The 60,948-nt window shown below is 38.6% G+C and overlaps 1 protein-coding gene and 1 pseudogene across 1 annotated transcript; one reads left to right on the top strand and one right to left on the bottom strand.

The window, feature by feature from the left end:
- Positions 1–1,557: 1,557 nt before the first annotated feature.
- Positions 1,558–25,849, bottom strand: Pgk1 (phosphoglycerate kinase 1). Its single transcript, XM_046421511.2, has 11 exons — positions 25,685–25,849; positions 18,862–18,912; positions 13,003–13,158; positions 12,742–12,886; positions 9,723–9,826; positions 8,822–8,941; positions 4,761–4,875; positions 4,342–4,521; positions 2,761–2,938; positions 2,404–2,502; positions 1,558–2,038 (listed from the first exon to the last, which is right to left on the bottom strand). The coding sequence occupies exons 1-11, from the start codon at positions 25,747–25,749 to the stop codon at positions 1,998–2,000; spliced, it is 1,254 nt and encodes a 417-aa protein (XP_046277467.1). The 5' UTR covers positions 25,750–25,849; the 3' UTR covers positions 1,558–1,997.
- A 33,175-nt stretch (positions 25,850–59,024) lies between these two features.
- On the top strand, positions 59,025–60,085 carry LOC124077462 (lysophosphatidic acid receptor 1-like; annotated as a pseudogene).
- Positions 60,086–60,948: the final 863 nt, after the last annotated feature.

Raw genomic sequence — 60,948 nt, 5'->3', positions numbered from 1 at the left:
CTCAGCACCACTTAAAAATAAATAAGATATTGTGTTCAACTACAACTAAAATATAAATAAATTAATTAATGTATAAAAAATAATTTTTAAAAAAGTGAATTTAGCACTTAAAGCCTATATCTTTGCAGTTAATTTCATCAGTAGTGCATAATTTTATATTAAACCAGAAAGCATATCCTCATACCATTCTACTTCATTCGCTCATAAGTTGTACATATCCACTATCTTGACTAAGTTATGAATCCCTTCAGGACATAAATGCTAGCTCACATTTCCTTCTACCATAAGCTAAGCATGCAGCAGGTACACAGATATTTAAAACTGGAGTTTCCTCAGTCTGGATTAAAAATCTAATCAATGAGGGATGATCTGAAAGTAGATTCTAATAGGAAGTACTTAAGAGATTATCAGGGATTGGATAGATGGATGATGCTGGCAATCATAGTCTAGATCCTGGGCATATGAGTGTTTATTGTATATTTCATTCCATTTCTCTGTGTACTTGAAATAATAAAATATTGGAGAAAAGATAATCAATAGGAAATAACAGTGATCAGTTTGCTAAAGTTCTAGCCCAGCTGTAACATTAATTTGCTAGACCTGTAGCTGGTATCTTTGGGTCTCATCTACAAATACAGGACTAGAATTCCTGAGCTCAAACCAGAGGGCACCCAAGTACAACAACACAGCAACAGCTATGTAGCAAACCTAGAGGGTAGCCAGTACAAACTGGAGCAAAAACACCAAGAACTTCAGCAGGATGTCTCCAGTAAAAATTAAGATTATCTGTATGTTTGAAACATTAATACTTCCAGCAGATTTGGGAATGAATCAGTGATAGAGATACATAGGAAAAGAGAAAAAAATAAAAAATAAAGACATTAACTTCCAAGACAATAAAAATTACATAAGTATGGGGCTGGGGCTCTGTGCTGGAGCGCTCACCTTGCACATGTGAGGTGCTAGGTTCAATCCTCCACATAAAAATAAATAAAGATATTGTGTCCAACTACAACTAAAAAAATATTTTTAAAAATCACATAAGTAAATATAGCATACTACATAGTTAAGCAGAACAATATTTAAAATCATACTGTAAACTTTAATCTGTGATAAAACTATACTGTAAGAATGAAGTAGTAGAAGGATATGTGGAACAGAGGCCATATGTTAAATCTTCAATGGTATGAAATTAATAGGTACCTTTTTAAAAAAAAAATCCAAGAAGCTCACAGGATGTTACTTAGAAACATGGAGGCAAATAACTAGAAAAACAGTGGTCACCTCTGGCAAATGGGAATCACATATGGGAGGAATAAGCTGAGGCTCTATTTGCTGCGGTAAAACCTTGACTGTTTACATTATGACTGTGTCAAACTGATAAAAATTTAAAATAAAAACACTAACAGTGTAACTCTTCAATAAGGAGTAGGCATTCATCTAATCCTCCCACCTCCCCACTGCTGCCATCCCATTTCTTAAATTTAGAAATGCAGATATTTGGTCCCTTCAAGTTTCTATTCTTACCCTTCCTAACAAAGTATGACAGGAAAAAAATTCCAGTTTCAATGGACATGTTTATTGATCATTTAATAGTTCATCAATTGCTTCTCCCTAAAACTGGAATTTCATCTTGTTTCCATGCCGAGTAGTGAACAGTGACAAGCTAATCAAAATAAGCTACTTCAAAAAGAGAACTAAGCTAACACAGCTCACTTTGTTTTAACAGGCAAAATATAAATAGATGCACTCTAGAATGCATAATGGTTTAGTCACTAAGAAATTTAAATGAGACCTTGAAGAATATAGGCAAATCCAGGGTGCAGTAAAGATGAGCTGAGATGCTGTGCAACTGTTTAAGGGTTCCTGGTGCTACCTCTCTTGGCCACTAGCTGAATCTTGATGTGGGAGGAGGTTTTAGCTAATGCCAAGTGGAGATGTGAAAAATGCTAAGATGACTTAGGGGCCGTGCACAGGAACCAAAAGGCAGGAAAGTACTAAACATTGCTGAGAGCATCCACCCCAGGAAGGACTTTACCTGTTTTTGAGAGAGCACATACACATAGATAGCATTACTATAGGGCCAACTAAGCCAGATATGCCCCCTTCTCTCTTCCCAATAACACATCAGCTATTCTTTAAGATAATATAGCCAGGAGTTAGGCAACTTTTGCATTTTGTGTCCCAGGTCTACTAGAATGTGACATGTTTAAGAACAAGTTCCTATCTGCCCCTCCCCTCCTCAAAAGGATGCAAGAGCTTTATCTGAAGTTCTTCCATTTGTACTGCCCAGCTAATAATGACTGCTAATGACAGTACTAGCTGTTAAATTTCTTTATTCCGTTCTACCCACTTCTCCCCACCCTACCCCTAAATAAGCCAAAAAACAAGGAAGAACCTCACCTTCCAGGAGCTCCAAACTAGCACCACCACCAGTGCTCACATGGCTGACTTTATCCTCTGTGTTCCATTTGGCACAGCAAGTGGCAGTGTCTCCACCACCTGTTGAATGAAAGCCAGATGAAAAGGGAAAGTAGAAAGAAAAAAGTTTAATGGCACCAAAACCATAAGGCAACTCAAAAGTAGCTGATGACTCGGAACTCTTTCATTAAGATGCTCCTACATGAACTATGCACCCATTTGGCTCAAGATTCACCTAACACCATGAGGCCCAGGAATAGTCAATGATCCCCCTCTACCTTCCTCTGATTAGAATTCTGCCAGTTCACCTTAGTATTAGCTTTGTAAAGGACACCTTACCTATGATAGTGATGCAGCCCCTGGCAGTGGCTTTCACCACCTCGTCCATGAGTGCTTTGGTTCCCTGGGCAAAAGCTTCCCATTCAAAGACACCCACAGGTCCATTCCATACAATTTGCTTAGCCCGACCAACAGCCTCAGCATACTTCTTGCTGCTCTCAGGGCCACAGTCCAAGCCCTGAGGGATAGAGTTAAAAGAGAAGTTGAGCTGCCAAGGAAAGTTACTTGAAAGAACAAATACCACCTTCATCAAGACCAAACAACCCAGAGTTTCTTCTAGAACCAAAGGTACTCTTCAGTCTTTAAAATTATAAATGTATTTATGACCTTTGACTCAAAAGTTCTACTTTATAAAAGATCAAGTTCAAGGGAAAACTTCAAGTTATTTAATACAGGCATTTTTGACCATTCTATGTATGACAATCGAGAACAAGATGAGTGGGTCTCAACCTGGGTCAAACCTGCCTCTCCACAAGGAACATGCAGCAATGTCTGAAGACATTTCTAAAGATAAAATTTGGGAGGCACTTCTGGCACCTAGTGGCCAAGGATGCTTTAAATACCTCACAAGGCAACAACAGACCTCCACAACAAAAATGGAGATGTCAATAATGTTGAAATTGAGAAATACTGAACTAGATCAGTAGTTCTCAAACTCTGGCATGCATCAGAATCACTGGAGACTTTGTTCATACACAAACTGTTGGGCCCTACTCCCACACTTCCAGGGTTTTAGATTCAGTCGCTATGGAGTAAAGCTCAATAATTTACATTTTTCTTTTTTTTTAATTTTTAATTTGTTAATAAAGCTTTATTTTATTTGTTTATATGTGGTGCTGAGAATCGAACCCAGTGCCTCACACATGCCAGGCTGAGCCATAGCCCCAGCCCTCATTTTTCAACAAATTCCAAAAATGGTGCCTATACTGCTGATCTTGGGGCCACACTGAGAAATGATGAACCCAAAGGCCTCACACCGAGAAGTAACACCCAAAAGCCTAACAAAAGAAAAATGACTCAGCAAACGGGCATGTCAATGAGACAACGTTATTCAGCTGTCAAAATAATATGTGGAAAACACAATGATCAACTATTTAGTATTTTTTTCATATTAGTCTTTAATGCATATGTTTTTCTTGTGAATAGTATACTTCTATTGTCTTCATGATTTCATGTGAAGTTTTCTTATATAGGTTTCTAGGTAGCAACATACTCCAGAATAGCCCAAACTATGAAAGCATACAGCAGTGTCTCCAGCACATAGTAAGTCCTTAAACATTACTTAGATGAAAAAGAAACATTCGTGCTTCATCTCATTACTGATAAAGACAGCAGAAATCTGATACCACTGCTTTCACCCCATGAGTTCTCCCACAAAAAGTGCCTCACTGCAACACCTGGAACCCAACTCCTAGTGTTTTAAAATGTTTGTTAGAGAGCTGGGTTTGTAGCTCAGTGGTAGAGCACTTGCCTGGCAAGTACGAGTTCATGGGTTTAATCCCAGTACTACAAAAAAAAATGTTAGTTGGTTGGCTAGATGACACAAAAAAGTTTCGGTTCACTCATATTGAAGTGACTCACCATCCAGCCAGCAGGTATTCCAGAGGCCACAGTGGCCTGGCCAGTCTTGGCATTCTCATCAAACTTGTCAGCAGTGACAAAATCAACAGGCAAAGTAATCTTCACACCATTCTTCTCAGCTTTGGACATAAGGTCTTTGACAATCTTGGATCCCTCTTCATCAAACAGAGAAGTGCCAATCTATACAAGGGGGCAAAGATGATGAACATTAGCCTCTATACTAAGAACATGACTGCTTCACAAAAGTAGACAGCAACCAGAGATGATAAGAGATAAAGGAATAATTACAAAAAGAAAACAACTTGCTAAGATAAAAATAGGAGTTTTTAGGGAGAGTTCATATCAAGCTGTTTTTTTTTTTAATTTAGATAAGTGTGATTATAATGAACAGCTACTTCACATTGGCATTGGTTTCCTACCTCCATGTTGTTGAGCACCTTAAGGAAGGTAAAAGCCATTCCACCACCAATAATCATCTCATTCACTTTGTCCAGCATATTATTGATCAACTGGATCTTGTCTGCAACTTTAGCTCTAGAAGTGAAAGAAAAACCACCAAAAGAACAATCAACTAGAGAAGTAATAATATAACGGAGCCTGACATTTTATGCTAAGGCAGGAACAAAAAAAAAATGTCCCAAATTGACCAAGTACTGCATAACTTTGCCCTGTATTTCTCCAATCCAAAAGCCTAATCCATTTTGAAGAAATCTTTGAAGATATGACATCAAATCAAAAAAGGGCTTAGAAAACCTACTCCTTGGCTGAAGGTATAGCTCAGCAGTACAGTACTTGCCTAGCATTCACAAGGCCCTAGGTTAATCCTCAGCACCGCAAAAAGGAAAGAAAACCTATCCTTATCTAAAGAAAGCATAGATTCCACATATACCCCCTCAAAATTCACAGGATCCAGACTGCCAACTGTACCTGCTAATCATGAGATCCCTGCATCTACTCAGAACTGTCTTAATCCTAGAGCAGGGGATAAGACTGTACAAACATACACTGAACAAAAATAGATATTTCTAGTCTCAATTCACATCCCATGCTCAATTGCTGGGGACAATTGCTTTACAGCATTTTTCTGCTGAACTGCTTAATTCAACACCTTCACTGAGCACCTAATCTGTGCCAAGCAGTATCCTAGGTGTTTAAGAAACATTAGTGGGCAAAACAAAGATTCCTGCCCTTTTGAAGCTTATTTTGCAATGGAGGAAAATAAAACATATGTACCTCTTGCCTCCCTGTGAGAGAAAAAAATATCTTAAGTAAGAGATACAAAGCAATAGCTAGCTAGCCTTCCATAAACATTTCAATACATTTAAATCCCACTTAAATGGCCAAATCACTTCAGGACTATTTCCTTCTTCATTCAATAAACAAGATGATGCCTACCCTAGGAGAGATCTTATGGTACAAAACAACACTGATATAGGGGAATGGATGCCAAGAGGCTGTTTACTTCACTTGTAATCCATTGAACAAATAATGGATTATTTGTTTAAAATGTGTATACACACATACTCCTGAACTTGCATCCAATAAAGGCACCGTAAGTTGAAAATATAGTATGCTGAAAATGCATTTAATGGATGGAACTAGAGAACGTCATGTTAAGTGAAATAAGCCAATCTCAACCAAAGGCCAAATGTTTTCTCTGATAAGTGGATGCTGATCCACAGTAGGGAGGGGATAGGAAAGAAGGAAGGAACTTTGTATTGGGCAGAGGGGAATAAGGGGAGTGGAGGAGGTGTGGGGATGGGAAGGACAGTAGAATGAGACAGACATCATTACCCTATACTCGTGTGATTACACTACTGGTGTGACTCTACACCATGTACAACCAGAGGAATGAGAAACTGTGCTCCATTTGTGTACAATGTGTCAAAATGCATTCTACTGTCATGTATAACTAATTAGAACATTAAAAAAAAAAAAAAGGGAGACCAGGAGAAGAGGGAAAGGGGAGGTACTGGGGAATTAAATTGATCAAATTATACTGTTTCATTGTGTGCATATATGAATAATATTATACCAAATCCCACTGTAAGAATAATGTACCAATGAAAAGGGGGGAAAACAGAAAAAATACATTTAATGCACTTAACCTGATGAACACACCACAGCTTAGCAGTACATTACACTATAGAGTTATACACTGTTTACCCTCATGACTGTATGACTGGCTGGGAGGTGCAGCTCACTGTCCCTTCTAGCTTCTCATTCTTCTCAAGAAAGTATTGTACTGCACATAACTAGCCCAAGAAAAGACCGAAATTCAAAGTACAGTTTCTACTGAACATGTATCATCTTCACACCATCTTGGCATCACTACTCACAGAAAATACATGCTCATCTCTAAGGGATAGTATACAGCTCAAATGTCCCTGTTTCTTCAACACATTGTTGGGATGAAAGTAAGAAGAGGACTATTATAGAATAAATGATCCTTAACAAAGTAATTTATGTATAATATATGGCAGTTATTTAAAAGAAAATTCCTAGTTGGGTGTAGTGGCACATGGCTATAATCCCAGCTATTATGGAGACTGAGGCAGAAGGATCTCAAGTTCAAAACCAGCCACAGCAACTTAGCAAGACCCTGTTAACAAAATAAAAAATAGCTGGAGAGCTGGGGATATAGCTCAGTTGGCAGAGTGCTTGCCTCACATGCACAAGGCCCTGGGTTCAATCCCCAGCACCACAAAAAAAAAAAAAGCTGGGAATGTAGCTCAATGGTAGAGTGTCCCTGGCTTCAACCCCAAGTACTGACGGGGGAAAAATAAAAACATCCTGACCGAAATGGGGTTCACAGATAAAACAAGATTGCCCAAAATGTCAATTTGTTAAAGCAGTGTAACAGATACCCAGGGGTTTATTATGCTATTCTTTTAACTTCTGTATGTTTGTTTCCACAATAAAGTATTTTTTATGTAAAAATTTTCCAGAAATTATTAATTGCCTAGGAAGACTACACTATTAAGAAATGTGGCAAAATTTTCCATATCAGCTTCACCAAAACAGCTACAGTAGCACTCCCTTATTCAGTTTCACTTCCCTGTGGTCAACCACAATCCAAAAGTATTAAATGGAAAATTCCAGAAATAAATAACTCATAAGTTTTAAATAACAATATGTATATTGCTATAATTCTTCTATTTCATTACTGTTATTAATCTCCCAATGTGCCCAATTTATAAATTAAACTTTATCATAGGCATATAGCAAAAATATCTATCTATCTATCTATCTGGTTTCAAGCATCCATTGGGAACATAAACCTAACCATAACCACTAGGTGGCACTCTTCTTATTACAAGTCTACAGAAAGTCTACAAAGCCAGACAGCTCAAATCCTCATTTCCAGGAAAATCAAAAAACTGAGTCTGATCTTCATAATCCAGTGAAGAAGAGGGGCAATGATTCCAGTAATTTACCTTTTTACAGGAACAAAACACTACAACCTGAATCCCCCTGGATGATTTTTAGGACCCTGAAACTGGGCTCATAAAGCCTAGAGAGCAACTACCTGAAGTTGACAGCCAACTCCAGAGTCAATTTTCATCAGGAAATGCTGACTGTGTCCAGTCCCATGGGGGCAAAAAAATCCTGCTCACAGAAGGGTCATATTCCTGTAACAATAGAGAGGCTGCAACCTAACAGCCATGCCAAGTGACACAAAGCTATCTCATCCAAGCAGTCCCAGCCCCTTGTCCCTACTTTATCATCTAAAACGTATTCTTTCAACTATCCATTCTGAAATTTCTAATCTTTACTAAGCATGAGAATCTCACTATCCATATGCTGCCTTTTCCCCTAGGAACAAACATAAAATAGGTACATAATGTGTACAAATGAAGTCTAAATGATATAAAGACATAATATTGAACATACAGGAGCAGGTTTTCCTAGTTATTCCCAGCCAGGTTGTATGTAAGAGCTTCATAAAAACTTCAAAATTAGAGATGAGCACTTTGGCAGATTTTTCCCTATTCTTCCCTCCACAACCATTTTCTACCCTGTCCCAGGAGGCGGACCTGCACGAACCACATCAAGGGACTCCCTTACCTCTGGCCTCCAGTTGAGTTTCAGCAATTGGTGGGGGGTATGGATGCAGCATCAGGAGATTGAAGAGAGATCACAGTATTTATTTCCCTGGGGTCCCTTTCTGCCAGATTATCATCTTTCCATTGAATAAACACTACCATTCTAACTGGAAGGCTCTTCCACATAACTCCCCTCTCTGTATTCCCTTCTTTGCCCTTTCAGGCCTATGGATGGTGATGAATATTGCTAGCCCAATTATATACTGTCCTTTTCTGGTGTCCCTAAATCTACCATCACTTGTATAGACAGTCCCTTTATTAAATTCTCCACAATTACTCAGCATGACTATGCTATCTGACAATAAACTACCCAAGTTATGGCCTACTGCCACACAAACACTACTTAAAGCATAATCCAAAAGTGTTTTTCATACCCGCCTAAGATGGCCAGGAAAGGTCGCTCTGGGCTCTCCAACGCCTTGGCAAAATAGTTCAACTCCTTCTTCATCAAAAAACCACCAGCCTTCTGTGGAAGATTGACTCCGACCATGGAGCTAGAAAAGACCAAAGACAATCAAATTCTCATAAAACTCTACCATTTCTCCCAGTCCTAGAAGCCAGCTCCTCATCACTAAAATGTTTTTCTCATTCTGAGTTTCTAAGAAATCATGATTTTTCATCCTGAAACTGCAACAGAAAACATTTAGGTACATGATAAGGTTTTTGACTAATAAACAGGGTCAAACAGAAAGAGTAAAAAGCAATGAACTTAGGCAGACTCTAAGATACCCAAGTAATAGTCTTCAGTAGGCAAAGGGCTGAATTACAATATACAATAAGCTGGGTGCCATAGTGCTTGCACACCTGTAATCCCAGCAGCTCAGAGGCTGAGGCAGGAGGATTACCAAGTTCAAAGCCAGCCTCAGCAACTCAGCAAGACCTTGTCTCATAATAAAAACCAGCTGGGAATGTGGTTCAGTAGTCAAAACCCCTCTGGGTTCAATCCCAGATACCCCCAAAAGAAATATTATACAATAAGTAATCAACCAGTTGATAAGAATGTTAAGATTCTGATCTGGAAACATTCCCAAAGTAATATCCATTAGAAAGAGAAACCTTTTCCTAAAGCTACATAAAATGCTTGACAATTCCCAACGTTTTTACCTTTGTTTCCTCTCTAGATCAGGAAGAGCCACAATAGTGGCTCCAATTAGAGATAGAAATTGAAACAATCACAATACAATGCAGAAATACTTAAAAGCAACCTCGAGTTTGAGCTGCTCAAGTAAACAAGAAAGCTGCTCTCAGCCCAGTATCCAACAAGGCTCTTGGTACCTGTGGGCTCGATGGGCAGTGCCGAAAGCATCATTCACATAGACATCCCCTAGTTTGGAAAGTGACGCTCGGAAAGCTTCTACTTTAGCTGGTTCAGCTTTAACCTGCAAAGAAAAACAACTACTGTGATGAAAAGCCAACACAGGAAGTGCTTATGGCTCCAAAGACAACTAACTTTTGTAAAAGCATTTCATACCACTGAGGGTCCTCTTGAACATCTCTGAAGACCTTGAATAGGTGGAACAGCAAATTTTTAACAGGATTGTTTCTTTCTCCCAAATATTCCAGGTCCTCTTGTTATTTCTTCATGATCCTGCACTCCCTCACCTTCCCTCAAAATTACAAACCTAATACTCTTGAACCATGGCTTAACCTTTAATCATTTGAAGCTAACCACATCCCACTGGTCTCTCTTCAACCTGCAGGTCAAGATTCTGACTGTTCTTCCCTTTCCTTATGCTAACTCATTTTCTTATTTTAATATATTCTTGTAAAAGTATTATACTTGACTCAAGTTTCTAACTACCAAGGCCCTTCTGCAAAGGCAAAGTGGCCCTCATACATATCCCTCATAAAAGCAACAAGGAAAGGTTTGGACAGAGATGATAAATTAAATATGACAATAGAAAAATACCTCAGAAACATTTTATGTTGGTGTAAAAGGAGGTATTTTACAGCCTTCCCTCAAAGTTATGCATCTGAGAAATCAAGACATACACTTCTATGAAGAGAGAGGAGAAAAAAATAGAAAAGAAATGAAACACAAGTGCAAAGTATCAGCTCACCATCCAGGGCTCCCCCAAAGGAGACAGAAAACAGAATGGCAGGAGGAGCAAAATAAAGTCTCTGGCAGGCATCTAAGCAAGGATACACAGGAAGTATGCCAGATGAAGGGGGACATGGCACAGAATAGTACACAGCACAGAACAGATGTTTATTTTAGTAACTGCCCACTCCCATTTTTGTATGTATCAAGAGGTGAAGGAGGCCACCACAAACAATGGCATTTTCCACTAATGACCCAAAGAATTACAGAGCCATGAACACTAAAAATACAGAGTGTGGAGCCCCTAAAACCTCTTCAGGATGGCAAGCCATCTACCATTGGTAACTGGAAGATGATAAATGAAGTAATGGTTAATTATGCTCAAACATCAGAAGACTTGGGTTCTAGGACTAGCTCTTACATTAATTTACTGTATAACCATTGGGAAATTACTCTCTGTCCTTCAACTATTCCTATCAACCAAAAAGGCATGATAACCATTCCATTTTAAGAGCTATTTAAGGAGCCACTAGGTGCAGTGGCCCACACCTATAATCCCAGAGTCTAAGGAGGGTAAGACAGAAGGGTTGCAAGTTTAAGGCCAGCCACAGCAATTTAGTGAAGCCCTTAGCAACTCAGTGAAACCCTGTCTCAAAATACAACTAAAAAGGACCAGAGACATATCTCAGTAGCTCAGTGGTAAAGTGCCCCTGGGTTAAACCCCAGTACCAATAATAATAAATAATAATAATAATAATATAATATTAGAAAAATGGGATAAATCAAAGGCTCTCCACAAAAAAAGTGCCATAGGAACAAACGATAATAATCATAACTCATTCTTCATTTTTAATTTGCCAATAACTAGAAGAATGATGATGTTCATTCTGAAAGATCAATGTGGTTATACTGGATAAAATAAAAATTTTAGGTCCTCACTGTATTCTTATATCCAGTTTGAACTTATCACCAGGCTCCTGAAATTTCAGGTATTGAAAGCCATCAGACACTAAATGCCAAGTGAATTAACTACTAAAAAATAAATCACGGAATAGCATAAGCAGTTCATCATAAAATAAAACATTTTGCCCCAATTTGCCAGTTTGCCTCCCACCATTTCTAAGCCCTAGAGTTTGTGCATCTTGGGTTTCAGTTTAAAAGGGCACCAAATTTTAGGTCAGCATTTGACTCCTAGTACTTTATCAAGACTGTGCCAAAGGCAGGATAAGGCAAAACCAGGGCCTGTGCTGCTAAGAAAAGAAACTGCTTGAAAGCAGTCACTCCCAATGACCTTAAGAAATGTCAGAAGTCGAAAGGGGATTGAGATACCAGCCTCAGAGCATGTGTTCTCAGATGCTAAAGACCAGCAGAATGGAAGAAAGTACTAAAAACTGCCTTCAGCTTCCCTCCTAGTGAATCAAATTCAAAATCATGCTCAAACATCCACAAGACTGGGATCCTATTTAAAATCAGATATATTTCATACTTGTATAAATAAATCAAAATAGATTCTACTGTCATGTAGGACTAGAAAGAATAAAGAAAAAAAATCATGCTCAAAGATCATTTAATAATAGAATTCTGGTTGTCAAGTCATAGTAATCTGTTTTGTGGGTTATCTATGGCTACTTTTGCATGACAATGGTAGAGCCCAGCAGAGCTAACAGAGACTATATGGCCTTTATGACTGAAAGACCCACAAAGCCTAAAATATTTACTATCTAGCCACTTCAGAAAAAGTTTGCTGATCTAATGACCTTAGCTACAAAGTCCAGCAATAGCACCATTAACTTAGTCAAATGACTACCTTTCTGAAACTTAGTATTTTTTCCTGAGACTTTTCCTGAAATGAGGATGAAGCCTACACCCCCTTATCTTAAAGACAGATTCAAACAAAATGTTTTATAGTTCTTAGAAAAATACCTCAAATCCAAGGTAATATCACCATGATCATCAAATTCACTGAATAATCTTATACCCCAAGAATGTTCACATATATTTCAAAACCATTTGAGTACCAGAAGGACTTCTGGGATGCTGGTAATATTCTATTCCTTGACCCAGGTGGTAGTTACAAAGATGCATTTATTTTGTGATAATTCATCAAGTTGTGTGTTTGTGCATTCTTACTTGTATTTTATACTTCAATGAGAAAGTGTCTAAGAAAAAACACAAGCTTCTTGTATTCTTCCATCATAGTCTCTTCCAGATTCAGGACCTAATCTTTAATAATGTCAAAATCACAGGACCTACCTTGTTCCCAGAAGCATCTTTTCCCTTCCCTTCTTCCTCAACATGAAAGCGAAGATTCTCCAGCAGGATAACAGACCCAGCTGCTGGACTGGCACAAGCTTTCTCTACTTCTGGGCCCACACAGTCCTTCAAGAACAGAACATCCCTAGGGGGAGCAACAGATGAAGCGACTCAAGCAGTCTGAAAATAAAAAACCAGTAACAACATGCCTGACAATCTGTCCTCCTATATACTCAACCAGCACCAGAGCCTGGCACTTACTTGCCCAGCAAAGATTTTAGTTCTGCAGCAACTGGTTCTAAGGAGTACTTGTCAGGCATGGGAACACCATCAGGCCGGCCGAGGTGGCTCATAAGGACAACTGACTTGGCTCCATTGTCCAAGCAGAATTTGATGCTTGGGATAGCAGCCTTGATCCTGAAAAAAATAAAATAAATACATATAGTTGACAAAGCAATGTTATTCCTAGGGATTACTGGGACATGCTTTATTCATGACTTAAAAAACCTAAAGCCCCTTTACTTTTCCAAGTTCCTTCAAATGTACTGTCAGCAAGTCAGTGGTATCCCTCAAATTCGTGTCAGGGGAAGAAGTTAAATATGATGCCAATATTCCACCTAGGATTGTAGCGTCATCACGGATGTGCCCCTTGTGCAGAAAAGAGTTAGGAAAGCAAGCCTGAATATTCTATCTATAGGAGACCTGCTTGGAAGGTTGACCCTTGGCAGGTGTCTAGGCACTTGGCTTTCAAAATGTTCTCTAAGCTCTCTAACTGGAATGTTCTCTCAGCTCTCTAACTGGCAAGGCTGTTCACTGTTCCTAAACTGTATAAACAAGGTAATTTATGTTGAACATCTGCTCCCATCTAGAAGTCTAAAATTTGGGTGGTTGCTAGGCAAAGGGTACCTATGTAACCAGCTCCCCTGAGTGTATAGTCAAAGGAAATGCAATCAGCATACAAAAGAGATCTTTGCATACCCATGTTTACTGCAGCACTATTCACTATAGCTTAGATAGGGTAATTAGTCAAGATCCCCACAACAGATGGATAAAGAAAAAAATTCATACACACACACACGCACACACACACACACACACACCATGTGTATATACACACAAGGAAGTATTTTAAAAATATTTTTTAGTTGTCAATGGACCTTTATCTTATTTATTTATATGTGGTACTGAGAATTGAACCTAATGCCTCACACATGCTAAGCAAGTGCTCTACCACTGAGACACCCCAGCCCCGCAAGGAAGTATTATTCAGCCATAAAGAATGAAATTCTATCATTTTCAACAAAATGGATGGAACTAGAAGATATCATATTAAATGAAACCAGAAAGGCAAGTACTGTGTGTTCTCTCTCATATATGGTATCTAAACAAAGTCATCTTTAAAGTGGAATAGTGATTATTAAGGATTGGGAAGGGTGGGAAAGGTCAGAAAAGGGTGATTGGATTTGATCAGTGCACTTTGTATGCATGTATGGAAATATTACACTGAATCCCATTAATACATACAACTAATATGTAGTTGTGAAAATAAACAAATAAAAAAATAATGGGATGAGAGTCTAATAGACTTCTCAGGACAAAATCACTGCACGCAATCACTACACTCTTCACTGTGGAGAAAGGAGCCCATCTAATACATCCCCTCATGGTATGTTGGAAGCCTGTGCCATGGAAATCTCCAGACTCCTCCTGTGTCTTTTCCCTTTGCTGATCTTGTCATGTATCCTTTCACTGTAATAAAGTCTGGACATAAGAACAATTATATGCAGAGTCCTGCGAGTCCTAGAAACTCAATATGGTATTTTGGAGACTTCTGAAAACACCATTCTTAAGTGATGATAAAAGACATAATGTTTCAAATCCTGAAACCACAAAGGATATTTGGGAAAAAAATAAGAAATATGTAGCAACTTTTCTGCATCCATTATAGATACTAAATCACTTTTTTATATACACAAGATAAACACATTATATAGAACTTGGTTTCTATAATGTATTACATTTATTATATTTTAATCAAAAAATTGGGACTGAGCTGGCACAGTGGCACATGCCTGTAACCTCAGCTACTTGGAAGGCTGAGGCAGGATTATCACAAGTTTGAGAGGTCAGCCTGGGCAACTCAGTAAGACCTTGTCTCAAAATAAAAACAAAAGGGCTGGGGATGTAGATCAATGGTAGAGTATTTACCTAGCATAAGCAAGGCCTTGAGTTCAATTCCAAGTACCAAAAAGAAAAGAAAAAAATCAGGGCTGGGAACACAGCTCAGTTGTAGAGCATGTGCTTAACCTGCAGGAGGCCCTGGGTTCAGTCCCCACCATCAAAAACAGTAACAATAATAAAAAAAACTCCCTTTAAGCATTTTTTACTTTGAATTAAACTCAGAGGTGTTTTTTTAAGAGAGAGAGAGAGAGAGATTTTTTTTTAATATTTATTTTTTAGTTTTCGGCAGACACAACATCTTTGTTTGTATGTGGTGCTGAGGATCAAACCCAGGCCGCAAGCATGCCAGGCGAGCGCGCTACCGCTTGAGCCACATCCCCAGCCCAAACTCAGAGTGTTTTAACCACTAAGCTACACCCCCAGTTCCTTTTATTTTTTTTGAGATAAGGCCTTGCTAAGTTGCTAACGTCTCACTTAGTTGCTGAGGGTGGCCTTGAATTTATCATCTTCCTGCCTCAGCCTCAGAATTGCTGGAATTACAAATGTGCACCACCTTGCCCAGCTTCCTTCAAACATTTACTAAATGGTTCTTTTGTGCCAGTCACATCATTCTAGGTGCAAAGAATATAAAAGTTAAAAACAAAACAAAACAAAAACAGCCACAACAGGAGGTGAAACAGGAGGATTTCTAGTTCAAAGCTGGCCTGCACAACTTAGCAAGACCCCGTCTCAAAAATGTAGCTCAGTGTGGTAAAGCACCCCTGGGATCAACCCCCAGTACCAAAATAAATAAATAAAAATTAGAATAAACAATCTGTATTCTCATGTAAGTAGAATCCTAACAGAGGAAAATAAACTATCTGGAATAGTCTTATAAAACTATATGTAAGCCTAATAATTATTGGTATTAAAAATCCTTCTCTTGCATAGTTATTTTACAAGAAAAGTCAATTAACCTAAAACTTTGATTTCTTTAAAAAAGAACAACTCCAAATTCTTCAAATTAAAAAAAAAATAAAAAGGGAAGAGAGAGAAAAATCACTTTCTTAGGATGATTTTTTTTTTAGTTTGTATTTGTGTGTATGTGCAAAAGCATGCACACAATGTATGCATGTATGTGTAATTTATCAGATCATGTTAAGAGTTATAGAGAAAGTAAAGCAATGAAGGCAGATAAAAGATAAGAATGAAGAATAACAGTAGAGGGCTGGGGCTATAGCTCAGTGGCAGAGCACTTGGCTAGCATGTGTGAGACACTGGGTTTGATCCTTAGCACCACATTAAAAAAAAAAAAAAAAAAAAAAAAACTAAACAAATAAAGGCTTTAAGAAAAATTTTTTAAAAAAATAAAAAAAAAGCATAGTGGAGATTTTATGTAGGCTGACAAGGGAAAATGTGATAAAGAGATAGTTGAGCAAAGAAGGGAATGATAAAACAAAAAAGTAATGTTTCTAAAATATTTTATTCTATGTAACAGATACAGAAACTTGCTTATATAAAAATAAACTGTATCATGTATAAACTTTGCCCAATGAAATCAATAAATTTGGGCCGGGGTTGTGACTCAGCAGTAGAGCACTCACCTAGCATGTGTGAGGCACTGGGTTTGATCTTCAGCACCACATAAAAACAAATAAAATAAAGGTATTGTGTCCTCCTAAAACTAGATGCACCCAGACATGTTTCTATGCTTTTATTCATTAAATACTTTAATAGGCAAATATGGAATCTTTTCTATATAATGTAGGATAATGAAAATCAAGACCAGTCAAAAGGGATGAGGATCAGTAGAAGAGTGCTTGCCTAGCATGCTTGAGGTCTTGGGTTGAACAACCAGCATCACAAAAAGGGGGGTGATTGGAGTTGCGGTGTACAAAGATTTTATTGCCATGATAATGCAGGGACGTGTCTCATAAAATGCCAGGTCCTATTCTTGGACTAATACCTGAAAATATCCTGGTTCTAGACCTACGCTGTCCAATATGGTATCCATTAGTAATTAGCCAATAGCTATTATGGAGCCTATCGACTACTAGAAATGACACTAGTCCACACTGAAATGTGCTATATATGTGTAAAATACATGCTGGATTTTAAAGTCAGCATAAAAATGTTAACTGTCCTTTAATTAATTTTATAGTGATTACATACTGGAATAATTATTTTAGACTTATTGAATTAAATAAAATATGGCTTACATTACATTTCTTTTAGGTAACACTGGTCTTGAGAAGCAACTTTCAAGCTCAAACTTTTATTTAAAATTTAAAATAAAAGCAGTACTATCACTTAAAACTTCTGCTTCTGAAAGGAAGACTTACACTACTGGTGAGATTGTAAATTAGTACAACCACACAAAAGACTAAGAGTGGAACCACAATATGACCCAATTATACTACTCCTTGGTATTTATCCTAAAGAATTAAAGTCGTCATACTATAAAATGCATACATTTATGCAAATAATCCACAAAAGCCAAATTGTGGAACCAGCCTAGCTATTAATCAATAGATGAATTGATAAACAAAATGTGGTATATATACACAATGGAGTTTTACTCAGCTATAAAGAAAAATGAGTCAATGGCACATGCCTGTAATCCCAGTGGCTTGGGAGACTAAGGCAAAAGGACTGTAAGTTCAAGGCCAGCCTCAACAACTTAGCAAGGCCCTAAGCAACCTAGTAAGACCCTGTCTCAAAATAAAAAGCAAAAAAGGTTGGGGATGTGTCTCAGCAGTTAGGTGGCCCCAGATTCAATTCCTAGTACCAAAGAGAAAAAGAAAATTGAAATTATGGTATTTGCTGGAAAATGGATAGAACTTGAGTACATTGTATCTAATGAAATAAGCCAGACTCAGATGATCAAGGGTCCTATGTTTTCTCTCTCATGTGGTAGCCAGAAAGGAAAAAGGGGAAAACAACAGTGTGGGGGAGAATCTCAGAAAAATCCAAGGGAAATCAGTGGAAAAGAAGAAAGGAACCAAGGATAGGGAGGAGGGGAGTGAAAGGGTAAATACTAAGGAATGATATAACAACAAATCCCACCATTGTGTACAATTATGCTGCACTGGTAAAAAAAAAAAAAAAAAAAAGTAGACATTTTCTAAAAAGAAAAAAAAAAAAAACAGCTTCTGTCTGAATCTAGGATCCAAGACACTGAAACAGCTAAACTGACTGAAAATATTACTTTTGAAGTCTTTTGCTTTGTTTTTTAAAAGCAAAAACAAATCAAAGCCAGTCATGGCAATAATCCCAGTTACTCAGGAGGCTAAAGCTAGTTATTGAATTCCTGCCCAACCTGGGCAACATAGCAAGACCATGTCTCAGAAATAAATTAAATTAAAAATAAAAGTAAAAATGAATCAAAATTCTCAAAACTGACTTTTTAAAGCTATCTGGAATAGTATTATAAAACTATATGTAAGCTTAATAATTATTGGTATTAAAAATCCTTCTCTTGCATAGTTGAATTTTACAAAAGAAGTCAATTAACCTACAACTTTGATTTCTTTAAAAAAGAACAACTCCAAATTCTTCAAATTAAAAAAAAATAGAGAAGAGAGAGAAAAATCACTTTCTTAGGATGATTTTTTTTCAGTTTGTATTTTCTCATAAATTTACAATCTTTCAGGGGCTGGGGTTGTGGCTCAGTGGTAGAGTGCTTGCCTATCACATGTGAAGCACTGGGTTTGATACTCAGCACATCATAAAAAAATAAATAAACTTATTATGTCCATCTACAACTAAATATTTTTAAAATTTAGAATGTTTCAATTCTTACATTCTCTTAAGAAAGCAAACCAGATGGTAGATTGAAAGAAAGCCAAAATCATGGCTTAAGTTGCTATAATTTTACAATATGAAAGGTAAACCATTTTATCCTATATATTCACACCAACATACATCTTAAACCCAGCCCAGATTTAGCAAGAACATTACCTCTGATTGTTCGTTATCTGGTTATTCTTCATAGGAACATTGAAGTCCACTCTAAAAAAGAAACAAAAATTTCAGTTTCAGAACCAAGATCAACTTACTGTTCTCTCAAGATCAGGGGCAGCACTTTTACTGAACCAGTTAAGTAAGCCAGAAGTTCAAACCTCACCTTCAAAATAATCAGAGGCGGGGGCTGGGGATATAGCTCAGTTGGTAGAATGCTAGCCTCGCATGCCCAAGAATATGGGTTTAATCCCCAGTTCCACACACACACACAAAAAAAACAGGGGCATTAAAAGTCAAGATAATAATTAGCCACCGGGATAGAATACCAGAGGGGGCTTCTGGTAATGTTCTTTTTGACCTGATTGATGGTACAAATGTGATCATTATGTGATAATTTGTTGAGATTATGATTTATGCCCTTTTAAGTTAGGTTTTATTTTTTGAATTTTTTAAAGCATACTTTTAAAAAATTCAAAAAATAAAGCCTAACTTAAATTATAAGAACTAGGAAAAAATTAATTAGAAGAATAAAACACATTAACCAATTAAAAACAGAAGGGAGATCGGTAGAGTAGAAGGGGATCATGAGTAGGGAAAGGGGAAATACAAAACAATGAAACGGAGCGAATTATATGTATATATAAATGTTGCAATGAACCACAATATTATATATAATCATAATGTATTAATTTTAAAAATAATAAAAATTAAAATAAATTGGTGCACACCTGTGATCCCAGCAACTCTGGAGGCTGGGACAGGAGGATCTCAAGTTTGAGACCAGCCTCAGCAACTTAGCAAGAACTGGTCTCAACATAAAACAGGGGTAGGGGGCACTGAGGATGTAGCTGAGGGACACAGTGCCCCTAGATTCTACACCCATTACTGGAAAAAACACACACATCAAAAGAATATCATTGCCTGGTGGAGGTCGCAAATACCTATAATCCCAGTGACTTGGGAGGCTAAGGCAGGAGGATCACAAATTTGAGACCAACTACAGCAACTTAGCAATACTCTCCCTGTCTCAAAATATAAAAATAAAAAGGTTAAGTGGGGGTCTGGGGCTGTAGCCCAGTGGTAGAATGCTTGCCTAGCACATGTGAGGCACTGTGTTTGATCCTCAGCACCACATAAAAAAGGTATTGTGTCCATCTACAACTAAAACAAATATTTTTAAAAGGGCTGGGCATGTAGCTTAGTGGTCAAGCACCTCTGGTTCAATCCCTGGTACTGAAAAATTAATAAAAAAAAAAAAAAGACTATCGTTCTTTTTGGAGAAAGCCTGCAGCCTTAAGACTAGGAAGAAACCCAGGGTCAAGTACCAAGCTCAGACAGTATCCTTCAGAACAGACAATACAAAAAGCCTGAAAGGAGGGCTGAAGTCAAAGCTCAGTGGTAGAGCACTTGCCTAGCATGTATGAGGCACTGGGTTCAATCTCAGCACTGCATATAAGTAAATAAATTAAATAAAGGTCCACTGACAACAACAACAAAATTTTTTTTTTAAAAAATCCTGAAAAGATGAGACATGTGCCTTAGCCCACCTGACAGATCATTAGAAGGAATTAGTCAAATGTCACAAGCTAATAATGTACCACAATCTTTCCCTTCTAACCTAACAGATCACTGCTTTTACCATTTTTAAGAACCAATTCTGAACTCCCTGGAACCTCAGCCTACTTCTATGTGACTGAAAGCAATAATGTATGGCACCTTTTTATATATTTTTAAAGTTGTCATCGGACCTTTGTTTTATTTATATACGGTGCTGAGGATTGAACCAGGGCCTCATACATGCGAGGCATGTGCTCTACCACTAAGCCATAAGCCCAGCCCTATAGCACCCATTTTTAAGGTCTGTTTTGCCTGCAAAGATCATTATTTGTTTTCTTATCTGTAGAATGGGAATGATAGACTTTACCTCACAGTCATTAAGAGAATTAAATTTGTAAAGTGCTTAGAGAGTATCTAGCACAGTTATGTACCACAAAAGTGTTAAATATTATATGTTAATGCTTGTCCAAATTATAATTCTGTGATTTGGAAGACAGAACCAACCAGCATTACTAAAAAAAAACTTGTTAAGGGACTATAGAAAAGTATGAAATAGTCAAGAAAATTGCTGCTGTCCTTGATCATAAAACTCCATCTTTTCCTTCTTCCCTCTGCACCACCTGCTTCCTCTCAACAGCTGAGGGCTGGGAGATGACCACAAAATCCTTCAGAACTAGTGAGAAAACCACCACATTTTCTATATGTCCTAGGCCTGAGCCCCTATCTACCTCAGGAATAGCGGCCTTTCCAAAGGTAAAATGAGGGAAATAGTTCTATATTCAATCATTCTGAAGAAAGCCTTCAAAACTAAAAGGCAGTAAGTATGCCTCTAACCAAAGAAATATACTCTACTTAGTTTCAGGCCACTTGATTCTGATTCTCAGCATCTTCTTTAAATATCTTGAACAAGGCCCCTGCCAGCCTCAAAGTACATTTCAAAGAGAACCAAGTATCCCATTACAGTGGGTCATTTTCCCAGTTGCAGCCTCCCAGAAAGGCAAGACCTGCAAGAGGGTGAGCACAAGCTATCCATTGCATGGCTCCTCCCTACCCCTAGAACCTTACAGGAAAGAATGCCTTTGGGCAGAAATATCCAAGAATCTGTCTCATCTATCGATGTTGCCATGGCATCCGCTCACTGATGAAAATTGGATTTGTACTCTCCCCTCACTGCCCTCATCATCTCCTACACTTTCAGAAACTCTGCTTTCAACTTCTCTTCTTAGGACTCCCAACACAGTAACTGCTCTTGCCTACACATTATACTTGTTCCATTTTATGTAAACTCTGCACCCCTTCCTTTTGTACTTTCCTGAAACATTCCCAAGCTTTGCCTCAGGAACAAATTCAGATATCACTGCATGAATATCAGAATGGCTAAAATTTAAAAAATGAGATATCCACTGCTGCTGAGGATGCAGAGTTTACTTGTACACTGCTGGTAAGAATGTAAAATGGTGCAGCAGTTGTGGAAAACAATCTGGCAATTCCCTCAAAAAGGTTAAATGCAATTTATGAGCATATCTCAATTGTAGAGTACTTGCACGCCATGTGCGAGGCCCTGGGTTCAATCCCCAACACAGAAAAAAGGAAGGGGAGTTAAATACAACCCAGAAATTCCACTCCTAAGCATTTACCCTACAGTAATTACAGCATATGTCCATACTTACCTCATTTGTAATAGCCCCAAATTGGAAACAACTCAAATGTCCTTCAATGAATTAATGTTTAAATAAATTATGATACAGTCATACCATGGAAAACTACTCAGCAATACCAAGGAATGGCCTATTGATATATGTGACAAATTGAATAAATCTTGATGAAATCACACTGAGTGGAAAAGTCAATCCCCAAAAGTTACATACTATGTAATTCCATTTATATATTTGGTACCAGGTATTGAACTCAGGGGTGGTTAACCACAGAGCTACATCCCCACCCCTTTTTGTATTTCATTTAGGGACAGGGTCTCACCAAGTTGCTTATTTTGCTTAACTGCTAAGGCTGGCTTTGAACTCATGTCCTCCTGCCTCAGCCTCCAGAGCCACTGGGATTACAGGTGTGCACCACCTCACCTGGCTATATAACTTCTTTTAATATATGTTTTTAGTTATTGATGGACCTTTATTTTATTCACTTATTTATATGTGGCGCTGAGAATTGAACCCAGTGCCTCACACATGCCAGGCAAGCCACAACCCCACTCCTGTATAACTTTTTTGAAATGACAAAACTTTAGAAACAAATCAGCAATGACCAGGAATTAGAAATGGGGTGTGATTATAAATGGATAGCATGAGGGAGACCGGGGTGGTGATACAGTTCTATATCTTGATTATGGTGGTGATTACACAAATCTACACATGGATAAAATGACATAGAACTATATACACTTTATACCAATGTCAGTTTCCCACTTTTGATGTTTTACTATAATTAATTTAAGATCTACCATTGGGGGAAACTGGGTGAACAAGACCTGACTGTATAATTTTTGCAACTCTCCTGTAACTCTATAATTATTTTCAAAATAAAAATTCTAAACATTGATTTGATTGGAATAAGACTATCAAGTCTTTATTACTTTAATTCTCAGGACTCCAGACACAGTTTCATTAAAAACTCTCAAAGGAACTATGTCATCGGATCACTGTCCCTGACTAGAAAATTGGGGTATTATAGCTGTTTTGGAGCCTTTTCTTCTCCTGCTCTTGAGTTTTTTTTTTTTCTCTCTCTTTCCACTGCATTAGGGCTGTTGCTTAACAAGTTACAACAAGTTAGAGAAAACCAGTGAGGTTTAAAAAACAGGAGGGAGCAAGGAAAGGGGAAGTGCTTTACAAGCAAGCAAAGGATGACTGGCAACCTATGAGAGAAAGGAAAGGAAATGAGATAGCAAAAATAAGAAGGAAACTTATTCAAAGAGGCTGTAAAGTCAGTGGGAGTCCTAAAAAAACTGATGTAGAACCTGATAATTAACCAGTCAGGTTTCTGGCTATGTAAAGTTCCCCCAACAAAATGGCTGATTTCCCTGGGCAATTCAAACTAGGGGACCATCAGACAAGTCAGCAAACATCACAGTTCCCTTCCACAGGACAAAGGAGAGGAGACACGTGAAGCAGCCACTACTCAGGAGGCCCCATTTCTGAAACACTGCCAGCCACCACCACATAAAGGCACTGAAACAAAAAGGAATTGAGCTGAGCATGCAGGGCTGCCTGGGCCTTTCTAAAATAATAATCCCAACAATGTGACTCTCTGTTCAAAAAAGATACATTAATAATCAGGGAACAAAGTAACTTCCTGTCTTCAGCCTAAATAAATACAATTTACAGTGGGAAATTTATTGACTGTAACCTTCAGCAGACAAAAGGTCTATTTTAACCTGTCCTTAGTCATTATGTTCAAATATGTAGAGGATCTGATTGGTAGCCAAAGAGACCCAAATCGTAGTCCTGGCTCTGCTACAAACTTGCTAGTTCAGTAACCTTGATCAGGTCATCTTCCATCAGCAAAATAGGACTAGCCAATCATTTCAAGGCTCAGGGTTAGAAATCTGTGTTAAATGAAATTTTACTGGGTGCAGAGGCAGAAAAGACAAGCACCTCCTGTGCTCCCACGTGCAACCAGCCAAATTAATTCAAGCCAGTTTCCCTACAAAGAGGAGATAAAGCTCCTTACTGCCTTTATAGCAAGGTGACTAGCACAATGACCCATTCCTTGAAAAAGTCATCCTTAAGCACTGTGGAAATGAGAAAAAATAATTAAAACCTAAGAGCTTGTTGTAGGCCAATGTCCACCTGGCCTGTTCTCCAGTGGGACTATCCCCTTTGCTTAGGATGATGGTACAAGGTCCAGAGAGAATCCTTATCTAATACTAGGATGGCCGCTGTGCCCAGATTACAAAGGCCTATACCATTTGGGGAAATATGGACATCAGGTATTTCTCATGGACATTCCTATTGGGTTCTGTCTATCTCCACAGCAAGGCAAAGAAGGCAATCTACAAACTACTCCTGGCCAAAATGAAATGAGAAGGGGAGAGCTACATTAATTTTTAGTTCTCTAGTTCATAAATGCCTTCATGTTTAAAGCAGTTACTCCTCTACTGCCTTATGCATTCCTTAATATCCAAAAGATGGCCTCACTCACTTAACTGACCCACAACGTAAAGGGGACTAAATCACACCATTCACATACATGCCCATCAACTAACCACTTCCCTAAAAGGTCAGGGCTGCACAAGGCAATCAATGGAAATTCTTATGGCCCTTTAAAAATATCACCCTTGAATCTTGTTAGGGTACATGAACAGTCAAGTTCATCAATTATATACCTAACCATCCTCATACACTTTATTCCTGGCATGCAGAAATGTATCATAAATTACAAAAAGGATACATAAATGTAAAGTTCCATACACCATGCTAGTAATTCTGGCAGATGAGGGAGAAGCCATGTTGGTAAATGACCACGATTCCACATGCGCAGAGTAAGAGACCCCCACGTGCTTGGGGAGGCTTACTCACTTCTAATATCCTGCTTCTCTACCCACATGGCAGAATGAGGTTGGAGGATAGCAAGTACGAAGAGCCACACCCTGCGCTACCATTACCCAGTATGTGTCACAATCCTGATGCAAACCCCTTGGCCCGAAGTCCAACGACAGAGCAGCAGAGGCTTGTTACATAAACTCTGCGGGGCCTCATCCGGTGCGCCCCATCCTCTCACCCCCAATTCTTTAGAAGATTTCCACACTTGAACATTTAAAGAAACATCCTGAGAAACATATCCTTTTGTGCAAGGAGCTTTAAAATGAGGGTAATTTTTCATTTGTCTGGCAAGGTCTAGAATGGTGGGGGAAGGGAAATTACCCAAATGACCTTTCAAGGTCCCTTTCTTGGGGCCTTAAGACTTTGGAGCTAAGAATTAGGTCCCATTCGCCAATGAAGGGCTGTAAGTGCATTTCAGGAGCAAGAAAGGGGCAAAATAGGTCCCGGCAATCTGAGCCCTTTCTTGGTAGGATCTATTCCCAAAAGGTGACTACAGCCGCTTCCTGGACTAAAAGAAATACGGTTAGGAACCCACAAACTCGGGCACAGCCTCAGCCCCAATGGAGGGCAGCCTCGTCCTGCAAACTAAGACCCCAGGGATCCCGCTGAATGGTGAAAGAAACTTTGGGCAGATGGGAAAGCAAATCCGCCCGGGGCCAACAAGGCTGCTGCAGAACCTAGCGGGCGCGCAGGCAGATTTATAAAATTACCTCATAATGACCCTCTTCCCTTTAACGTCCAGCTTGTCCAGAGTCAGCTTGTTAGACAGCGACATTTTGGCAATAAGGCGAGGGCGAGAGGTTGGAGACTGAGAGAAGGATAATGCGACCGACGCGCTGTCCAGACGCGTGCAGAATGCTGAGCACCTCGCCCACCGGGAGCGCGCCCGCACCGCCCCCCGACGCCCCGCCTCCCGCACCGCCCCTTCCCGGCCGCGGCTCAGGGCGCGCCAAGCAGAGCGGCCGCTATTGGCCCCGGCCCAAAGGGGCCGGCTCGCTGCCATTGCTCCAAGGCGCTGTCCGTCTGCGAGGGTACTGGTGGGACGTGCGGTTTCCATTTGTCACGTCCGGCACGCTGCGAGCTGCGGGGAACCTTCCTGACTAGGGGCGGAGCGAGAGGCGGCATCGAGCGACCTGCAGGTGGGGCGGAGGGGAGCTGCGTTGTGCTACGACTTGGACGTGGAAAGTTTGAGAGGCCCGTAGCTTCTGCAGCCGCGGTTCAGGAGCCACACCCAAAGTATCTGTGGCGCTGCTTTAGTCCTAGGCTGCCTTAGGAAAAGCGCTTACCCCCACCCGTGGAATTCTCAGCAGAATGCCACCTCCTTTTGAAAACATGGTGTCCAGGCTTCCCAAAATGGAATTCTGCTACGTAAGGCCTTACTTAATACCCGAGACCTTTCAGAAGTCAAAAGAGATCCAGATCCTCTCGGCCCACCCCACCGTTTTTTAAGAATTAAAAAAAAAAAAAATGCAATGTAATTATTCTGTGTGCGACATTATTAATGCTAATGGCAAGCACACACACATTACATTTTTCATGTATTAACTAATTTAATGCTCCCAAAATCAGAAGTAGGTACTGTCATCATCATTTTACAGATGAAGTAATTGATACACAAAGAAGTTTATTGACTTGCTTAGGATTTCAGAGCTAAGTAGATTCAAGCCTAGGCAATCTGGATCTAGAATCCGTGTACTTAACATTATATATGCTCTTGCTAGGGACTATGTATTCCGTGTTGAGCATGTTTACAGAGTTAGTACGAATGAAATAACTTGAATATGAAACATAAAGTTTTTTCTATATATGGTGCTCGAGGTCCATATAAAATATAGGAGCATAAACTGGGAATAATGCCATATACCGTAATTTCTGCAACTCAGGAGACTGAGGCAGAAGGATTACAAGTTTGAGGCCAGTCTGATAAACTTACCAAGACCCTGTCTCAAATTTTAAAAAATAAAAATAAAAGAGCTAAGGATATAACTCAGTGGTAGAGTGCCCCTGGTTTCGATCCCCAGTACTGTAAGAAAATGTAGGAACATAGTAATTCGCAGTGCACTGATGTTAATACACAATTATGTCTGATAATGACACATAAATTTAAAGTTATAAGATAAACATCAATTTCTTTGAATCCTGTCACTGTGTATTATGAGAAACTTCCTTGGGAAATGACTGCTTGAAGTTACTTCCAAATAAGTCTACATTTGAGGTTTGATTGGGCCTCCTGGCCATCCTGTGAATACATTTAGCACTTACTTCATTCCACCTGGGTTAGTATTGTAATGGAATGAATTGTTTTTGGATAAGGTAGAATTGAAAAGGACAGTTCAGCATGGAAACAGAATAAGGATACAATCTGATAGCCTGGAATTAACAATTCTTCTTAATTATGGAACACTTGCTATTTGCTGAGAGCAGTACATACATGACTTACTCCTCACAATAGCTTTATGAAGTAGGCACTATTATATCCCCATTTTATGGATAATTATATTGACGCTCATAAAGATCAGAATGCTTCATCCACTACTGATCTGAAGCAGCAGCAGAGATGCAAAGATCCTAAGATGGGAAAGAGCTTGGGACAATACAGAAATTCCAGTGAGTGGAAGAGAAAAGATGTCTAAAATTGTGTGAGTGAGGCAACTGCCAAAAGGGACCAAATCATACATACATGATAAATATTAATCAGCCATAGAGAAAAATAAAATGATGGCATTTGTGGGTAAATGGATGGCACTGGAGAATATCATGCTAAGTGAAATAAGCAATCCTAAAAAAACACAGCTAAATGTTCTCTCTGATTTGTGGATGCTAACCCAAAACACGGGAGGTTAGGGAGGAAAATAATAAAAGTCCATTGGATTAGACAAAGGGAAATGAAGGGAAGCGGGGGAATAGGAAAGAGTAGAATTAATTGGACATAATTTTCCTAGACTTGTATATACAATCAGGGAAACTCCACATCATGTATGACCACAAGTGTGGGAACCTAAGTGGAATAAGTTATACTCTATGTATGTATATTCTGTCAAAATATATTCTACTGTAATGTATAACTAATTTTTTTTAAATGAAGAAAAAAGACAAAACAATAGTCACCTAAGGAGAACAAAAAAGAAACAAGAAAAGAAAAAAGGGGGGGGGGCAGATCCCTTGGAATTTATAATCATGTTAAAGATATGACTTTTTAAAGATATAATTTCTCCCCTAAGAGAAACGGGAAACCATGTATTGCAGTCACTATTGCCTACCCAATAGCCATTTCCCACCCATTTTCTACCTTTCTTGCTAGCAGAAATCTGACTTGAGTATTGGGGTAATGCATATGCTCAAGGAAGATAGACTTATCTGTCAGCCCCAAGGGGTGAATCTCAATTGATTTCAACTAAGCATGGTACTCCTATCTCCCTTTGTCACAGATTGGTCTGAGAATGGGCATTGATCCAGTTTGGGTCAATAAGATAAAGGGAAGTCTACTGACACATTCTGGAAAAAAACTTTATTCTCTGATAAAAGAAAAAAACATAGAAGAGCAAAACTTTTATATTTTTTTGCCCTTGGCCACTGCTTCTTGCTTGAGATACTATTCTATGGGAAAATTATATTTAGATTTTTTGATGGCTTTAATGTCCAGCCAGGCATGGTGGCACGCACACCCTGCATTCCAAGCTACTGGGAAGGCTAAGGCAAGAAGAAAATCCCAAGTTCAAGGTGAGTCTGGGCAACTTAGCGAAACCCTGTCTCAAATGAATAAATTAATGAAATAAAAATATGTTATATTTGATACCTCTTTTTTGTTTTTACAGTATTAGGGATCAAACCCAGGGTCTCACCCATGCTAGGCAAGAGATCTAACACTGAACTATATCTCCAGCCCTTTTTAAAAAAAATTTTTGAGACTAGATCTCACTAAGTTGCTCAGGCTGTCCTCAAAGTTTTGATTATCCTACATTAGCCTCCCCAGTACCTGGGATTACAAATATACACCATAGCTGCCCAGTTTGATACCCATACCCCTTTCAAAAGGTGTGGACCCTAGTTCTATTCCTCTTTAGTGTGGGCTATACATAGTTGGCTCTCTTATGCTTTATTAAATATGGTAGAAGTAACTATGGATGACTTCCAAGAGTAGGCCATAAAAGGCATTGTGGATTCCTCCTTGCTTTCTGTATCTTTTACTCTGGGGAAGGCCAGCTGCCATATCATGGGGACACTCAAACAGCTTTATAGAGAAGCCTACATGGTAAGGAGGTAAGCCTCCTGCAAGTAGCTATTTAAATGATCCATCATGAAAATGGATCCTCCAGTCCCAGTCAGGCTTCCAGATGTCTGCAACCCTGGCCAACATGCCAACCACAGTCTCATGAACCACCATGAGCCAGAACCATGGAGCTTAGCTATTCCCAAATTTCTGACCCACATAAAGTAAAAAATAATAAAGGTTTGTTGTTCTGAAGTATTTTGTTACTCAGCAATAGATAATTAATATGAAGTTCCAACAATGATTTTGACACTTTAAGGGTAAATAATCACCCAAACATCAAGAATTGAAGAGTGGACCTATAGAACAAAACTGAGCCCCTGATGACATCAGTGATCTACTGAAGTAACCAACTTTCTGTTGGTAGCTGAAAGCATCTTGTTACCCTATTGAAGTGATTTAAGTGAGAGATGTTTATATTTTAAAAATTAATTCTCAGGGGAGTTTAACTTCTGGTAATAACCTTGGATTATCTAGTCCAATTAGGACTAATCCTCCTACTGAGAAAGAATAGAAAAACAGGATACAAAGCATTTGTTTGAGGTACTGGATAACTACCAAGGACAGTGAAGCATAAAAGATTGAGGAAGAAAAGAAGTCTGTATTTGAGGTTGTTTATCCCACAGGGGCATCTGCCAATTCCAGAAGAAGTAACTGAGAGGCTGAAAAGATGAGGATGGCTTTGGTGAGATTCACAGGACTTCAGAGACCACCAAGGATCACATTTACTTTAGTACTATACATTAAGTGCCTGCCTAGTGTACATGATGCCCTGAGTTCATTCTCTAGTACTGCAAAAAAAAAAAAAAAAAAAAGCCATTCTAAGTAGATGATTGATAGATAGATAGATATTCCAATGCCATTACCCCAGAAGTTACTCGGAAGGGCAACACCTTCTGAATAAAGATAAATAGGAAATAGAGAAGCCCTCATGAGAAATAAAGCACAGATTCTTCTCATCTGAATCCATGATAAATAAAATTATTTTAATTTTAATAAAATTAAAATTTTTAATATCCCTCACATAGTAGTGAGGGTGGTCAGATGACAATTGTGGAGTATTTTCCTTAAACTAACTTAGCATGATTTTTCTTTGAAGTAGGTCCTTCTATGACAAGGATGGAAGCTTAGTCTAGTACAGAATTAGAATTTTGACCAAAGGAAAGAGTCTTTGTCAAGTTGCAGTTATGTGAAGACTTGACAGAGACTAGAGGATCCACTTCTAAGATAGTACCCACATAGCTGTTGACAAGAGATGTCATTTGTTTTTGTTTTGTTTTGTTTTGTTTTGTTTTGATACTGGGGAATTGAGATCAGGGGCATTCAACCACTGAGCCACATCCCCAGCCCTATTTTGCATTTTATTTAGAGACAGGGTCTCACTGAGTTGCTTAGTGCCTTGCTTTTGCTGAGGTTGGCTTTGAAGTAGCAATCCTCCTGTCTCAGCCTCCTGAGCTGCTTGGATTACAGGCATGTGCCACCACGCCTGGCTAAGAGATGTCAATTTCTTACCATGTGTTCATCTCCATGAGACTTAGTATTTTCATGATATGACAGCTGGCTTTCCATTCATTTCCAGAATGAATGATCCAAGACACAGAACAAGAAAGAAGCTACAAGCCGGATGCAATGGCACACACGCCTGTAATCCTAGCAGCTCAGGAGGCTGAGGCAGGAGGATCGCGAGTTCAAAGCCAACCGAAGCAAAAGCAAGGTGCTAAGCAACTCATTGAGACCCAGTCTCTAAATAAAATACAAAATAGTTATGGGGATGGGACTCAGTGGTCAAGTGCCTCTGAGTTCAATCCCTGGGGGGAAAAAAAGCTACAATATCTTTTATGACCTATTTTCAGATGTCACACAACATTATTTCAGTCATATTTTATTCATCAGATATACTTATCCTTAAGTCTAGTCCACACTTGGGAGGGGTATGTAGTTTCACCTCTTGAAGGAAAATGTATGAAAAATTTTGTGGACTTTTTAAAAGTTTTTAATTTTTTCCTATGTAAAACCACATACACTTTTCCTGGCTCTTCTTTTGCTGAAGACTAGGCCAGATGGTGTCTGACATCACATATTCCTTAGTTCATGAAGAGATGCATGTAACTGAGGAATAATGAAAAGAGTAGATTTCTTCCACTCTGAAGATTGCCTATACTTCTACCCATGTCTTGTCTATGCTAATATTTTTATGGAATTATAAAAATTTGCAATAAGTAGAACTCCTGAAAGTCTCACATATGCAAACAACTACCTTCTATACTATAAAAATGCCTTTGAAGGCTTCTAGCTTCTATTTGAATGTTCAATGATGAACGGCTACACTAAAGGGCACTTAGTTACATTGTTAGATAAATACAATTATTAGGAAATTTTTATATTAAAGAGTTGTAATTAGCAAAATCCCAGATGTTGGAAACTCTGTAGAAGAACTGAGCTAGTTCTTTCAATAAATGGCAAGAAAAGGAAGAGATGGGTGAACCTATAGATTTAAAGAAACAAGAGACATTTCAAACAAGTACAATGAGTGTTCCTTGTTAGAATTCATACAAACCAACTGTAAACACATATGTACATATGCATACACATTTATGGAACAACCTGAAAATTTTGAACAAGAACTTACTAGATATTTGTTGGTCGTATGGTATTTGATAAAAATTTCTAGGTATGATAAAAGATCTTTTGAACAGGTCTTACCCTATCTACTAAAATGATTTTTTGATTTGTTTGTCTTTGGTGCCAGGGTTTGAACTCAGGGCCTTGTACATGCTCACATTTACTTTATTACTATACATTAAGTGCCTGCCTAGTGTACATGATGCCCTGAGTTCATTCTCTAGTACTGCAAAAAAAAAAAAAAAAAAAAAAGCCATTCTAAGTAGATGATTGATAGATAGATAGATATTCCAATGCCATTACTCCTTTACCTATGATACATCTGTGACTATTTCTCAAAATCCAAGTTATTCACTTATATAACTATAATACAATTATAAAAATCAGGAATTTAATTTTAATATAATACTATTATCTAATAGCATTCAAATTTACTGATTGTCTTAATCATATTCTTTATAGTAAATATTTTGCTCCTAGATAGAATCCATGATCATATACTGATTTTGATTTTGCATTTCTTGAATCTCTTTTAACCTGGAACAGTCTCTCAATCTTTATCTTTCATGTCATTGACATTTTAATAATACAAGTCATTTATTTTGTAGAAACTCCTTCAACTGAGTTTGTCTGATGTTTCCTCACGATTCTATTCTGGCTATGTATTTTTAAAAAATCTTTATTTTGTTTATTTATTTTTATATGGTGCTGAGGATTGAACCCAGTGCCTCACATGTGCGAGGCTAGTACTCTACCACTGAGCCACAGCCCCAGCCCCAGCCCCTGGCTATGTATTTTTGGTTGGAATACTTTGTGATGTTGCATCTTCCTCAGTTCAATTATATTAGGAAATACATGATGTTGGTTGATATCATTATTGGCAATGATAATTTTGATCATTTGGTTAAGGCAGTGTCTGACAAATTTCACTACTATAAAGTTACTCTTTTTCCCTTACTGTAATCAGTAAGTAATTTGTGTGAAGATATTGTGAATCTATGTAAATACCCTGTCCCTCACTAGTTTCTGTATCCTGGTGGTGGTAGGAGTTGTATGAATCCATATATGTGTTAAAACTCATAAAACTGGGCAGGGACTTAGCTCAGTTGGTAGAATGTTTGCCTTGCATGCACAAGGCCCTGGGTTCAAACCCTAGCACCACACACACACACACACACACAATAACTCATAAAACTGTCCACCAACTAAATTAGTATGGGGAAAATGGCTCTACAGGCTAGTATTGCATGACTCATTACATGTCTGCCAGCTGGGATTCAGCCCATGGGCCATGAGGTTATAACCTCTGCTCTTTAGTTCATAGCACCCATATTAAAATACAGTATCTTAAAATAATCTGTGGTGTTAGAAGTCAGTATAGTGGTTTCCTTTAAGAAGTAAGGGTGGGTATTCACTAATAAACCATATGAGGACTTCTAGGATGCTGGTAATTTCATATTCCTTAATCTGGGTTTTCTAGAATAATCAACAGATTGATTTGCCCAGGACCAGGATATAAGATTTTCAATGCTAAAACCAGAATAGTCCTGGGGAAAACCTGAAATAGTTGCTCAGTCACCCTGACAGTTACATGGGTGTGTTCATTTTGTGAAAATTTGTTGAGCTGTATATTTATGACTCATGCACTTTTCTGTGTTCATATAAAATACTGTCTTAAACTGGCACAGATGAGGTCTGGTTAGCACAGAGTACAATAGAACTATTATTTGCAATAACTTAGACTTCTGTTAACTAGGCTTAAGGTTGCATTATCATTTTCCTCAGCCTTATCATCGTGCTAATCTTGTGGTAAATGAAGCCTCTCAGATATTTTTCACATGAACTGCTATTTAAACATGGCTCCTCTTTCCTTAATTTATACAAATAATTTAGAAATTATTAGAAATCCCTTCATTTCTAAACATACAGAGAGGACCTTAGACTTTTTCCCTGTTAAAGTTCATCCTGCTTCTCCTATTATATTTTACTGGAATGTATCCTTGGCTTTAAGGGATTTATTATCTTAGCCTGGACTTCCCATGATTTTTTGCATACTAATGAAAAGCTTGAAAGAGCTATTATCTACCAGACTATACCCTTCAGCCTCTGCAACATTATGGCTCAATACTACCATTATTTATTCCAAGTAATCTTCCCTAGTTTGGATCTTAAGTGTCCCCCAAAGGTCCATGCCACAGTCTATGGCACTATTGAGATGTGATGGAACCTTTAAGAGGTGGGGCCTAGTAGGAGGATTTCAGGTCATTGGAAGCATGCCCTTGATATTGGGGATAGTGAGACCCTAGCCCCTTACTCTTTCTCTGTTTGTTTCATTTCCGGTCATAAGGTGAGTATGCTCCCACTGTGATGTATTACCACAGGTCCAAAGCAGTCATGAACTGAAACATCTGAAACTGTGAGCAAAAACCAAACCTGCCTTTTTGTACATTGATTTACCTCAGTTGTTTGTTACAGTAATGGTAAAGTAACTAACACATAGCCCCACACATTGACCCATTGTCCAAACAATCCTGAACTTAGAATGCTTTTATTATTTTAAATTCAACTGACTTAAAAAGTAAAATAAATAAATTCAACAGACTTTATTCACAGTGGTGGGAAAATATATGTACTAATTAAGGATATATTCTAGTTTAATAACTATTATGATTATATAAAACATGTCACCAAATTACCCCCTTCAGAAATGAGGCAGTCATTCTTTGGTTGCTGACAGCTTACAGCTGAGTCCCTTCACATAAATTGTCCTCTGTTGAAAGAAGCTCCCTATCTCAGGTTATGTCCCCATTCCCAAGGAGATCCATCAAACAATGATTGATTAATCTGGTTAGAAATCCCTGGTTTCAGTGGCCCATTTCAGGACATTTCTAAAGGATCACCTTTGGTCCAGAACTTTCTGTGAGATTGGCTGAAATCTATTGAAACTTCTCCCTCTCTATCTAATCCTGATTTCCTCTCTCCTGGGTGAAAATGGTGTTGTTCCCAGAATCAATCCTCATACAAATCTCAATCTCAGAACCTGCCTCTAGGGATCCTGGGAAGACTATCCAGATGGCTCCCATGATCTCTACCCTCTAGTATTCACATCTTTGCATAATTCCTTTCCCTTCAGTGTGAGCTGAGCCTGTTGTAAGACTGGAAGACGCCGCACCACATGACACAGATCACCGTAGAGGTTCTACTTTATTACAAAAGGCTGTGTGTTTATATAGGTCTAAGGAGAGGTCGCAGGGCTGAGGTAGATAACAGGTCCCCTGTTTATTGGCAAGCTCTTCCATATGTCAGTTCTGGAGCCCAAGAAGTTAATTCTTATTGGGGCTAAGGCTTCCCACCAGCAGGGTTTGAACATTAGCGCCGGTGGGAACGTTTCGCGCCAGTGAAAGAAAAAAAAAGGAGAAAGAAGGTCGTTAGGCGCCATGTTGGGGTTTTTCTCTGGGGTGCTGCCGCCGTTATATGTTTTCCCAACACCTGTGTCTCGTTTTTTGTTTGTTTGTTTGTATGTTTGTTTGTTTTGGACAGTACTGGTGATTGAACACAGGGGTACTCGACCACCAAGCTACATACCCATTCCCAGACCTTTATTATTTTTATTTTTTGAGATAAGGTCTCATTAAGTTTCCCAGGCTGGCCTTGAATTTGCAATCCTCCTCCCTCAGCCTCCCAAATTGCTGGGATTAAAAGTACACACCATCACACCTGGCCTGTAACTTGCCTTTAAATCATGGTATGACAAAAGTAATGTAATATCATTCACATGATTAAATTAAGATGTGAACATAAGATTCTGTCTTGCTAGTATGCACTACAAAGACTCTTTCTCTGGCTTTGAAGTAAATTACCATGTTGTGAAAGGGTCTATAAAGAGATCTATGTGGCAAGGAACTCTGGCAGGACTTTTGGATGAGAAAGCAGCCTCTGGTGAACAGCCAGCAAGAAAACATAGACCTCAGGCTGGGGATGTAGATCAGTGGGAGAGCAATTGCCTGCCATACACAGGCCCTAGGTTCAATTCCTAGCACTGCCAAAAAGGAAGAAAGGAAGGAAATGTGAACCTTGCCAGGCAGGGTGGTACATGCCTATAATCTCAGTGACTCTGAGGTGAGACAGGAGGATTACAAGTTTGAAGCCAGCCTCAGTGAGACTTTGTATCAAAATAAAAACAGACTGGGGATGTAGCTTAGTAGTAGAGGGCCTCTGGATTCAGTCCCAGTACCACACACACACACACACACACACACGCAGAAAAAAATGTCCAAGAAATGTACTCCAAATGGAAGCAAAAATGTACAACCTATGAAAATAGTTGGGCTGAAATATTTACGCAGTTCTAATAAATATTAGTGTTGAGACTATCCTCCACTTAACAGATTTTTTTTCTATTCCTATAAAGAGTATTTTCTCAATTAAAACAATATGACATATATTGAAGAGTCAATTGAAGAAGTCTATAACTTCAAATTTATTAACCATAAATTGTAAACAAATTGCAGACAATTTTATGTAAAAAATTAAAAATAGAAAGATCATATTGAAAAAACACATTTTTCAAAAAATACCAGTAACATGTATTTAAGACAAATAGAGCTAAGAAAATGATTGAAGTATATGAATATGTACCAAGAAATTATTCTATTTATGTTCTTTTTTAAATATTTATTTTTTAGTTGTAGTTGAACACAATACCTTTATTTTATTTATTTATTTTTATGTGGTGCTGAGGATCGAACCCAGGGCCTCGCACGTAAGAGGCGAGCTGTCTACTGCTGAGCCACAATCCCAGCCCCTCTGTTTATGTTATTTTTAATGTTCAGGGAATCAATATAAATAAGAGGTTTTGCTCTATCTCTATGAGATATTTTTAGTTTTATTTTTAGAAATATTTTTATTTTTGAAGTTAGTTTCTTATAGAATTATTTTGTATCCCATGAATATGAAAAACCAATTTGTCAATCAGCAGAAAAATACTTTAAATATATTGAATTACTTTAATGCCTTAAACTCTCTGAAGTTTCCCAGTTTAGATGATAAATTATATGGTTTCCCTAAGGCTATAGGATCTTTCCTTGGTAGCTTTATCCCTATCCTTTAGTTTAGCAATGTCTACAATCCAGATCCCCTTAATATGCAACTTAGCTTTCTGTAAATGTGAAAAGGTCACTTCTCACTGTTCATACATTTTTTTTTTTTTTGCAAGTGTCTATTCTTTATCACATTCAAGTGAGGTATCAAGGGAAGGGAGATAGGAAGTTCAGAGGTGTGAACAGGCTCTGCCTTTTGTTCCTTGGGAAGCCTTTTTTGCCAATTAATTCATTAACAAGCCCCAAGAGTTGTGTCATAAATAGATTGATATCTCTAAGGACATGTGAGTAAAGCAATGAGAGAAGAACAAACAAAAATACACACATATGGCAACATATATAGGCAGAAGGAGGAAAAAAGAGCAAGAATTTTAACAAATAGTAAATATAACTCTGAGTGAAAAGAACTCCAAAATTGTGAGAGCAAGAAGGGAAAGCCTATATAAACCCTGGACTCCTCTGCACCAGTCACCCACTGCCAATTCCCGAAGAGAAGGGTGTATACCATTATTTCTATTGCAATGTTCCAACACCTTCTAGCCTCAGGCCCCCATTATAATGGAAATCATTTTCCCCTTCTTTACTATGATGTGTAACTCTTGAGTTTTAGTCAGGCACATAGCTATCCAGCAAGAAACTGTATTTCCCCATCTCCCTTGCAGATAGAATTGGCCATGTGAACAAGTTCTGGGCGTCTTATGTGAGCAATTTCCACATTGTGACCCTAAAAAGGAAAGTTCATGCTATCTTCTGGCCTCCCCCACACCTCCTGTATGGGAGATGGCAAAAGCTTAGCCAGGCCAGACAGAGTGGGAAACACAGCAAGACCTTATCTCAAAATAAAAAAAAAAAGGACTGGGGATGTGGCTCAGTGGTAAAGTACACTTGGGTTTAATTTCTGGTACTACCAAAATAATAAACCATATAATAAAATTTATACATATTGAATACATTCATATTTTAATTTTAATCTTTTACTAGCTGTTAGAGTCTGTAAACAAGTCAAAATAACACCTGGCATTTTGCCAGGGGAATGTTAGAGTTCGTAAACAAGTCTGGATGGTGCCTGGCAAAATGCCTGAGGGAGTGGTTTGAGAAGTAACAAAAACAAGCCATTAAGTGTGGAGATTCCTTATTGGTTGACTGATGTATCTAGTTTATGCTAATTAGATAAGCTGTGTGGAATGTATAAATACTGCTCCTGTCCTACAATAAAGGGCTCACACTCCTGCTGTATCAACGTACACAAGTTATTCGTCACCCCCTGGTTAGTTTGCTGCAGCCGGACTGCGGCAACTAGCATTACTATTGATAAAACAAAAGTTATGTAAAAAATCTTGATTATAAAAGCTTTATTAGTAATTTGACTCAAGTGAAAGCAAGAAAAATAATCCTGATGTCATGGGGCACACCTGTAATCTAGCAACTTTGGGAACTGAGAAAGGAGCATTGCAAGTTTGAGGCCAGACTCAGCAACTTAGTGATACCCTCAGCAACTTAGCAAGACTGTCTCTAAATAAAAAATAAAATCGGCTGGGGATATAGTTCAGTGGCAAAGTACCCCTGTGATAAATTCCCAGTACTCACCCCCACAAAAAGAAAAATAGTAATTGCCCCATAAATTTTGGATTAATGAGTAAATAAAATGCAAGTTTTCTATTTTTTTTTTTTTTTGAGGTAAAGGGGTTGAACTTGGGTACTCTACCATGGAGCTACATTCTCAGGCCTTTTATTTATTTTGAGACAGGGTCTTGCTAAATTGCTCAGATTGGTCTTGACCTTTCAATCCTCCTGCCTCAGCCTCCTGAGTTGCTGAAATTATAATAGTGAACCAGCTTGCAAGTTTTTAAAATGTCAATCCACTTTTAAGAGTATTAAGTTTGAGTCAGGTGTGGTGGCAAACACCTATAATTCCAGCAACTCTGGAGGCTGAGGCAAGAGGATCACAAGTTTGTGGCTAGCCTAGACAACTTAGCTATACCATCTCAAAATAAAATAGTAGGGTTGTGAATGTGTAATAGAGTGCTTTCATACCCTGTGTGAGGCCTTGATTCAATCCCTAGCACCACAAACATAAAAATTAAAAAATCAATCTTTTCTCTATAATTACACAATTGTCTCAAGACCACTGGTACAAAATAAAAGTCCATCTTTACACCTCTGATTATATTTGTGGACTTATTATATGGTCCTATTGTTCTGCCTACTCATCTTCCAATGACTCAGAATGTGCTTTTTGCATTTTTTCAAGGTTAGCTCAGTATGATTTTATTAGGGAGGGGACAGATACTGTAACAAAGAGACCCAAGATTCTATATAAATAATTTAAATGAGATAGAAGTTGGTTTCTTTTTCACGTTAATAGTTATAGAGGTGAGAGGTCCAGGGTTGATAAGGAATCTAAGATGGCTGGCCTAGTTTTTTTTTTTTTTTTTTGGAGGTGGGGGGACCTTGTATTGAATGCAGGGGCACTTAGCCACTGAGCCACATCCCTACCCCTTTAAAAAATTATTTAGAGACAAAGATGTGAAATAGAAAACAAAAACAGGAAAAATCACAAATTTCTATCAATAGAGTATTAATTAAATAAACTATGTTATATTGATATGGTTATATGATGTTAAAAGAAGCTGTAAGAAGGAATGAGGGAGTTTTTTAAGTCCTGATTTATAAAGATCTTCAGGATATAGTTAGGTGAAGAAAGAAAGATGCAAGAAAGAATGGAAGTATGCTACATTTTGTGGAATGGGAGAAATATGAATATATATTTTTGCTTGTTGACTGCATAAAGAAAGAGAGAGTGTATAAAAACCAATTAAATAGTTGCCTTAAAGAGTAGAAAGAGCAGGGTATATATGAACAGGAGTGGGTTATGGAAGTTTCAAATGTAAGCTTTGTTTTGTTTTTATGTTTGAACCATGTTAATGCATTCCTCATTCAAAACACAAATTAAAACTTCAAAAGAAAAAAACGTAGACTGGAAGAAACATGACCATCCCTAAGCTATATCAGGAAAGTCCAAGATTTGTCATTTAATTAGAGGCCGAAGCCATCTGTAAGTTCTGCTATCTGAGTGACTCCCTGAATACCAGTGTGCCAGCAGTGAACCTATGGGAAGAGAAATCAAGAAAACTGGCATGTGTTTGGACTATAAACTGCCTAGAGAATCTGCATACCATAAAACCACAATAGAAATCCACAGAAGAGGGCTGGGGTTGTAGCTCTGTGGTAAAATGCTTGCCTAGCATGCGTAAGGCACTGGGTTCAATTCTCAGCACCACATATAAATAAGTAAAATAAAGGTCCACCAACAACTGAAAAAATATTTAAAAAAAAAAGAAATCCACAGAAGAGATTATGCAGCATCCTCAGAAGAGATGCATTCAGCATCCTCTATGGCAGTGAGACTTCTTCTTTCCCTCTTCCAGTCATCATAGATGATTTTATTGGATGGAACTGGAGACTATCATGCAAAGTGAAATAAGCCAAACCCCAAAAATCAAAGGTCAAGCACTTTCTCTGATATATGAATGTTGACACACAATAAGGAGGGGGAGATAAAAGTTTATTGAATTAGGGGCTGGGGTTGTAGCTCAGTGGTAGAGCACTTGCCTACCATGTGTGAGGCAGTGGGTTCGATACTCAGTACCACATATAAATAAACACAAATAAGGGTCCATCGACAAATAAAAACCAAAAAAATTAAAAATGTTCATTGGATTAGACAAAGGGGGAATGGAGGGAAGCGAAGGGAAGGAGGATAGAAATAGAAAAGAGTAGAATGAATCAAACATAACTTTCCTATGTTCATATATGAATACATCACCAGTGAAACTCCACATGATGTACAACCACAAGATTGGGAAGTTATACTCCATGTATGTATGATATGTCAAAATACAGTTTACTGTCATGTGTATCTCAAAAGAAGAAATAAAAAATAAATTTCAAGGATGATCCCAAGCACATAAAAAATAGATGATTTTATGAGTAATTGCTTTGGGCCACATTGGAAAATGGAAAAGAAGATCAACAACAGTGAGATCACAAAATGTGAGGAACTGTTATTGAATCATTTAGTCTCTGGGTCATATACAGACAGCTACAGGTGTAGAAAAAAATGGATGATGATCTTCAAATGTCTTCAGGGTAGGTTAAGTGGCCAACTTGCTTAGATTTCTTGCATTGAACTACCAGGGACAAAAACTCTACCATTTAGGGCAAAGTTTGGGTCACAGTTTGGAAATCCCTGGGTAAACAGAGCATTGAAGAGTTAACATATTGGGCAAATGCCATCCAGTAACATCATATTATGCATTAGAAAGTAATCTATTGTCCTGAAATGGGAACAAGAAATTATTAGAATTTTTATGCTGACAGGGATTAAAAGGAATAGTGCAACAAATACTACCAGAAGAGGGAAGGCTTGGAAATACAATAATAATGGGGTATTGGAGGACTAGGATGAAACATGAAAGACAAAAATAGTAGGATAAAGATGTGGAAATGGAGAGTCCATGACAAAAACTCAGCCTAGTTCCATGTAGCTTATCACATGGATGTCTGAGACACACCTAAATTTATTAAATCAAAACATAGGTGAAATTCCAAGTGGAACAAAAATGTAATGCAAATTAACAAAATATGTAATGCAAATTAAAAGGGAGCTATAAAAATTTTATCAAGTACTCCAAGTACTTTTTTTTAACCTATATAAGCACAGGATTTATTCTGTCCCACAACATTAAGATGGTTACTGCTTTTCTATTTTTTTCTTTAGCCATTCTGGTCTTGTGGAATGCTAATGTCCTGTAGTTTCCATGTGGAGCATTGGCATGTGCTACTTTGCTTTTAGGAGTCTTCTCATGTCAAGATTGTATTCTGGTCTCTTCCTGCTGCTAGCCCGGGTTTCTTGAGCTCTACCACAAGTACTTTTAAGAATCATTTAAAGAAAGTTCATTTAGAGACGCGCAAGCACCACACTCAGGGCTGAATTCTGGGTTCGAGACGGGGAAGGAAGCGGTCCATCTCGGTTCTCCACACCGGTCAGACCACAGAGGAGGCCAGCAGCCACCATGTTGGTAAACTGACGTCACCACACCTGTTTTTGACTGACCGCAGCTCATTCAGCCATAGAACAGGTAATTTCAGGCTGCAATTCGCCTGCGGCTTGCAGACAGATTGCTAGGGTTCAGCGCCTGGGGGCTTCTTAAAATCTGATCTTATCGGAGTGAACACGGAGCGCGGGGCGGCCGAGTCCCGGCTCCCGGAACCGTCCCGGAACCGCCCTGGCTCCGGGCTGCGGAGCCTGCGGAGGCTGCTTCTTGGACCCTGCTAATATCAGAGCAAACACGAAACACCAAGAAGCCGAATTCCAGCTCCCGGAACTGAGCCCGCGGGGACTGCTTCTTGGAGCTTACACTTATAGGAGCTTACACCGAGCACAGAGCGGCCGAGTTCCGGCTCCCGGAACCGTCCCGGAACCGCCCTGGCTCAGGGCTGCGGAGCCCGCGGAGGCTGCTTCTTGGACCCTGCTACTATCAGAGCATACACCAAACACTAAGCGGCCGAATTCCGGCTCCCGGAACTGAGCCCGCGGGGGCTGCTTCTTGGAGCTTACACTTATAGGAGCTTACACCGAGCACGGAGCGGCCGAGTTCCGGCTCCCGGAACTTCCCTGGACCGGGGCTAGGAGCCCGCGGAAACTGTGTCTCGGTCCGGGTCCTGCTGAGGGCAGGTCAGGACTCACCCATTGCTTGGGTTGCCTGGCAAGGGGAACGAAATGCTGCCATTCGCATAGGATACCAACATGGCAGAGATCTGATGTCAGCAGAAAGCGGTGGAGGAGAGATCTTCATCAATACCAGCGGTGACATAAGCAGTTGGTCTCCTGGTAAGGGGGGTGAGGCTCAGTCACCCGAGTCTCCTCAATTTGTCCTCGAGCCAGAGGGAAGGAGCCGGGCCGCCGCCAGCCCCCGGAGCAGGCCCAGCGGCTCGCCAGCGTGGTGACCGCGTGACCCCAATTGGAGAGGGGGCGGAGCGGAGCCGCCACCCACACCCGCCAGGTGGGCAGACCCACGACCCAGTAGTACATGGGCGTGGTAGGAGGGGCAGGGCAGAGCCGCCCTTCGCGCTTGCAAGGTAAACAGACCTGTGACAGCCTGGCGGGTCAGGCCCAGTGGCCTGCCAGTGTGGTACACACGTCACCCCAACTCGAGTAGGGGCAGAGCAGATCCTTATCCCACGCCCGGATCAGGCCCTGCCGGTGTGGTGGTCACGTGACCCCAATTGGAGTGGGGGTGGAGCGGAACCGCCACCCGTGCCCGCAGGGTGAGCAGACCAGTGATCAACCTGCAGATCAGGCCCAGGGGTCCGCAGGCGTGGTAGGAGGGGCAGGGCAGATCCGCCGCCCGCGCCTTCAAGGTAGGCAGACCTACAACAGACCGGCGGATCAGGCCCAGGAGCCTGCCGGCGGGGTACAAACACCACCCTAATTGGAGTAGTGACAGAGCAGAGTCGCCTCCCTTGCCAGGAACAGACCCAGCATCCTGCAGGCGGGGTAGTCACGACACCCCAATTGGAGTAGGGGCAAAGCAGAGCCTCCACTCGTGCCCGAAAGGTGGGCAGATCTGCGACCGACCAGCAGGACAGGCCCAGTGGCCTGCTGGTACGACAGACACGTCACCCCAATTGGAGTAGGGGCAGAACAGAGCCGCCACCAGCTCCCAGAACAGGCCCAGTGACCTGCCGGCGTGGTAGCCACGACACCCCAATTGGAATAAGGAGAGAGCAGAGCCGCCGCCCGCACCTGCAGGAAAGATACGCAAGCAGTATGAAAAGACAAGGAAAGAAAGGACCACAAGCAATGCAGGTCAACGCAACTTTAGAAGAGGTAACAGCTGCAGCAGATGGAATGTCAGATAAAGAATTCAGGATATACATGCTTCAGATGATCTGGAGTATCAAGGAAGACATTAAACAGCAAAATCAGACAATGAAAGATCACTTCGACAACGAATTACGCAAACAAATCCAGGAAGCAAAGGATCAACTATACAGGGAGATAGAGGTTATAAAAAACAAGCAATCAGAAATCCTAGAAATGCAGGAAGCAATAAACCAACTTAAAAACTCAATGGAGAATACTACCAACAGAGTAGAACACTTAGAAGATAGAACATCAGACAATGAAGACAAAGTATTTCAACTGGAAAAGAACATAGACAGCTCAGCAAGACTGTTAAGAAACCATGAGCAGAACATCCAAGAAATATGGGATAACATTAAGAGACCAAACTTAAGAGTCATTGGGATACAGGAAGGTACAGAGCTCCAAACCAAAGGAATGAGCAGTCTATTCAATGAAATAATACAAGAAAACTTCCCAGACTTGAAGAATGAGACAGAATCCCAAATCCTAGAAGCCTACAGGACGCCGAATGTGCAAAATCATAAGAGATCCACACCTAGACACATTATAATGAAGATGCCCAACATACAGAATAAGGAGAGAATTTTAAAAGCTACAAGAGAAAGGAAGCAGATTACATTTAGGGGCAAGCCAATCAGGATAACAGCTGATCTTTCAACACAGACTCTGAAAGCTAGAAGATCCTGGAATAACATATTTCAAACACTGAAAGATAATGGGTTCCAACCAAGAATTGTGTATCCAGCGAAATTAAGCTTCAGGATGGAGAATGAAATTAAAACCTTCCACGATAAACAAAAGTTTAAAGAATTCGCAGCTAGAAAACCATCTCTTCAAAACATCCTAGCCAAAGTATTACAGGAAGAGGAAATGGAAAATAACAATGAAAACCAACAGTGGGAGGTAGGACAGTAAAGGGGGGGGGAAACAATCAAAGAGGAAAACAAACAATGTTTAGTAACAGAAATAAACAAATATGGCTGGAAGAACAACCCATATCTCAATAATAACCCTAAATGTTAATGGCTTAAACTCACCAATTAAGAGACACAGGCTAGTAGAATGGATCACAAAACAAGACCCAACAATATGCTGCCTACAGGAGACGCATTTGATAGGAAAAGACATACATAGGCTGAAGGTGAAAGGTTGGGAAAAATCATATCACTCATATGGACTTCGGAAACAAGCAGGCGTGTCCATACTCATATCAAATAAAATAGATTTCAAGCCAAAGTTAATCAAAAGAGATAAAGAGGGACACTACATACTGCTTAAGGGAACCATACACCAACAAGACATAACAATCATAAATATTTATGCCCCAAACAATGGTGCAGCTATGTTCGTCAAACAAACTCTTCTCAAGTTCAAGAGTCTAATAGACCACCACACCATAATCATGGGAGACTTCAACACACCTCTCTCGCCACTGGACAGATCTTCCAAACAAAAGTTGAATAAGGAAACTATAGAACTCAATAACACTATTAATAACCTAGACCTAATTGACATATATAGAGTATACCACCCAACATCAAGCAGTTACACTTTTTTCTCAGCAGCACATGGATCCTTCTCAAAAATAGATCATATATTATGTCACAGGGCAACTCTTAGACAATATAAAGGAGTAGAGATATTACCATGCATCTTATCTGATCATAATGGAATGAAACTGAAAATCAACGATAAAAGAAGGAAGGAAAAAGCATACATCAATTGGAGAATGAACAATAGGTTACTGAATGATCAATGGGTTATAGAAGACATCAAGGAGGAAATTAAAAAATTCTTAGAGATAAATGAAAACACAGACACAACATATCGGAATCTATGGGACACATTGAAAGCAGTTCTAAGAGGAAAATTCATTGCTTGGAGTTCATTCCTTAAAAAAAGAAAAAACCAACAAATAAATGATCTCATACTTCATCTCAAAATCCTTGAAAAAGAAGAGCAAAACAACAGCAAAAGAAGTAGAAGGCAAGAAATAATTAAAATCAGAGCTGAAATTAATGAAATCGAAACAAAAGAAACAATTGAAAAAATTGACAAAACTAAAAGTTGGTTCTTTGAAAAAATAAACAAAATCGACAGACCCTTAGCGATGCTAGTGAAGAGAAGAAGAGAGAGAACTCAAATTACTAGCATACGGGATGAAAAAGGCAATATCACAACAGACACTTCAGAAATACAGAAGATAATCAAAAACTATTTTGAATCCTTATACTCCAATAAATTAGAAGATAGTGAAGGCATAGATAAATTTCTTAAGTCATATGATCTGCCCAGATTGAGTCAGGAGGATATAGAAAACCTAAACAGACCAATATCAATTGAGGAGATAGAAGAAACCATCAAAAGACTACCAACTAAGAAAAGCCCAGGTCCCGATGGGTATACAGCAGAATTTTACAAAACCTTTAAAGAAGAACTAATACCAATACTTTTCAAGCTACTTCAGGAAATAGAAAAGGAGGGAGAACTTCCAAATTCATTCTATGAGGCCAACATCACCCTGATACCTAAACCAGACAAAGACACTTCAAAGAAAGAAAACTACAGACCAATATCTCTAATGAACCTAGATGCAAAAATCCTCAATAAAATTCTGGCGAATCGGATACAAAAACATATAAAAAAAATTGTACACCATGATCAAGTAGGATTCATCCCTGGGATGCAAGGCTGGTTCAATATACGGAAATCAATAAATGTTATTCACCACATCAATAGACTTAAAAATAAGAACCATATGATCATCTCGATAGATGCGGAAAAAGCATTTGACAAAGTACAGCATCCCTTTATGTTCAAAACTCTAGAAAAACTAGGGATAACAGGAACATACCTCAATATTGTAAAAGCAATCTATGCTAAGCCTCAGGCTAGCATCATTCTGAATGGAGAAAAACTGAAGGCATTCCCTCTAAAATCTGGAACAAGACAGGGATGCCCTCTCTCTCCACTTCTCTTCAACATAGTTCTCGAAACACTGGCCAGAGCAATTAGACAGACGAAAGAAATTAAAGGCATAAAAATAGGAAAAGAAGAAATTAAATTATCACTATTTGCAGATGATATGATTCTATATCTAGCAGACCCAAAAGGCTCTACAAAGAAACTATTAGAGCTAATAAATGAATTCAGCAAAGTGGCAGGATTTAAAATCAACACGCATAAATCAAAGGCATTCCTGTATATCAGCGACAAATCCTCTGAAATGGAAATGAGGACAACCACTCCATTCAAAATATCTTCAAAAAAAATAAAATACTTGGGAATCAACCTAACAAAAGAGGTGAAAGACTTATACAATGAAAACTACAGAACCCTAAAGAGAGAAATAGAAGAAGATCTTAGAAGATGGAAAAATATACCCTGTTCATGGATAGGCAGAACTAACATCATCAAAATGGCGATATTACCAAAAGTTCTCTATAGGTTTAATGCAATGCCAATCAAAATCCCAATGGCATTTCTTGTAGAAATAGAGAAAGCAATCATGAAATTCATATGGAAAAATAAAAGACCCAGAATAGCAAAAACAATGCTAAGCAAGAAGTGTGAATCAGGCGGTATAGCGATACCAGACTTCAAACTATACTACAGAGCAATAGTAACAAAAACAGCATGGTACTGGTACCAAAACAGGCGTGTGGACCAATGGTACAGAATAGAGGACACAGAAACCAATCCACAAAACTACAACTATCTTATATTTGATAAAGGGGCTAAAAGCATGCAATGGAGGAAGGATAGCATCTTCAACAAATGGTGCTGGGAAAACTGGAAATCCATATGCAACAAAATGAAACTGAATCCCTTTCTCTCGCCATGCACAAAAGTGAATTCAAAATGGATCAAGGAACTTGATATCAAATCAGAGACGCGCCGTCTGATAGAAGAAAAAGTTGGCTATGATCTACAGTCGGTGGGGTCGGGCTCCAAATTCCTCAATAGGACACCCATAGCACAAAAGTTAATAACTAGAATCAACAAATGGGACTTACTCAAACTAAGAAGTTTTTTCTCAGCAAAAGAAACAATAAGAGAGGTAAATAGGGAGCCTACATCCTGGGAACAAATCTTTACTCCTCACACTTCAGATAGAGCCCTAATATCCAGAGTATACAAAGAACTCAAAAAATTAGACAATAAGAGAACAAACAACCCAATCAACAAATGGGCCAAGGACCTGAACAGACACTTCACAGAGGAGGACATACAGTCAATCAACAAGTACATGAAAAAATGCTCAACATCTCTAGCTGTCAGAGAAATGCAAATCAAAACCACCCTAAGATACCATCTCACTCCAGTAAGATTGGCAGCCATTAGGAAGTCAAACAACAACAAGTGCTGGCGAGGATGTGGGGAAAAGGGTACACTTGTACATTGCTGGTGGGACTGCAGATTGGTGCAGCCAATTTGGAAAGCAGTATGGAGATTTCTTGGAAAGCTGGGAATGGAGCCACCATTTGACCCAGCTATTCCCCTTCTTGGTCTATTCCCTAAAGACCTAAAAAGAGCATGCTACAGGGACACTGCTACATCGATGTTCATAGCAGCACAGTTCACAATAGCAAGACTGTGGAACCAACCTAGATGCCCTTCAATAGACGAATGGATAAAAAAAATGTGGCATTTATACCCAATGGAGTATTACTCTGCATTAAAAAATGACAAAATCATAGAATTTACAGGGAAATGGATGGCATTAGAGCAGATTATGCTAAGTGAAGCTAGCCAATCCCTAAAAAACAAATGCCAAATGTCTTCTTTGATATAAGGAAAGTAACTAAGAACAGAGTAGGGACGAAGAACAGGAGAAGAAGATTAACATTTAACAGGGATGAGAGGTGGGAGGGAAAGGGAGAGAGAAGGTAAATTGCACGGTAATGGAAGGAGACCCTCAGGGTTATACAGTGGAGGGGGTAGAGAGAGAGGAGGGGAGGGGAGGGGAGAGGTGGGGAGGGGGGAGGGTGGATGATGGGAAAGGCAGCGGAGCACAACAGACACTAGTATGGCAATTTGTAAATCAATGGATGTGTAACTGATGTGAATCTGCAATCTGTGTATGGGGTGAAGGTGGGAGTTCATAACCCACTAGAATCAAAGTGTGGAATATGATATGTCAAGAAATTTGTAATGTTTTGAACAACCCACAATAAAAAATTTTAAAAAAAAAAAAAAAAAAAAAGAAAGTTCATTTAGACATTGGCCTAGTCATAGAACAAGAAAGAAGCTCACAAATTTCAGTAGACTCTATTACAGTTAGAAACTGAAGAATATTCACTTATGCATAGTTTTTTGCTTGTTGGTTTGAGAGGGTGTTTGTTTTACATTGTTGGTACTGGGATTGAACCCAGGGGCACTGTACCACTGAGCCACATCCCCAGCATTTTCTAGATTTATTTAGAGAAGGTCTCACTAAGTTGCTAAGGGCTTTGCTAATTTGCTGAGGCTGGCCTCAAATTTGTGATCCTCCTGCTTCAGCCTCCTGAATCATTGGGACTACAGTGTGTGCCCACCATGCACAGCTAACCTATGCAGAGTTTTATCATAATAACTGGTCAACCACACTTCACTCACTATTAGCCACATTATCTTTAAACACAAAGTATGATATACTATATATACACACATAATTGCTTTCATGAATAAATGTGAATGGTTTCATAAATAATTCAAACTATCAATTCAAAACAATACCAGTTTGGCTCTGGAGTACATTTTTTTAACGATTTTATTTTTTATAGTATTTTTAAAAATTATTAGTTGTTCAAAACATTACAAAGCTCTTGGCATATCATATTTCATACATTTGATTCAAGTGGATTATGAACTACATTTTAAAATGTGCTCTGTTTTAATAAAACCAAAAATATATGAAAGTTCAAATGATAAATGGTAACAGATGATTATTCAGATTATAAAAGGTTATTTGCTTTATAGCAAGTTTTTAGAATATGATTATTTATAATAATTCACTTCATAGGTATCACTTTAAATCTGTTACATTTGTTTTAATTATCTGAGGGGTGCTGGGAGAGTAGTGACTGAAAGGCACATGGGGCTTCTCGTGTTCTAACAGTGTTCCATTTACCTATTGACTGTTCATTACATAGGTGCATTAAGTTTCTGAAATTTCTTTTTCTTTTTTTTAAAGCCTAGGGTTTTTATACTCATTTTTTAGTTGAACACAATACCTTTATTTTATTTATTTATTTTTATGTGGTGCTGAGGATTGAACCCTGGGTCTCGCATGTGGGAGGCAAGTGCTCTACTGCTGAGCCACAATCCCAGCCCAAGTTTCTGAAATTTCAAGCTCGTAATATGTGCATTTTTCTATACATGTACTTGAATTAAAAGGCTAAAAAGTGGGGTTGAGGTTGTGGTTCAGCAGTAACGCACTTGCCTGGCATGTGTGAGGCATTGAGTTGGATTCTCAGCACCACATATAAATAAGTAAATTAAAGGTCTATCAACAACTAAAAAAGTATTTTAAAAAGGCTAAAAAATGAAAGGATTGGAAAAAGTATGTCAGGAAAACAGAAAATACACACAAGAAGACATATACAAAGCAAGGTTGTTATATCTAAACATTACAGATGCTATATCATTTTCCCGTGAGTTTGATCAGACCCCTATGACCCTGGTCCATTCACCAATCTATGAACGACAGTGAACTATATCAGGAAGATTTGGATATGGATGGTTGAACATATGTGAATTACATTTTTGTGATTACTTTAAAAACAACAATAATAAATATTTTTGATAAAATATATATTCTCTCAGATTTTCTAGAAACAGTAATATTATCTGCAAACAGTGACAATTTTTCTCTTCCTTTGCAACACAATATTTATATATTTTTATTCCTCTTTCTTATTGACTGGAATTTCCAGACAAATGTTGACACGAAGCAGGGTTGTCAAACACCTTAATTTTGGTTCTGTCTTCATTGATGCTTTCACCTTCTACATTAAAGATTTTCAGCTCTTTAAAACAAATCCCACAGTAAAAAACAACAACAAAAAAAAACCACTTTTGGGGGATGGGCTGAGAATTGAACATAGGACTTTTTGCCCATAAGCATGCATTCTACCACTGAGATACATCCGCAGCCTTCCCCTAAACATTTTATTTTGCAATCCCAGTACGTTCAGAAACAGACACACACACACACACACACACACACACAACAGTTTTGTTTTAAAGAAACAATGCTCTTGCCAGGCACAGTGGTGTATGCCTGTAGTCCCAATGACTTGAGAGGCCGAGGCAAGAGGATCACAAGTTGAAGTTCAGCATTGGCAATTTAGCAAGACCCTCTCTCAGAATAGAAATTAAGAGGGTTGAGAATATAGTTTAATGACAGAGTGCCAGAAGAGGAGGAGGAAGGAAACAATGCTCTTTCTACATGCAACACGTTCTAACATTTTATATTCTGGTTGATGTTTTCATACAAGAGCATTAAAGACATTTAGGCACCATTGGGGAAATTTGAATATGACTAGGTTTTAGTGATTCTAAGGTGTTGACTATTTGTGTGTGTGTGTGTGTGTGTGTGTGTTTTCAGTACTGAGGGTTGAACCCTGGGCACTTTACCCCTGAGGTCCATCCCTAGTCCTTTTTAATTTTTATTCTGAGGCAGGGTGTCACTAAATTGCCAAGGCTGGGCTCAAACTTAGATCCTCCTACTTCAGTTTCCATAGTTGCTGGAATTATAGCTGTGGGCCATCACACCCAGCTATTATTATTATTATTATTATTATTATTATTATTATTATTATTATTATTATTGGTGTTGCAGGGGATCAAACCCAGGGCCTTGCATGAGCTTGCTGTTATTTTTTTTTTTGAGACAGATTATCACTAAATTGCCCAGGCTGGCCTCAAACTCTGGGCTCAACTGATCTTCCCACTTCAGCTTCCCAAGTGCTGAGACTACATGTGCCATGCCACTAAACAAATCTGTTAATTTTTTACTTACTTATGTAAGTATGTATTTATGTGTTATTTATTTACTTAAATAATTGAAGTAATATCACTTGCCTCACCCTAGTCCTGGCCTGGGTTATTTTGTTCTGTTTATATGGCATCCTAGAAAATACCCTCCCCCCCCCAACACATACACACATTAAAAGGAATAGAAGGCAGATGGGTGCATGGAAGTTGGAGTGGGGAAAGACTTGAGTACAAAGTAGAATGAGGAAACTTTCTGAAGGATGATATAACTCTTTTCTATCCTGATTGTGATGGTGATACTTACATGACCATATGCATTTGCATAGAACTAACTATACACCAAAAGGAGTGAATTTTACTTTGTGTAAACTTTAAAAGGTATCAAAAGCAAAAAAGAAACACAGGTTATGTGTATATGATAGTTCATGATACCCTTTTCTCTACTTTTCTTCTCATGTGGTATCTCATGATAAAAAGTAAAATAGGGTTGGTAGTGTAGGGGGTTTGCCAAGCATATGCAAGTTTCTGGGTTTGATCCTCAGCACCAAAAATAAAGTAAAATATCAAAATGTCAGTTGCTTCCAAGTATATTGAGTCCCCAATCCACCATTTGAAAGACAATGATCTAAATATACATTCCTGAAATATTTAAATACTTCACAACATGTGTTATAACTTTGTAATCAGAAAAAGTAAAGAAAAAACAAAGATTTTGACACAAAGATGTTCATCTCAGCCCTGCTTATAATAGGGAAATATATTAAATGCTCAAGATTAGAGAAGCTAAATAAATTATGGTATAGCTATATGATGGAATCTCAGCAAGAAAAAGGAAAGAAGAAGCCAGGCACAGTGGTGTACCTCTGTAGTCCCAGCTATTTGGGAGGCTGAGGCAGGAGGATCCTAAGTTGGTCAGCCTCAGCAACTTATTAAGACCCTGTCTCAAAATAAAAAATAAAAAGGGATGGGGATGTAAAGGACCCATGGTTCAATTTCTAGTACCACAAAAAAGGAATTAAAAGGATAAAATTATTTTTACATAGCTTTTGTACAACTAAAGGGAATGTTCTTAATACAAAATTAAATGTAAAAAGAAGTACACATGATTGTACATACAAAATTATTTTAACCATGTTAATATTTTTTTTCCTTTTGGTTCTGGGGATTGAACCCAGGGATACTTAACCACTGAGCTGCATCCCCCACCCTTTTTATTTTTATTTTGAGACAGTGCTTACTAAGCTGCGTAGGGCCTTGCTAAGTTGCAGAGGCTGGCTTTGAATTCACGATCCTCCTGTCTCAGCCTCTCAAGCTGCTGGAATTACAGGCATGTGCCACTGCACCCAGCAACAATATTAAATTTTCTGCAGAGAAATAGTAGAAGAAAATAAATTAAAATAGTTGTAGTTGTCTTGGGTGTTTTCATTTTCAATTTTTAAATTATTTCATTATTTTCCAAATTTTCTACAATGAGTGAAAATTTTAGTTGTCATAGACAATTCACAAGGTAAAAACAACATTATAGCAAAACACCAAACCAATAGGTAATATTGGCAAGTACAAGGGAAAGAAAATCAGTTTCCTGAACTATATATCTGCTAGTTCACTATGCCAGGTCAGTGCTTTGTCAATAATTAAGAGTTTAAAATCGTGCCTTTTGGCTGGGGGTCGTGGCTTATGCCTGTAATCCCAGCAGCTGAGATAGGAGGATCTTGAGTTCAAAGCCAGCCTCAGCAAAAAGTGAGGCATTAAACAACTCAGTGAGACCTTGTCTCTAAATAAAATACAAAAATGGGGCTGGTGATGTGGTTCAGTGGTTGAGTGCTCCTGGGTTCAATCCCTGGTACCCAGAAAAAAAAAAGCCAGCCTCAAAAAAAAAAAAAAAAAAGAGAAGTGCTAAGCAACTCTAAATAAAATATAAAAAAGGGCTGGGGATGTGGATCAGTGGTTGAGAGCTCCTGGGTTCAATCCCAGTACCAAAAAAAAAAAAAAATCATGACTTCTGTTCAATAACTGAAAGCATGCTTAAATTTCAAAAGAACTTTTCTTGTGCAGTGTGGGGTATTGAATCCAAGGCTTCATACATACCGGGAAAACACCTTACCACTGAAATTTTAACAAGACTTGTATTTTATACCCAGAGTCAGGCTGACAAAGATAGTTTTCTTTATCAACAGCCCTAATAGAATTGAAGACAATTATTGAGTACTTGTCATCGTGCTAAATGCTTTTTGAATTGAATTAGTTTGTGTGGCCTGCCATGACAAAATACCATGGATTGGGTGGGTTAGGCACAGAAATTTATCTCTTCACAGTTCTGGAGACCAGAATTTCAAGATCAAGGTACTGCTAGATTTTTTTTTTCCTGAGTCCCCCACCTGCCCCCCGTCTTTCCTCTCTCTCCTTGGTTTGCTGACAACTGTTTCCTTTCTGTGTCTTCATATGTTCTTTCCTCTCTGTACACACATATCCCTGGTGCCTCTTCAAGGATCCAAATTCCCTCTTCTCATAATGATACAATCATATTGGATTAGGGTTCACCCTTACACCTTAGATTAAGGTGATCACCCCTTTAAAGGCCCTATGTCTATGGAGATAATATAATCACATCCTAAGATATTGTGGGTTAGGGCATCAGCTTACAAATTTTGGAGGGAAACATGCATTATATGATTTCTCTAATATTGTGAAATACATTCATTCCTCATTTTTAAAAATATTTTTGTACTTGTAGATAGACACAATACCTTTATTTTATTTGTTTATTTTTATGTGGTTCCCGGGATCCAACCCAGTGTCTCACGCATGCTAGGCAAGCGCTCTACCACTGAGCCACAAACCCGGCCCACATTCATTCCTCATTTTTACCTCCCAAATTCCCCCTTTTGCATCAATCTCTCCCTAACCTCTAACCACCTTCCTCCATTTCCTGTTCACATTCCCATCCAGTTATAGACACACAATAGTCTGTTTATAGAAAAGGTTAATGTCACAATTATTTATTTCATATATTTGTGCTTGCTTAATGTTAAGAGGTGCTTGGTTAACTCTTTTTCTAATTCTGATGTATTTCAATCCTTTCTTGGGTAGAAAACCTGCTGAAATTGAAGCGAGGCAGCCTACTGAATTGAACAGGACACTGCATCCTGTGCCTGATGAGAAATGCCTGGAGAGGGCCCTGGACATAGGATTTACACCTAGAGCTCCACAAAGCTAGAACGGAAGGTCTGCTCTGCCATTTGGGAATATATCCATGATTTTCTTCATTTATGATTACTTAACTTTAAAAAAAATAATAGATTCAATTTTTTAGGGCAGTTTTTAGGTTCATGGAAAAATGGAGCAGTAATGGGGCTGGGGCTGGGGCTCAGTTGCAGAGCACTCGCCTAGCATGCATGAGGCACTGGGTTCAATCCTCAGCACCACATAAATGTAAAATAAAGATATTGTGTCCACCTAAAACTAAAAAAATAAATATTTTTATAAAATGGAGCAGTAAGTATGGAAAGTTCCTATTGACCCTCTCTTTGCCCATCCCCCTCTCACAAAAAAATTTCCCTATTATCAAAATCTTGCATTTGTGTGGTACATTTGTTACAGTTGATGAGCCAATATTGAATACCATGTTGTTATTATTGACTAAAGTCGATAGTTTAGTTTACATGGGTACACTCTCTGTTGTGTGGTTTTTGTTTTGTTTTGCTTGTTTGAGGGTTTTGTTTTACTGTTGTTTTGGTTTCATGGAGGATTTTTGTTTGGTTGGTTAGGTTTTTTTTTTTTTTTTTTTTTTTTTTTTGGAGGGGGTTGTTTTTGCTATACTAGGGATTGAACACAGGACCTTGCATCTGCTTTGAAGGTGTTATACCACTGAGCTACAGCCCCAACCCTTATTTTAAATATTTCTAGTTGTAGATGGACACAATACCTTTATTTCATTTATTTATTTTTATGTGGTGCTGATGTTTGAACCCAGTACCTCACAAGTGCTCCACCACTGAACTACAACCCCAGACCTCTTATTTTATCTTGAGATAGTGTCTCATCACGTTGCCCAGGTTGGCCTTGAATTTGTGATCCTCCTACCTCAGCCTCCCAAGTAATTGGATTACAGGTATGTACCACAATGACCATCTTTATCTATAGGTTTTTACAAGTATATAATGACATGATCCACCATCTCAGTATCATACATGCTAGTTTCCAAAACCTCAAAATCCCTGTGATCTACCTCTTCATCCCTCCCTCCCCATCCCTTACCCTGGGCACCCACTAATACTATTACTGTCACTATTATTTTGCCTTTTCCAGAATGTTATGTATTTAGACTCATACAGTATGTACCCATTTTTGAATTGGCTTCTTTCACTTAGCAATATACATTTAAAGTTTCTCCACAACTCTTTGCAGCTTGATAGCTTATTCTTTTTATCACTGAATAATATTACAATGTCTGAATGTACCACAATTTATCCATTGACCTATTGAAAGATGTCATGGTTTCTTTCAAATTTTTAAAATTATGAATAAAGCTGCTATAAATATTCATGTGATTTTTAAATTTCTGTTTGTTTGTTTATTTGTTTGTGGCACTGGGAATTGAACCCAGGGTAGCTCTATCACTGAGCCACACCCCCAGCCCTTTTTATTTTATTTTTTCTTTTGGGATAGGGTCTTACTAAGTTGCTGAGGCTGGCCTTAAACTTATAATCTTCCTGCCTCAGCTTCCAGAGTTGCTGAGATTATGTGTGTGCTATTATTCCCGGGTTATGCAAAGGTTTTTGTGTGGATGATTTAGCTTTAATTTGAAAAAAAAAATTCTGAAATAATTTAAAATATTTTTTTAGTTGTAGATGGACACAATAGCTTTATTTGTTTATTTTTATGTTGTGCTGAGGATTGAACCCAGTGCCTCACACATGCTAAGCATGCACTCTACCACTGAGCTACAGCCCCAGCCCCTGAAATACATTTTGATGTTAGTTTTCATTGCAAAATAATACATGCTTGCTCCTACACATTCAAACGTTACAGAAATGAATAAATTAAAAAGTGAAAGCTGGTCTCTGCCATTCTACAACTTTTTAAAACTATCATAAAATAATATATATTCATTATAGAAAATCTGGAAGACACAAAAGTAAAATAAAGAAAATCGATCCCTAGTGCCACCTCACAAAGACAACTTATCATTAACATTTTAGTGCATTTCCAGTGCTTAAGGATATAAAAAAATTTTGTCATTATAATTGTCTTAGAGCCAGGCGTGGTGGCTCATGCCTGTAATCCCAGTGGTTGTGGAGGCTGAGACAGGAGAATCGCGAGTTCAAAGCCAACCTTAGCAACAGTGAGGTGCTAAGCAACTCAGTGAGATCCTGTCTCTAATTAAACAATACAAAATAAGGCTGGGGATGTGGCTCAGTGGTCGAGTGCCCAGAGTTCATCCCAGTACCAAAAATAATAATTGTCTTAGAGACTCACACACACACACACACACACACACACACACAAATAGCATAGACTATCTAAGAAAAATTGGAAAATAAAGACATATTAACAGAAAAATAATTTAAACCACTCAAACTTTTACCACCAAATGATAATCACTGTTAATATTTTGGTGTGTGTGTCCTTATAGATTTACATCTTTATATAGGGATGCATATATATGAGCATGGGATCATCCTAGACATACTGTTTTGTAATTTTCTTTTTTCAGTTTATAATACTTTGTAACATCTTTCCATTTTAATAAATGCATAAATTTATACTTCATATACAAGGCCTGCCATATATGGGGCCAATTCCACTTAATGGGCATATCATAATTTATTTTGTCAGTGTACTATTGCTGAACATTATGCAGATTCCAAGTTTTTACCATTATGAATAATGCTTCAGGAAATAGCCTTGTATATCTTTAAGTGTTTGTCCAGTTATTTCCTGACTATAAATACCTAGGAGTCAAAATACAAGGACAAAGAATATGGGCACTGAAAAACTATTAAATGGAAAATACATACATATGTACATACATATATAGGTTGACCAAGATTTAAATCATACAAAAATATACACAATAAAAAATAAATCTCCCTCTTACCCTATACTTTCCAAGTCACTCATTGTTTTATATATAAATTATAGCATAATATACATATGAATTTGCTTTTTTTCTTTGCTTAATATGTCTTGGACAGATTTCCCTGTCAGTATAGATGTCTTATTTTTATTTTATTTTATTTTGCATATTAAAAATGAACAATGAGGGGCTGGGGTTGTGGCTCAATGGTAGAGTGCTTGCCTAACATGCGTGAGGCACTGGGTTCGATCCCTGGCACCACATAAAAATAAAAAACAAATAAAATAAAGGTATTGTGTCCATTTACAACTAAAAAAATGAATAATGAACCTTGAAGACATTATTTTAAGTGAAATAAGCCAGACACAAAAGGACAAATATCATGATTCTTCTTATATGAAATACCTAGTCATTAAAGTCATAGAAATAGAAAGTAGAAGAGTAGTTACCAGAGGTTGGGAGGATAGGAATTGGAGACTTATTGTTTAATGGGTACAGGTTTCAGTTTGGAATGATGAAAAATTTTTGGAGACATGTGATGGTGATGGTTGAACAACAATGTGAACATACTTACTGCCACTGACCTATACACTTAAAAAATATTTAAAATGGGGATTTAGGCTATAGTTCATTGGTAGATGAATTTTCTAGTATGTGAGGGATCCTGGGTTCAATTCCCAGGTGTATAGAAAAAGTGGTTAAATGGGGCTGGAAACATGGCTCAATAGTAGAGCACTTGCCTACCATGAACAAAGCCTTGGGTTTACTTCCCAAAACCAAGAAAAATAAATGGTCAAAAGCAGAAGACAAGGACTTAGGCGAGCCACACAATTAATTGTTGAGCTTCCACCATATACTGGAGGACAGTAGAAAATGAGACATGTAAGGCCCCTCTCTGACATGGAGTTTCCATTTGACCTGAAGTTTGTTTGAAATTCCATCAAGTAGGGGGTCCACAGTTTCTCCTAGTATGACTCTGATCTGATGAATAATGGACCTACAGAATTGGCTCCTGTGTGTGGCACTATAGTTCTGAAGCATGATCACTTCCCACAACTACAGAGCTATCATGGCTGCTGCATCTACTTCTACTCCCTGTTTATAGCCATGAATCAACCATGGCGTTTCTACAATGAGTCTATCACCTTCTTCTATAACCAGAGTGGATAGTATGTTGCCACAGAATAGAACACAGTCAGAAAGCTGGTTTGTGTCTTCATCATGTTGGCCAACCTACTCATCATGGTGGTAATCTACATAAATTGCTGCTTCCATTTCCTATTTATTACTTTAATGGTTAATTTAATGGTTAATTTGGCTGCTGCAGATTTCTTTGCTTGGTTAATTTGGCTGCTGCAGATTTCTTTGCTTGGTTGGTCTACTTCCATGTAATGTTCAACACAGGTCTTAATACCATTACCACATGGATCCTCCATCAAAGCCTCATTGACACCATCCTGATAGCATCTGTGGCCAACTTACTGGCTATTTCAGTCAATGAACACATTACAGTTTTCTGCATGCAGCTCCATCTACAGATGAGCAACTGGCAGGTTACGGTGTCATTGTAGTCATCTGGTCTATGGACATTGTTATGGGTGCTATACCCAGTGTGCATCTGTGATATCAAAAATTGTTCCAACATGGCACCCCTCTACAATGACTCTTACTTAGTCTTCTGGGCCATTTTCATTTTGGTGATCTTTGTGGTAATGGTGGTTATCTTTGCTTACATCTTTGGGTATGTTCCCCAGAAGACTATGAGAATGTATCAGCACAGTTCTAGACCCTGGCAGAATCAGGACACTATGATGAATCTATTGAAACTGTGGTCATTAAGCTTGGTGCTTTTATCACCTGCTGGACTCCTGCATTGGTCTGGTTACTACTATATGTGTGTTGTCCATAGTGTGATGTTCTGGCCTTTTCCTCCTCCTTGCTGAATTTAACATGAACCCCACCATGTGCTCCTACCAAGACAAGGAGATGAGTACCACCTTCAGACAGATCCTCTGCTGCCAGCACAGTGACAACACCAACAGCACCAGGGAAGGCTCAGATTTCTCTACTTCCTTCTTCAAACACGCCATCTTGGCTGAAGTTCACAGAAATGACCACTCTGTGGTTTAGAAAGGAAATTAAGATGCAAAGCCAACTGTCCTTTACAGAGAGATGGACTGCCTTGGCCCAGGCAATTGCCAGGGCAAAGTGGGAAGTGAGAGAGGAGAGAAAGAAATTCTTGTACTTCAACACTAACTAATGGCAGTATTTGTTCCTAGACCCCAAGAGACTTGATATTTATTGAAAATTAGCTGATGTGACAACTTTCTTCCTGATCCTCATTCCTTTGAAAGTAGAAAGTTTAGTTCTTGTGATGGAATTGAGGAATGGACTCTGGAATGTCCATTTAAATTACACTAACTAGACTTGAAAAGATTTTCTGTGGTTTGTTGCAAGTTAGAATAAATTCTGACGAATTAAAGCCACAACTTCATTTACATACAGGCTTCTCTTTTTCTTTTTTAAGGATGCATTTCATTTTTTTTTCTCTTCTTTTTTTTATTGGTTGTTCAAAACATTACGAAGCTCTTGACATATCATATTTCATACATTTGATTCAAGTGGGTTTTGAACTCCCAATTTTACCCCAAATACAGATTGCAGAATCACGTCGGTTACACATCCACATTTTTACATAATGCCCTATTAGTAACTGTTGTATTCTGCTACCTTTCCTATCCTCTACTATCTCCCCTCCCCTCCCCTCCCATCTTCTCTCTCTACCCCATCTACTGTAATTCATTTCTCTCCTTGTTTATTTTCCCATTCCCCTCACAACCTCTTATATGTAATTTTGTATAACCATGCAGGTCTCCCTCCATTACCATGCAATTTCCCTTTTCTCTCCCTTTCCCTCCCACCTCATGTATCTGTTTAATGTTAATCTTTTCTTCCTGCTCTTCCTCCCTGCTTTGTTCTTAGTTGCTCTCATT

Source organism: Marmota monax, unplaced genomic scaffold (genome assembly GCF_021218885.2).
Source record: "Marmota monax isolate L192 unplaced genomic scaffold, Marmota_monax_Labrador192_F-V1.1 WCK01_AAM20220418_F8-fsc00258, whole genome shotgun sequence".
Lineage (NCBI taxonomy): Eukaryota > Metazoa > Chordata > Mammalia > Rodentia > Sciuridae > Marmota > Marmota monax.
This window is presented reverse-complemented; position numbering and strand designations above follow the sequence as displayed.

Excerpts from the sequence above, each read along its gene's own strand:
- Pgk1 (XM_046421511.2), bottom strand. The coding sequence starts at position 25,749 with ATGTCGCTGTCTAACAAGCTGACTCTGGACAAGCTGGACGTTAAAGGG. Across the intron at positions 18,913-25,684 it reads GGGAAGAGGGTCATTATGAG|AGTGGACTTCAATGTTCCTA; the intron begins GTAATTTTATAA and ends TTTCTTTTTTAG. Across the intron at positions 4,522-4,760 it reads AGGTGCTCAACAACATGGAG|ATTGGCACTTCTCTGTTTGA; the intron begins GTAGGAAACCAA and ends CCCCTTGTATAG.